The sequence below is a fragment of the Bombina bombina genome, chromosome 5 (genome assembly GCF_027579735.1).
Source record: "Bombina bombina isolate aBomBom1 chromosome 5, aBomBom1.pri, whole genome shotgun sequence".
NCBI lineage: Eukaryota > Metazoa > Chordata > Amphibia > Anura > Bombinatoridae > Bombina > Bombina bombina.
In genome coordinates this window covers 840,158,509-840,230,597 of record NC_069503.1, presented here as the reverse complement: position 1 = coordinate 840,230,597, position 72,089 = coordinate 840,158,509, and positions in this window count along the sequence as shown.

Genomic DNA, 72,089 nt, shown 5'->3' with positions numbered 1-72,089 from the left:
CCACCCACATACCCCTAATCTAACCCAAACCCCCCTTACAAAAACCTAACACTAATCCCCTGAAGATCATCCTACCTTGAGTCGTCTTCACTCAACCGAGCCACCGATGGAACTGAAGAGGACATCCGGAGCGGAAGAAGTTAATCCTCCAAGCGGCGCTGAAGAAATCTTCCATCCGATGAAGTCATCATCCAGGCGGCGCTGAAGAAGTCTTCGATCCGGCCGATGTCATCTTCAAAGAGGCGCTGAAGAGGTCTTCTATCCGGGCGAAGTCATCTTCCAAGCCGGGTCTTGAATCTTCCTTCCGCCGACGCGGAACCACCTTCTTCACCGACGGACTACGACGAATGACGGCTCCTTTAAGGGACGTCATCCAAGATGGCGTCCCCTCAATTCCGATTGGCTGATAGGATTCTATCAGCCAATCGGAATTAAGGTAGGAAAATCTGATTGGCTGATGGAATCAGCCAATCAGATTCAAGTTCAATCTGATTGGCTGATCCAATCAGCCAATCAGATTGAGCTCGCATTCTATTGGCTGATCGGAAAAGCCAATAGAATGCGAGCTCAATCTGATTGGCTGATTCCATCAGCCAATCAGATTTTACTACCTTAATTCCGATTGGCTGATAGAATCCTATCAGCCAATCGGAATTGAGGGGACGCCATCTTGGATGACGTCCCTTAAAGGAGCCGTCATTCGTCGTAGTCCGTCGGTGAAGAAGGTGGTTCCGCGTCGGCGGAAGGAAGATTCAAGACCCGGCTTGGAAGATGACTTCGCCCGGATAGAAGACCTCTTCAGCGCCTCTTTGAAGATGACATCGGCCGGATCGAAGACTTCTTCAGCGCCGCCTGGATGATGACTTCATCGGATGGAAGATTTCTTCAGCGCCGCTTGGAGGATTAACTTCTTCCTCTCCGGATGTCCTCTTCAGTTCCATCGGTGGCTCGGTTGAGTGAAGACGACTCAAGGTAGGATGATCTTCAGGGGATTAGTGTTAGGTTTTTGTAAGGGGGGTTTGGGTTAGATTAGGGGTATGTGGGTGGTGGGTTTTAATGTTGGGGGGGGGTTGTATTTTTCTTTTACAGGCAAAAGAGCTGAACTTTTTGGGGCATGCCCCAACAAATGGCCCTTTTAAGGGCTGGTAAGGTAAAAGAGCTTTGAAATTTATGTAATTTAGAATAGGGTAGGGATTTTTTTTATTTTGGGGGGGTTTGTTATTTTATTAGGGGGCTTAGATTAGGTGTAAGTAGCTTAAAATTGTTGTAATATTTTTAACATGTTTGTAACTTAATTTTTTATTTTTTGTAACTTAGCTTTTTTTATTTTTTGTACTTTAGTTAGTTTATGTAATTGTATTTCATTGTAGTTCTTTGTAGGTAGTTTATTTAGTTAATTTAATGATAGTGTAGTATTAGGTTTAATTGTAACTTAAGTTAGGATTTATTTTACAGGTAATTTTGTATTTCTTTTAGCTAGGTAGTTATTAAATAGTTAATAACTATTTAATAACTATTCTAACTAGCTAAAATAAATACAAAGTTACCTGTAAAATAAATATAAATCCTAAAATAGCTACAATGTAATTATTAATTACATTGTAGCTATCTTAGGGTTTATTTTACAGGTAAGTATTTAGTTTTAAATAGGAATAATTTATTAAAGTATAGTGTAGTGTTAGGTGTAATTGTAACTTAGGTTAGTTTTTATTTTACAGGTAAATTTCTCTTTATTTTAGCTAGGTAAGCTATTAAATAGTTAATAACTATTTAATAGTTATTGTACATGGTTAAAATAAATTGAAAGGTACCTGTAAAATAAATATAAATCCTAAGATAGCTAGAATATAATTATTATTTATATTGTAGCTATATTAGGGTTTATTTTATAAGTAAGTATTTAGTTTTAAATAGGATTCATTTAGTTAATAAGAGTTAATTTATTTAGATGTATTTAATTAATATTTAAGTTAGGGGGGCGTTATAGTTAGGGTTAGACTTAGGTTTAGGGGTTAATCATTTTATTACAGTGGCGGCGGCGTAGTGGGGGGCAGGATAGGGGTTAATAAATTTATTATAGGTTGCGGCGGGTTCATGGAGCGGCGGTTTAGGGGTTAAACTATTTATTTAGTTGCGGAGAGGTGCGGGATCAGCAGGATAGGGGTTAATAACTTTATTATAGAGGGCGGCGGTATAGGGGGGGCAGGATAGGGGTTACTGGGTATAATGTAGGTGGCGGCTGTGTCCGGGAGCGGCGGTTTAGGGGTTACTACATTTTTAATAGTTGCGGCGGGGTCTAGGAGCGGCGGTTTAGGGGTTAATAACTTTATTTAGTTGCGGGGGGCTCCGGGGGCGCCGGTATAGGGGGTAGAACAGTGCAGTTTAGTGTGAGTGCTTAGTGACAGGCTAGCAATAAAGCTGGGAAAAAGCCGAAGGGCAGCGAGATCGGATGAGTGATAACTGTCACAGTCCGCTGCTCATCGCCCCGCGGCTTTTTGACAGCTTTATTTGATAACTTAGGCGAACGTATTCAAGGTCCGCGGCGGCGAAGGTAGGCGAGCTTAGGCGGACGTATTGGGCCGGCGAAGCCAGAAAAGTAGACGGCTTGATAACTAGCCCCCCATATCTCATAGGGAAATAGGGTGACACTTCCTGGGAGACAAAGATAAGACTAGAGTACCAGAGAGGCGAGAGGGATTAAAAGCTTGTGGAAAGTTGGGTATCTTTACCTCCTCCTAGTGGCCAGAAGTTGAATCACACAGGTAATGACTTGTGGACTCTCACCACCTAATGAAAGAAAATTGTAAAAAAATTAAACTGGTTGCTTGTCTGTAGCAGGAAAATTCTCTACTTCCAAAACAATTAAAACCTCCCTTAAAGGGACATAATACTCATATGCTAAATCAATTGAAACTGATGCAGTATAACTGTAAAAAGCTGACAGGAAAATATCACCTGAGCATCTCTATGTAAAAAAGGAAGATATTTTACCTTACAATCTCCTCAGCTCAGCAGAGTAAGTTCTATGTAAAAAGTTATACTCAGCTGCTCCCAGCTGCAGGTAAAAAAAAAAAAAATGAAGAAATGAACAGCAGCCAATCAGCATCAGCAGTGCTGAGGTCATGAACGCTTACTGTGATCTCATGAGATTTCATTTAACTCTCATGAGATTTCATAGTAAGCTTCCTTTACCTGATTGGTGAAATAATATGAGAGTTCACGAGGCTCATCCCCTAAGATGTCCCAGGACAGACACACTAATATGCTGCTTAGAAATCCTTTACAATGGGAGGTGGCTACTGAGGAACTTTTGAGGTAAAATATCTTTCTTTTTTACATAGAGATGTTCAGGAGATATTTTCTAGTCAGCTTTTTACAGCTATACTGCATTAGTTTCAAGTGTTTAAACATTATGGCCCTTTAATAGAGCACAAATATTCTCAATTCTGAAATTAAAGGATGCATCCTCATCCACAGTGGCGGGTCCTGAGTTTCGGAAAATCTGTCCTCGATAAGGAAACGTCAGATGCATAAGTACCACTTTTACCCATGGTGAAATTAAATAGGACACGTCTAAGGAATGATCCTTGAAGAGTCATAGATCATAGAAGGATTACCTTCCAACCCTTGCATGCATTTGCACTTAAAGGGATATGAAACCCAAAATGTTTCTTTCAGATAGAGCATGTAATTTTAAACCACTTTCTAATTATCTTCTATTGCCAATTTTTCTTTGTTCTCTTGGTATCTTTTGTTGAAAAGCAGGGGCACATGCTTAGGAGCCTACCCATTTCTGCTGTACTATATGGCAGCAGTTTTGTAAGGATGTTATCATTTTGGAAGAGCACTAGATGGCAGCACTATTTCCTGCCATTTAGTGCTCCAGATGCCTACTTAGGCATCTCTTCAACACAGATAATCATAGGAACACAGTAAATTTGATTGTATACATTCTTTAAATTTTTGAGATAATTCAGAAGAACCCCCTGGTTGCAGCTGTGGTAGGTCATAGACAATAGAACACTAATATAAAGTCAGCAAAAACCTGCCTAGTGTTAGACACAGACTCAACCAAAGGTACACAGCTGATCAGGCGGACACACCTGAAGATCTTTGCAAAGCAAAAGTAAACTGGTAGGGTTAAATTGCCAGTGGATCTACCTTCTAAAGGATCAGCTGACAAGCAAGCACTGAAATAACTATTAAAACAGTAAAGGCTTATTACAATTAACACATCAAACAAAGGGTTAAATAATGTTGTCCCCCGATTTGAGATAAACTCTGATATAATCAGAGTATCTCACCACATCCACCAGTCCTGAGACTACCAACACACTGAGATGGTTACAGCACCACAGGAACAGGAAAAGATATAGACAAGAATGTGTGCTAAAAAGGTTAACCCAAGCTATCGGCGAGCACTAAAGCAAAAACCTGCTGTCAAAATTCAAGATTTTAGTACAGGTGGTTAAATAAGGCTGCATTAATTTTTCCTGTAACCCCAGAGAGCGCTATAGTTGGCCTTGATAAATTTAAAGAGACAGTGACCTAATTTTAACTAAATATTTAAACATGCCTTAAAACTGCTATAGAATATGTGTTATTTAAATATATATCCCCAGATTATGTGAATCCTGTGTACGTGTTCATGCTAATAGCTGGTGGGCTATGAAGGTGCAATGAACTTGCATGTTCATCTACGGTGCTTACCTCAGCTGCAGACAACTGCTTCCTATAGACAGATACATCTGAGGAAGTGCAAGCATGCTGCAGATGATCTCCCAAGCAACAGCATTCTACAATGCTGATAAAAGACAGATAAATCTGCATTTCAACTGGGGAGGGCTGTGGATCACACAAGGAGCAGCACACTGCAGATCAGGGAACTGGCAGATACATCTGCATTTCACCTGGGAGGCCTGTGACATTTCCACACTAGGGAAAGATATTTCTGTTTCTGGCTAAAAACTTTTTGTCTACCCCTCCTTTTTTCTTTGTAAGCATTTTGAGGAGGAAATGGGTTTCAAACCAGTTAAAGAACTCCTGTCAACAAGAAGTAGATTAGCACTTCAGAATTCACCTCACTCCATTTTGGAGGCAAAAACACAATTTATGCTTACCTGATAAATTTATTTCTCTTGTGGTGTATCCAGTCCACAGATCATCCATTACTTGTGGGATATTCTCATTCCCAACAGGAAGTTGCAAGAGGACACCCACAGCAGAGCTGTTATATAGCTCCTCCCCTAACTGCCATATCCAGTCATTCGACCGAAAACACGCAGAGAAAGGAGAAACCATAGGGTGCAGTGGTGACTGTAGTTTAAATGAAACAAATTACCTGCCTTAAAATGACAGGGCGGGCCGTTGCCTGGATACACCACAAGAGAAATAAATTTATCAGGTAAGCATAAATTGTGTTTTCTCTTGTAAGGTGTATCCAGTCCACGGATCATCCATTACTTGTGGGATACCAATACCAAAGCTAAAGTACACGGATGAAGGGAGGGACAAGGCAGGTACTTAAATGGAAGGTACCACTGCCTGTAAAACCTTTCTCCCAAAAAAAGCCTCCAAAGAAGCAAAAGTTTCAAATTTGTAGAATTTTGAAAAAGTATGAAGCGAAGACCAAGTCGCCGCCTTGCAAATCTGTTCAACAGAAGCCTCATTTTTAAAGGCACAAGTGGAAGCCACAGCTCTAGTAGAATGAGCTGTAATCCTTTCAGGAGGCTGCTGTCCAGCAGTCTCATAGGCTAAGCGGATTACACTTCTTAGCCAAAAAGAAAGAGAGGTTGCCGAAGCCTTTTGACCTCTCCTCTGTCCAGAGTAGACAACAAACAAAGCAGATGTTTGCCGAAAATCTTTAGTAGCTTGTAAGTAAAACTTCAAAGCACGAACCACGTCCAGATTGTGTAATAGACGTTCCTTCTTTGAAGAAGGATTAGGACACAAGGATGGAACAACAACTTCTTGATTGATATTCTTGTTAGATACCACCTTAGGTAAAAACCCAGGTTTGGTACGCAGGACTACCTTATCCGAATGGAAAATCAGATAAGGAGAATCACATTGTAAGGCAGATAACTCGGAAACTCTACGAGCCAAGGAAATAGCTACCAAAAAAAGAACCTTCCAAGATAAAAGTTTGATATCTATGGAATGAAGAGGTTCAAAAGGAACTCCTTGAAGAACCTTAAGAACCAAGTTTAAGCTCCATGGCGGAGCAACCGGTTTAAACGCAGGCTTGATTCTAACTAAAGCCTGACAAAAAGCCTGAACGTCTGGAACATCTGCCAGACGCTTGTGCAAAAGAATAGACAGGGCAGAAATCTGTCCCTTTAAGGAACTAGCTGACAATCTTTTTTCCAAACCTTCTTGGAGAAAGGATAATATCCTGGGAATCCTGACTTTACTCCATGAGTAACCCTTGGATTCACACCATTAAAGATATTTACGCCATATCTTATGATAAATTTTCCTGGTTACAGGCTTTCGTGCCTGTATTAAGGTATCAATGACTGACTCGGAGAAGCCACACTTTGATAAAATCAAGCGTTCAATCTCCATGCAGCCAGTCTCAGAGACATTAGATTTGGATGGTGGAAAGGACCCTGAAGAAGGTCCTGTCTCAGAGGCAGAGTCCATGGTGGAAAGGATGACATGTCCACTAGATCTGCATACCAGGTCCTGCGTGGCCACGCAGGCGCTATTAAAATCACTGATGCTCTCTCCTGCTTGATCTTGGCAATCAGTCGAGGGAGCAGAGGAGACGGTGGAAACACATAAGCCAGGTTGAAGGACCAGGGCATTGCTAGAGCATCTATCAGCGTCGCCTTGGGATCCCTGGACCTGGATCCATAACAAGGAAGCTTGGCGTTCTGTCGAGACGCCATGAGATCCAGTTCTGGTTTGCTCCAACGATGAATCAATTGTGCAAACACCTCCGGATGGAGTTCCCACTCCCCCGGATGAAAAGTCTGTCGACTTAGAAAATCCGCCTCCCAGTTCTCTACACTTGGGATATGGATAGCTGATAGGTGGCAAGAGTGAATCTCTGCCCAATGAATTATACTTGAGACTTCTAATGATTGATGTAAGCCACAGACGTGATGTTGTCCGACTGAAATCTAATGTACCTCAGAGTTGCTAACTGAGGCCAAGCCTGAAGAGCATTGAATATCGCTCTCAGCTCCAGAATATTTATTGGAAGAAGTGTCTCCTCCTGAGTCCACGATCCCTGAGCCTTCAGGGAGTTCCAGACTGCACCCCAACCTAGAAGGCTGGCATCTGTTGTTACAATTGTCCAATCTGGCCTGCGAAAGGTCATACCTTTGGACAGATGGACCCGAGATAGCCACCAGAGAAGAGAATCCCTGGTCTCTTGATCCAGATTTAGTTGAGGGGACAAATCTGTGTAATCCCCGTTCCACTGACTGAGCATGCATAGTTGCAGCGGTCTGAGATGTAAGCGTGCAAACGGCACTATGTCCATTGCCGCTACCATTAAGCCGATTACTTCCATGCACTGAGCCACCGAAGGGCGCGGAATGGAATGAAGAACACGGCAGGAATTTAGAAGCTTTGATAACCTGGACTCCGTCAGGTAAATTTTTATTTCTATAGAATCTATCAGAGTCCCTAGGAAGGAAACTCTTGTGAGTGGGGATAGAGAACTCTTTTCCTCGTTCACTTTCCACCCATGCAACCTCAGAAATGCCAGTACTACGTCCGTATGAGACTTGGCAATTTGGAAGTTTGACGCCTGTATCAGGATGTCGTCTAAATAAGGGGCCACTGATATACCCCGCGGCCTTAGGACCACCAGAAGCGACCCTAGAACCTTCGTGAAGATTCTTGGGGCTGTAGCTAATCCAAAAGGAAGAGCTACGAACTGGTAATGCCTGTCCAGAAAGGCAAACCTGAGAAACCGATGATGATCTTTGTGTATCGGAATGTGAAGATAAGCATCCTTTAGATCCACTGTAGTCATATATTGACCCTCCTGGATCATAGGTAGGATGTTACGAATAGTTTCCATCTTGAATGATGGAACTCTGAGGAATTTGTTTAAGATCTTTGGATCCAAAATTGGTCTGAAGGTTCCCTCTTTTTTGGGAACCACAAACAGATTTGAGTAAAAACCCTGTCCCTGTTCCTCCTTTGGAACTGGATGGATCACTCCCATAACTAGGAGGTCTTGTACACAGTGTAAGAATGCCTCTCTCTTTATCTGGTTTGCAGATAATTGTGAAAGGTGAAATCTCCCTTTTAGGGGGGAAGCTTTGAATTCCAGAAGATATCCCTGGGATATAATTTCCAAAGCCCAGGGATCCTGAAAATCTCTTGCCCACGCCTGAGCGAAGAGTGAGAGTCTGCCCCCTACTAGATCCGTTACCGGATAGGGGACCGTTCCTTCATGCTGTCTTAGAGGCAGCAGCAGGCTTTTTGGCCTGCTTACCTTTGTTCCAGGTCTGGTTTGGCCTCCAGACCGTCTTGGACTGAGCAAAAGTTCCCTCTTGTTTTGCATTAGAGTAAGTTGATGCTGTACTTGCCTTGAAGTTTCGAAAGGTACGAAAATTATACTGTTTGGCCCTTGATTTGGACCTGTCCTGAGGAAGGGCATGACCTTTTCCTCCAGTGATATCAGCAATAATCTCTTTCAAACCAGGCCCGAATAGGGTCTGCCCCTTGAAGGGAATGTTAAGCAGCTTAGATTTTGAAGTCACGTCAGCTGACCATGATTTAAAGGGACATTAAACCCAAATTTTTTCTTTCATGATTCAGATAGAAAATACAATTTTAGGGGGCGGGGCTTGGCCGCACTAGCTGATGGCCGCATTTTAAGTTAGCTCTGAAGCATCAGTAATCTTATGAAAGGTAGAAAGTAACCCACAGCGTGTCAGAACTTTGGAAATTATAGCAACAGCTCCTGAGAACTGCGTGAACAAAAATACTAAACCTGTTTAATCTGGGCAGTGTGAAACCCCTTACTAACAAGATGCGTGGAGAGGCCTAAAACAGAGCGGAACCAGCCGCCATTTCACAAGTGCCTAAACTGACTTTGGTGAACACACCGCACTAGAACGAGTGATCAACTGACTACACAGAGGGTCTTTTACCGGACCGGAGCCTCGTGACTGAGGAGTACAACAGCACTGTGCCGTGGAAAATCCTGCCTCATCATACCTGGATCACGCCACCCGTGCAGACACTCATACCGCTAACATCCGACCGGCTGACCGCAATCAGGTAAAACTTCCAGCTGATACTCACAGCTAGACCAGTCCACGGACAGCAGAAGCCACATACTAGATAGGAGGGAGTCCGAGCATAGGGTGAGCTTGAGAGCCAGTCAAGCGATACTAAAGTGAGCACTACAGATAGAAACTTTGGGCCTGGCCGGAGGAGGGCCTCCTAGTTCATTTCTAGCCTGTTAGAAGTAATTACTAGAAGCACAGCAGCACTATACTCAACGCAGTACCCACTATATACAATTGCTATCGTGTTTCACTGAGAAGGGGGAGATAAATTCAATTAAACATACAGATACAGAAGGACCGGCAGAGATATAGAATAGCAGCTGAGCACATTACAGCAGCACCGGAGCCCCTCTTCCTGAGATCAGTACAGGGTGCCTGTACAGTAATTATCCACTGACCTCAGAGTTGTTAACATGGCTAATAGACGCATTACTAAACCCCTTAAAGGATCCCAATCCTCTAGCTTGGAAAGCTATCTCATCACAACAGACACCACTGCAAACGCCAACAGGGATAGTGTGGAACCCAGCAAGCAGAATACTGCAGTCCAGACATCCAACTCAGACCCACCACTATCTCATTATGTTACTAAAGAGGACATCAGACACCTCTCCTCTAAGAACGATATAAAAGAAGCAATGTTTGATGTAAAATTACTATTTGGTGAGCTTAAAAAAGACATTGCTGCTGTAGACCATAGAGTCACTCAGATGGAGGAGGCACAAGAAACAATCCAATCTGACCTCCAACAACAGGGCAGTAATATACAGTCACAGGAAGCTACAGTTCAAAACCTCACTGATAGGATTGAGGACCTAGAAAATAGGAGCCGGCGCAATAATTTGAGGCTCCGTGGGGTCCCTGAGACAGTGGCCCCACCTGATATAGAAAGATATGTGCAGGCCCTGTTCAAGCACCTCAAGAACTCCCCAAATGCAACTGAAATCCCGGTTGAAAGAGCCCATCGGGCCCTTAGGCCTAAACCTCCAGCCAGGGCCCCACCTAGGGACATTATTATCAAACTCTTGTCCTACCGGGACAAGGAAGAAATTCTACGGCACTCCAGAAATAAACACCCTCTAGTGTTTGAGGACACGGAAATTCAAATTTACACAGATTTGTGTCCAGCAACCCTCCAGAAGCGGAGGGACCTGCGCTATATTACCTCCACACTCAAGGACCATCAAATCCAATACAGATGGGGATTCCCCACCTGCATTATAGCAACAAAAGATGGCACCTCGGCAATCTATAGAACACCAGCTGATCTCCCCACTCTAAACCAGGCCTTTGGGCTGCAGGTAACCCCGCCGGGCAATATGGTGGCACCAGCACGGCCTGGACCTGAAAGAGCTCGAGATGAAAACGTCCACTGACTTTAGCTTGATAAGTCAACTTCCTAGACACAGATTCACGGACATGCTCTACCTGGCACGTTCCACCCTGGAGATTGGTGGCTCCTGGGGTGATATTCACCGACCCAACTGATCTTCCAGACAGATAAGTTACCATTAACTCATATATGTTTTTCCCAAAACAGCTTACTCATATACAACTCCAGATGAACATTTTGGTTTGGGTTTTTACCACCCTACCGTGTAGAGGCATCAATATTTGGACAAATTGACTCTGTGATAATCTAGATAATTAGCCCCTGGGCTAAATATGACCTCTACACTGTAATATGAGTAAATAAGGTGTTTTATAATTGTTCTTTTGGGTTTATACTGTATTGTCAGGCTATGTGAACACACCCTAACATAGGCTTACTTATGTAAACTCCCCCAGCTTATATTGATACAGCGCACAACACCTCCCCGCAGGAACATAACAAACAACACTGGGAGGGAATATGTGTTCAAAAATGTGTATTATGGTTGCTGTCTCCTGGGGATATGGGAAATGGGTCTTCACTGTTGTGGGGCATGTTATCTTGTGGTTCATAATTGTCTGTTCCTTCAATGTTATTCATTGCTAGTTCATATGAGAGTTCTGACACTGATTGTTTGATATTTCTTTATTTGGGTTACTTTACCTACAAAGTTTAATGTTTGCATTATCATTCTACATAAGAGTACTGAGGTTTATACCTCCTGTATCACATTTCTATTTGTATTTACTGACTGTACCTCTACAGTCTACACTCTTTAACCTCTTCATCTACCCGAGCGGCAGGTGGGGCTCTTAACTCTGGTCCCACAGGCCATATCGGGCCTATCTGCTCCCTTCCCTACTCTCTCTCTTTACCCTCCACCCGAATTTTTGGAAGCTCTTTCTTATCTTACCTGCTCACACTTCCTCAAATCTTCTCCTGCTCCCCCCTTCATTTCCTCTCCTCCCTCCCCTTTTTTTTTTTTTTTTCTCTCTCCTTACTAACATGCATCCACGTACCAAAGTACACTCCCTTGAACTTCTTACCATAAATGTTAAGGGATTTAATAGTCCCGAGAAACGCTCCATAATCACCCGAGATTTACACAGACTGAGAGGCGATATTGTTTTCATCCAGGAAACACACTTCTCAAAACATAAAGAACCAAAATGGTTTAATAGGAACTACCCTGTAGCACAGTTTGCCTCTGGTCCTTCAAAAAAAAAAATGGGGTTGGGATACTATTTCACCATTCAGTACCATTCCAAACAGAACAGATAATGAGAGACCCTAATGGCAGGTATCTAATTATTACAGGCACACTTTATGGGAGACCAATAACCTTGGCCAATCTCTATTTTCCACATAGAGCTCAAGATATATTTTTCAAAAATGTAGCACTTAAATTACTAGAATTACAGAAAGGAACACTATACATGGGGGGGGACTTTAATGTCTCCCTGAGTCCAGTTTTGGACACCTCTGATGGCCTCTCCAGTGCTCCTCACAAGGTACTCAAACACTTAACGCGATCCCTCAGGGATCTGGTCCTTCACGACATCTGGCGAACCTTGCATCCAACAGAAAAAAATTACACCTTCTACTCTCATCCTCACAAAAAATATACGAGGATTGACTACCTCCTCACCGACTCTGCGGGCCTCGCGATAACAACTAGCTGCTCGATTGATCCGATTACGTGGTCTGATCATGCCCCGGTTAGATGCACGATCAACTGGCCCAATACACCGATAACACCATTTGTTTGGCGGTTAGACGAATATCTACTTGATGATAAACATCTGGTACAAAAACTAAACGACAGCATTGAAGAATACTTTCGTCTAAACGCAGATGGAAACTTAGACAACGCAGTCGTATGGGAAGCTCATAAATGCGTTACTAGAGGCCTGCTTCTGAGACACAGCGCAGCTCTACGCAGGTCCAAAAGAGACACCTACAATGATCTCCTAGCAAAAGTGGCTCAAGCAGAACTAGCGCATAAAGAGCAACCTAATAGTGACGGAAAACAGGAGAGCCTGGCGGCTGCCAGATCAGCCCTGTTACGCCATCTGCGAGAAGAACAACACAAAAAAGCACTAATTCTTCGCCAACAATTCTTCGAGCATAGCGATAAGGCGGGTAAATTCCTGGCACGAGCCCTTGCCAGGAAGAGACTCCGCTCGTACGTCTACGAAATGGTTGATAGCCAAAACAGGGAGTGCAAAGATGGTCAATCAATTGCCAATGTCTTTGGAAATTTTTACGAATCCCTATATAATCTGAACACTACAGCACATGGACGGGAGGCCCCTGTGGATGGGCAGACCTCTGAGCAGAGGATACTGGATTACCTTGCAAAAACTGATTTACCAAGTCTGTCCGACGAAGAGGCAGAACAATTGGATGCCCCTCTCACTGCAGAGGAGATTCTAAAAGCTATTAAAAGCCTTCCAGTGGGCAAAAGCCCTGGTCCGGATGGATTTGGGACCCGCTATTATAAAAAATTTGCGGGACTTCTAGTCCCACACTTACTTCTACTGTTCAACAGGCTACCCGTAACACCTGAGCTACCACGCTCGATGCTGGAAGCATTCATTTCGGTCATCCCGAAGCCGGGTAAACCAGAAAACCTGCCTGGCAGTTACAGGCCCATCTCCTTGCTTAACTGCGATGTTAAGATCTTGGCCAAAGTGATCGCGAATCGCCTCAAAACTTTTCTCCCTAGGTTGGTCAGTACGGACCAAACAGGGTTCATCCCGGCCCGAGAAGCCCGGGACAACACCCTAAGGGTCGTGCAGCTGATCTATTATGCACAGGCCAACTCCGCTCCGTTGGTACTTGTCTCAACGGATGCGGAGAAGGCCTTTGACCGGGTAAACTGGGCCTTTATGAGACATACATTAGGAAAAATGGGGTTCGGGGCACGCTTCACGAACCTCGTATTCTCCCTGTACTCAAACCCTAACGCTAGGATTCGTGTTAATGGCTTACTCTCAGATCCCTTCCCTATATCCAACGGTACAGGGCAGGGGTGCCCTTTGTCCCCCCTGCTTTTTGCTCTGGTTATAGAAGTCCTGGCGTTCCGCATTCGAACCAACAGTGACATTGTTGGTGTTCGGACGGGAGGAACAGAACACAAGCTGGCAATGTATGCCGACGATGTCCTACTAACTCTTGCTGATAATGCACGTTCACTGCAGGCATGGCTGGAGGAATTTGAGGCGTTTGGCTGTGTGTCTGACTTTTCATTAAACCTCTCAAAATCTGAGATCCTAAATGTCTCCATCCCACCGGAGATATTTGTGGAGCAGGGGTACAGATGCCCTTTGAAAATAGTACCACAGCACCTGAAATACCTAGGTATCAATTTAGCCTCCACTGTCAAAGAAATGGTCAACGTAAACTATAAAAGTATTAGGGATGATATCCTACGGGACTTTGCGGCTTGGGGAAGTAAAACCATCTCCTGGATGGGCCGCATAAATGTCGTCAAAATGAATGTCTTGCCCAGGGTCCTATATATTATGCAGGCTATCCCTCTGGCATCAGCTGGCCACTTAATCCAACAGATTCAAGCGGCAATAGAGACATACATCTGGAAGGGATTGAAGCCCAGGATACAAAAACTAACCATGTATCTTCCTAGAAACAGAGGCGGGGCTGGCGTCCCACGCTTGCATACCTATTTTAGAGCAATCTTACTACAACGACTTGTAGAGTGGTGCCACTGCTCACAGAATAAAGCTTGGATAAACTTGGATAGAGAGATCTTTCAAAGGGGGAACGTTGGTTCACTCGCATGGATCAGCCCTAATCACCGCCCAAATTGGGCAGTACAGTACCCCCTGATCTGGGATGTGTTGCAGACCTGGGACAGATTACTCAGGAGCGGGGGATATATCTCTACGGCTATCTCAACAGTTATGCTGGTTCGAGAAAATCCAGATAATGGTATTGAGATCAAACCATTCTCTCATGACGATAACTACCCATTGTCGGAAGTTGCCATATCAAATGTGCTGACAGACGGTAAAATTAAAACACAGAAGGAGTTGGCGGACTGGGACAGCGAATTATTCTCCTCATGGTTTAGAGTGGCCCAATTGAGCCACTTTGTCAGCACTATCAGCGAGAAAGACTCCCTTAGTAGGCAGAAAACGCATTTTGAAGCACTATGCACATCAGAGACCCCACCAAAACATTTGATCTCGATACTTTACAAGCTTTTGATGGAAGGAGGTGGGGAGGTGGTCCCCTCGTATGTAGCTGCCTGGAAGAGAGATCTAGAGCTCGAGATAGACACTAAAACCTTGCAAGTAATTTTTAATAGAGCTAGGCGTGCATCGGCATCTGCAAAATTACAAGAGATGCACTTCAAATTCCTGAGTAGGTGGTACCTCACCCCTCAGAGGCTGAAAAAAATTTACCCCAATGCCTGTGGGGAGTGCTGGAGGGGCTGCGGGGAGGACGGATCTATACTACACATTTGGTGGCACTGCCCGCACATACAACCTTTTTGGGTGAGTGTATTTAGAGAAATTAGCAGATTGTTGCAGATCATTCTCCCACCGAACCCTAAATACCTGATTTATCACGAGTTCCCAAAGTTAGCTATGGAAGCCAAACGCCACTTGTTTCTTTTAATGCTAAATGGAGCTAAGGGACTTATACCAAGACACTGGAAATCTCTCCAAATTCCGAGTACAGAGGAATGGAAAGCAGAAGTCCGAAATTTACTAGACTTAGAGAGATACCATTACCTTAGGACAGGGAAGCTAGAAACTCACGAGTACATGTCATTAATCTGGGAAGGTAGGAGCCTATGATCTGCTCTGGTGTCTGTTAGAGTACAGGTGTCGATCCTATATTTGCCCCTGTAATTGGTCTGTGGAACATGATTCAGTCCCTTCTCACCCTCCACTCCCGTCCCCATCCCCTCCCCCACCCCTTATGGGGGTGTTTTTTTTTTTTTTTTTTCCCTTTACCTCTCTCTCTCCTTCTTCTCTCGTCTCTCTCTCCATCATCTTCCCACTCTCTCAACCCCCTCCTTTCATAATCTCCTTACTTATATCCTATTTTTCCCCAATCGCCCCTTAGGTGATACTTCCTTTATGCACTAGTATTATATACTGAGTTGAACGTTTTACTGAAGAAGCCTAATGCAATATGAGGCGTTTATCTTGGAGCCTGTAATCTTATGGGCTCTGGGATGGGCCCATGCCTTGATCAAGCAAACTCTGATTTTCTATGTCTTTCTTTCATTATCCTTTGATATATTTTAAACTTCGCACTTAATAAGCTCATGTAACAATTAACTATATGTCAATAATGTTCAGATGTTCTGTTCCTATATAACACTTGTGTAATGGCTTAAAATGTCTCTTTACAATGATGGTTTGTTAAGCCTCCAAGAACAATTGTAATGTAACACATCAATGAGACAACTGCTGTAACATAATGTCTGTTCATTAAATAAAGCTTATTGTTTAAAAAAAAAAAAAAAAAAAAAAACCCTATAAATGAAAATTCATATTCATATTTAAGTTGTTAAAGTTTCATAGTTCAAAAATGTGAAGCAGTCAATAAAGAGTTGTGTTTTACTAAGAAAATACAATTTTAAACAACATTCCAATTAACTTCTATTATCTAATTTGCTTCATTCTTTAGATATCTTTTGTTAAAGAAATAACAGTGCACATGGGTAAACCAATCACATGAGGCATCTATGTGCAGCCACCAATCAGAAGCTACTGAGTCTATCTAGATATGCTTTTCAGGAAAGAATATCAAGATAATGAAGCAAATTAGATAATAGAAGTAAATTAGAAAGTTGTTTAAAATGGTATTCTCCATTTTAATCATGAAAGAAAAAATGTGGGTTTAATGTCCCTTTAGGCCACAACGCCCTACGCGCCTGTATAGCAAAACCAGAATTATTAGCCGTTAGTTTAGTCAAATGAACAATGGCATCAGAAACAAAAGAATTGGCTAGCTTAAGTGCTCTAAGTTTGCCAAGTATGTCATCCAATGGAGTCGCTACCTGTAAAGCCTCTTCCAGAGACTCAAACCAGAACGCCGCAGCAGCAGTGACAGGAGCAATGCATGCAAGGGGCTGTAGGATAAAACCTTGTTGAATAAACATTTTCTTAAGGTAACCTTCTAATTTTTTATCCATTGGATCTGAAAAAGCACAACTGTCCTCGACAGGGATAGTAGTACGCTTTGCAAGAGTAGAAACTGCTCCCTCCACCTTAGGAACTGTCTGCCATAAGTCCCGTGTGGTGGCGTCTATAGGAAACATTTTTCTAACAATAGGAGGTGGAGAGAACGGCACACCTGGCCTATCCCATTCCTTAGTAATAATTTCTGTAAACCTTTTAGGTATTGGAAAAACATCAGTACACACTGGCACTGCAAAGTATTTATCCAGTCTACACAATGTCTCTGGCACTGCAATTGTGTCACAGTCATTCAGAGCAGCTAAAACCTCCTTTAGCAATACACGGAGGTGTTCAAGCTTAAATTTAAATGTAGAAATATCAGAATCAGGTATCTTTCCTGAGTCAGAAATATCGCCCACAGACTGAAGCTCTCCTTCCTCAGCTTCTGCATATTGTGAGGCAGTATCAGACATGGTTCTTAAAGCGTCAGTATGCTCTGTATTTCGTCTAACCCCAGAGCTATCTCGCTTACCTCTAAATTCAGGTAGTCTGGCTAATACCGCTGACAGTGTATTATCCATGACTGCCGCCATGTCTTGTAAAGTAATCGCTATGGGCGCCCTAGATGTACTTGGCGCCATTTGAGTGTGAGTCCCTTGAGCGGGAGTCAAAGGATCTAACACGTGGGGAGAGTTAGTCGGCATAACTTCCCCTTCGTCAGAATCCTCTGGTGATAAATTTTTTTAAAGACAGAATATGATCTTTATTGCTTAAAGTGAAATCAGTACATTTGGCACACATTCTAAGAGGGGGTTTCACCATGGCTTTTAAACATAATGAACAAGGAGTTTCCTCTATGTCAGACATGTTTGTACAGACTAGCAATGAGACTAGCAAGCTTGGAAAACACTTTAAATCAAGTTAACAACCAAATATAAAAAACGGTACTGTGCCTTTAAGAGAAACAAATTTTGTCAGAATTTGAAAAAACAGTGAAAAAAGGCAGTTACACAAACAAAATTTTTACAGTGTGTATAATAAGCTAACAGAGCATTGCACCCACTTGCAAATGGATGATTAACCCCTTAGTTCAAAAAAACGGATAAAAAAAACGACAGACGTTTTTAAACAGTCACAATCAACTGCCACAGCTCTGCTGTGGCCATACCTTCCCCAATAAACGACTTTAGGCCCTTTTGAGATGTCCTGTAGCATTCAGGGGACTTCTGAGGAAAACTGGATGTTTCAGTCTGTAATTTTAACTACGCAAAAAAGCGCTAAAATAGGCCCCTCCCACTCATACTACAACAGTGGAAAGCCTCAGGAAACTGTTACTAGGCAAAAATAAAGCCAGCCATGTGGAAAAAATTAGGCCCCAATAATTTTTATCACCAGACACACATATAAAAACAATTAAACATGCCAGCAAACGTTTTATATTGTATTTATATAAGGCTAATACCCCTGAGAGTAAGCATGATACCAGTCGTTATTAAATCACTGTATTCAGGCTTAACTTACATTAATTCGGTATCAGCAGCATTTTCTAGCATTTCCAATCCTAGAAAAAATTATAACTGCACATACCTCATTAGCAGAATAAACTGCACGCCATTCTCCCGCTGAAGTTACCTCACTCCTCAGACATATGTGAGAACCGCAATGGATCTTAGTTACAACCTGCTAAGATCATAGAAAACTCAGACAGATTCTTCTTCTACTTCTGCCTGAGATAAAACAGTACAACTCCGGTACCATTTAAAATTACAAACCTTTGATTGAAGAAAATAAACTAACTATTTTTTACCACTCTCTCTTACTACCTCCATGCGTGTTGAGAGTTGCAAGAGAATGACTGGATATGGCAGTTAGGGGAGGAGCTATATAACAGCTCTGCTGTGGGTGTCCTCTTGCAACTTCCTGTTGGGAATGAGAATATCCCACAAGTAATGGATGATCCGTGGACTGGATACACCTTACAAGAGAAATGAGGATAAGGTAAGTGGAAGGGTGTTTTTGTTTTCTCATTGTAGTCTGAAGGACAATTTCCCATACATGATGTCTTGGGAACTCTCCCCATCTTATGAAAGAAAGAATAGGTAGGATCAGTAGTAGCAATGTACTACTGGGAGATAGCTGGTGGCTATGAACATATGCCTTTTGTGATTGGCTCACAAGAAGTGTTCAACTATCTCCCAGTAGTGCACTGCTACTCTGGAGCTAAATACGTTTAACTCCTTTGCAATAACAACATGCTCTTACACATTAGAGAATTTTCTATTTGGCCTTTTATGTACCCTTAAAATACATTAAGATACATTAGTGCAAGAAAATGATGGTTCTTAAGCGAAGCATACCATCTCTGTATTGTAGGATCTCATTTAAATATGCTGCAGCAAACTCATATATGTTTTCAGGCTGGAACTTTAAAACAGCTCTTGCTAAACCTTTAAGGAATGTTTTCAGATCCAGAAGTCTACGACTGGCAGTGCTCATTTTAACAATTATAATGTCTGCAACAAATAGAAAAACAGAAAATAAGTTTTTATGAAAACATTAAGCATGATGAACAATAAATATAAATGGTGTAGTTCAACATAGCAGAGCATGCAATGAAATCATGCGCTAAGAGAGCAACATTTCTGTGATAACACTGCAGCTGCACATTTTGATTTTATAAAGGTAACATAAACTTATATTTTTCTAAAAACAACCCATTAAATAGTATATGTTATTAGTGTACATGTTTTTAAAGCATAATATAATATATATGTAACTTTAGGATTAGGCCATATACAAGATACATATTTATAGCAGATGGCTATCCTCAACTTACTGCAATATATTTTACATTTAAAGGGACATGAACCCCAACATTTTCTTTCATTATTCAGTTAGAGAATACAATTTTAAACAACATTCCAATTTACGTCTATTATCTAATTTGCTTCATTCTTTAAATATCATTTGTTGAAGAAATAGTAATGTCCATCGGGAGCCAATGACACAAGGCACCTATATGCTGCCACCAATCAGCAGCTACTGAGTATATCTAGATATGCTTTTCAACAAAGGATATGAAGATAATGAAGCAAATGAGATAACTTGAAGTAAATTGAAAATTTGTTTAAAATTGTATGCTCTTTCTAAACAATGAAAGAAAAAATGTTGGTTTCATGTCCCTTTAAGTGCATGAATTGCAAACACACAGCTACCACTCCAAGTTTTTCTCTAATAAGATTCCATAGAAATGGTTATTCTGTTCCCAACACTATAAAAGTTTGTTTATAAAAAATGCAAATCCACAGGCCATTCTAACTTTTAAAGACTTAAAATGAGTGTTTAAGTAAAACATTTGTATCAGTAAAATAGACACAAGTCAATTACAGTAAAAGCTAACATTATACAGATGCCTAATATACACCACCCTATAGGTAAGATAAAGACCTAAACCCTGACATTAATCATCAAGGTCTGTAACTGTGCTTTAGACCTATTTTAACTGGGTCTAAATAAATATAAATATAAATATATATATAAATATATAAAAAAAAGCAATATTTATGATTACCTGATAAATGTCTTTCTTTCCGGATATTGAAAGTCCACAACGTGATACAATTAGTAGTAGGAACATAACTTCTGGCCAGAAGGAGGAGGCAAAGAGCACCACAGCTAAGCTGTTAAGTGTCACTTCCCTACCCATAATCCCCAGTGATTTGACCGAAGAGAAATGGAAAAAGAATAACACAAAGGTGTAGAGGTGCCTGAGGTTTAGTCAAAAATAACTGTTTTAATAAAGGGTGGGGTCGTGGACTCTCCATATCCGGAAAGAAAGAAATTTATCAGGTAAGCATACATTTTGTTTTCTTTCCTAACATATGGAGAGTCCACAACGTCATTCAATTACTAGTGGGAACCAATACCTAAGCTAGAGGACACATAATGAACAGGGAGGGAGAACAAGACAGGCAGACCTAAACAGAAGGCACCACCGCTTGAAGAACCTTTCTCCCAAAAGAGGCCTCAGCCGAGGCAAAAGTATCAAATTTGGAAAAAGTATGCAGAAAGGACCAAGTTGCAACCTTGCAAAGCTGTTCCACAGAAGCTTCATCTTTGAAAGCCCAAGAAGAGGAGACAGCCCTAGTGGAATGAGCTGTAATTCTCTCAGGCGGCTGTATAGCAGTCTTATAAGCAAAACAAATCATACTTCTCAACCAGAGGAAAAGAGAAGTAGAAGTAGCCTTCTGACACTTACGCTTTCGTGAGAAACAAACAAACAGGGCAGAAGACTGGCAAAAACCTTAGTCGCCTTTAGGTAGAATTTGAGAGCATGCACAACATCCAAGTTGTGCAACAGACGTTCTTTATGAGAAGGAGAGAAGGAACAACAATTTCCTGATTAATATTTCTATCTGAAACCACTTTAGGAATAAACCACAATTTAGTAGGAAGAACCGCCTTATCCACATGAAAGATAAGGTAATGCGATTCACATTGCAAAGCCGAGAGTTCCGAAACTCTCCGAGCAGAAGAGATAGCAATAAGAAACAAAACCTTCCAAGATAGCAAACTTAATATCTATAGAATGCATTGGCTCAAACGGAGCCTGCTGCAAAACTTTAAGAACAAGATTAAGGATTCAAGGAGGAGCAACAGGTTTAAACACAGGCCTGATTCTGACCAGGGCCTGACAAAAAGATTGAACATCTGGAACATCCACCAGACGCTTGTGTAACAAAATAGATAATGCAGAAATCTGACCTTTCAGAGAACTGACTGACAACCCTTTCTCCAGGCCTTCCTGGAGAAAAGACAAAATTCAAGGAATCCTGACCCTACTCAGTGAGTAGCCCTTAGATTCACACCATTAAACGTATTAACGCCATACCTTATGGTACATTTTTCGAGTAACAGGCTTGCAAGCCTGGATCATGGTCTCAATGACCGACTCAGAAAATCTGAGAGTTTAATCTCCAAGCAGTCAGCTTCATAGAAACTAGATTTGGATGGAGGAATGGACCCTGAGTTAGAGGGTCCATCCTCAGAGGCGACATCCAAGGCGGCTGAGAAGACATCTTCACTAGGTCTGCATACCAGATCCTAGATCCTGCAAGACCATGCAGAAGCTATTAGAATTACCGATGCTCTCTCTTGTTTGATACAAGTAATAACTCATGGAAGGAGCGCAAACGGAGGAAATAGGTATGTTAGACCGAAATCCCAAGGAACCGCCAGAGAATCTATCAGAGCGGCCTGAGGATCTCTTGACCTTCAACCGTACCTTGGAAGCTTGGCGTTCTGCCGAGACGCTATCAGATCCAACTCCGGCACCCCCCATTTGAGGGTTAACCTGGAGAACAGCTCCGGATGGAGAGCCAACTGCCCGGGATGAAATGTCTGTCTGCTCAGGAAAGCCGCTACCCAGTTGTCCACACCAGGAATGTGGATGGTAGATAGAAAATAATTGTGAGCTTCCGCCCACTGAATAATCCGTGCCACCTCCTTCATGGCTAAGGAACTCCGAGTTCCTCCCTGGTGGTTGATGTAAGCCACTGAGGTGATGTTGTCCGACTGAAACCTGATAAACCGGGCTAAGGACAATTGAGGCCAAGCCATCAGAGCATTGTAAATCGCTCTCAACTCCAAGATGTTTATGGGGAGAATAGACTCCTCCAGAGTCCATAGTCCCTGTGCTTCCCAGCCTAGCAGGCTGGCGTCCGTGGTCACAATCACCCAGGAAGGTCTCCGGAAGCATGTGCCCTGAGACAGATGGTCCTAAGAAAGCCACCACGGGAGAGAGTCTCTTGTCGACTGGTCTAGATCTATCCTCTGAGACAGATCCGAATGGTATCCGTTCCATTGTTTGAGCATGCATAATTGCAGAGCTCTCAAATGGAATCGAGCAAAGGAAATGATGTCAATGGAAGCGACCATCAGACCAATTACCTCCATACATTGAGCCACTGATGGCTGAACAGTAGACTGAAGAGAGAGGCAAGAGGAGAGAATTTTGAATTTTCTGACCTCCGTCAGAAACTTTTTCATAGATAGGAAATCTATTATGGTCCCTAAGAAAACCACCCTTGTAGCTGGAACAAGGGAACTCTTTTCCAGATTCACTTTCCAACCATGTGAACGTAGAAAAGACAACAAGATCTCTATATGAGAGTTTGCTTGTTGAAAAGAAGGCGCCTGAAACAATATGTCATCCAGGTATGGTGCCACTGCAATTCCCCGAGACCTGATCACTGCCAAGAGAGCTCCCAGAACTCTTGAGAAAATTCTGGGAGCTGTGGCAAGGCCAAACGGAAGTGCCACAAACTGAAAGTGTTTGTCTAGAAAGGCGAATCTCGGGAATTTGTGATGATCCCTGTGGATGGGAACATGAAGATTTGCGTCCTTCAGGTCTTTGGTCATCATGAACTGACCCTCTTGGACCGAAGAAAGAATGGAACGAATGGTTTCCATTTTAAAGGACGGTACCCTGCAAAACTTGTAGAGGCACTTTAGGTCTAAAATGGGTCAAAAAGTTCCCTCTTTTTTGGGAACTACGAACAGATTTAAATAGAATCCTAAACCCTGTTCCCTTACTGGAACTGGAACAATCACTCACAGGGAGGAAAGGTCCTGAACACAGTTCAAGAATGCCTCTCTTTTTGCCTGGTCTGCAGATAATTTTGAGAGGTGGAATCTGCCACTGGGAGGGAAAGTTTTGAATTCCATTTTGTAACCCTGAGATACTATGTCCACAGCCCAAGGTTCTGGCACATCTCATCTCCATGCTTGACAAAACTGGGAAAGTCTGCCCCCTAATTGACCCGAACCCGGACCAGGGGCCGACCCTTCATGCTGACTTAGACTCAGCTGAGGGTTTCTTTGATTGCTTCCCCTTATTCCAAGACTGATTGGGCTTCCAAGAAGACTTGGACTGCTCCTGCTTGGAAGAGGGAGAGGAAGACTTTTGACCTTTGAAGTTACAAATGGAAAAAAAATTACTTTGACGTCCTTTGAGTCTGTTCTTCTTGTTTTGCAGTAGAAAAGACCCTTTTCCACCCGTAATATCAGAAATTATTTCTGCCAGACCAGGTCTGAACAAGGTCTTACCCTTGTAAGGAAGCGCCATAAGCTTGGACTTAGAGGTAACAATAGATGACCAAGATTTTAGCCACAATGCCCTGTGGGCTAGGACAGTGAAGCCAGACATCTTGGCTCCCAGTCTAATAACTTGCATGTTAACATCAGAAATAAAGGAATTGGCTAGTTTGAGAGCCTTAATCCTATCTTGTAATTCCTTCAACGGAGTCTCTACAAAAATTGATTCAGACAAGGCGTTGCACCAATAAGATGCCGCACTTGCTACTGTGGCAATACAAACTGCAGGTTGCCATTGAAGACCTTGATGAACATACATCTTCTTCAAATAAGCTTCCAACTTTTTGTCCATGGAATCCTTAAAGGGACATTAAACACTAAATACACGCTAGATAGAATGATGCATTCAAAGAAAAGATTAGTCCATGACTAACATGTAGATGTATTTTTTAAAGTTTCATTAGTTGTTTAAAAAGTGACAAAATAAGTGAAAAGTTTTAGTGTCTATAAAACACTGGGAGCTGCCATGTTGTAACTTGTGTTACCTTCTCTGCTGTGGCCAATTAGGGACCGTTATAAATAAGTCACTAGAGTGTGCAGCCAATGGTTGTGCTGTATTTAACAGTGTTCTGCACCCAATAAAGTTTTACAGTTATAATTTTAGTAATATTTTATGCCTTCGAAGGCTAGGTTTGAGAAACCACTATATAATTGTAATATAACATCACGTCCAAAGTGAGTTTCTCATGGTAATGTCCTATGGTAACTTTAGATAGGCTTTATCCTATTTGTCGATATCTAGTAATAAAAACAGACTCTACCATACTAAGCCTGGTTAGATAATGATATTCGGTTAATGATATTTTGTCCGTGGGTTGTGTCGTAGACACTGTTAGTTAATTTGTACACCTTGTAACCAATAAGTATAGTATACAGGAAATTTGAGTATCTCACACCGATACTACTGTTTATATTTGTTATCATGGTTTTTTTTTTTATCTATATTTCTCTCTTTCTAACTCTTTTCTATTTTTCTCTGAGCGCTCGTGGGACCATAATAGCTGGAAGGTGGAGGTATATCTTGGAAGGCAGGAAAAAGGTGGTTCAGGATGTCAGGTACTCCAGATATTGTACGGTTTGGGGTGGGTACAGCATCTTTTGGGCTTATATTTGCGTGACAAAACACACTCAAGATGTCATTTAAAATAATCTCACATAATGTCAGAGGGCTTCATTCTCACATCAAAAGGAAAAAAGCTATTACGGACTACAAAAGCAAACAGGCACATATCATAATGTTACAAGAGACCCACTTCACTTCTGCACAACACCCGAAATACTGGGACGCGGCTTTTCCGATCCAGGGGGCTACTTATCAAGCCGTCTACTTTTCTGGCTTCGCCGGCCCAATACGTCCGCCTAAGCTCGCCTACCTTCGCCGCCGCGGACCTTGAATACGTTCGCCTAAGTTATCAAATAAAGCTGTCAAAAAGCCGCGGGGCGATGAGCAGCGGACTGTGACAGTTATCACTCATCCGATCTCGCTGCCCTTCGGCTTTTTCCCAGCTTTATTGCTAGCCTGTCACTAAGCACTCACACTAAACTACACTGTTCTACCCCCTATACCGGCGCCCCCGGAGCCCCCCGCAACTAAATAAAGTTACTAACCCCTAAACCGCCGCTCCTAGACCCCGCCGCAACTCTTATAAATGTATTAACCCCTAAACCGCCGCTCCTAGACCCCGCCGCAACTATTATAAATGTATTAACCCCTAAACCGCCGCTCCCGGACACCGCTGCCACCTACATTATACCTAGTAACCCCTATCCTGCCCCCCTATACCGTCGCCCTCTATTATAAAATTATTAACCCCTATCCTGCTGATCCCGCACCTCTCCGCAACTAAATAAATAGTTTAACCCCTAAACCGCCGCTCCATGAACCCGCCGCAACCTATAATAAATTTATTAACCCCTATCCTGCCCCCCACTACGCCGCCGCCACTGTAATAAAATGATTAACCCCTAAACCTAAGTCTAACCCTAACCATAACGCCCCCTAACTTAAATATTAATTAAATAAATCTAAATAAATTAACTCTTATTAACTAAATGAATCCTATTTAAAACTAAATACTTACCTTTAAAATAAACCCTAATATAGCTACAATATAAATAATAATTATATTCTAGCTATCTTAGGATTTATTTTTATTTTACAGGTACCTTTCAATTTATTTTAACCAGGTACAATAGCTATTAAATAGTTATTAACTATTTAATAGCTTATCTAGCTAAAATAAAGAGAAATGTACCTGTGAAATAAATCCTAACCTAAGTTACAATTACACCTAACACTACACTATACTTTAATAAATTATTCCTATTTAAAAATAAATACTTACCTGTAAAATAAACCCTAAGATAGCTACAATGTAATTAATAATTATATTATAGCTATCTTAGGATTTATATTTATTTTACAGGTAACTTTGTATTTATTTTAGCTAGTTAGAATAGTTATTAAATAGTTATTAACTATTTAATAACTACCTAGCTAAAAGAAATACAAAATTACCTGTAAAATAAATCCTAACTTAAGATACAATTAAACCTAATACTACACTATCATTAAATTAACTAAATAAACTACCTACAAATAACTACAATTAAATACAATTACATAAACTAACTAAAGTACAAAAAATAAAAAAAGCTAAGTTACAAAAAATAAAAAATTAAGTTACAAACATGTTAAAAATATTACAACAATTTTAAGCTACTTACACCTAATCTAAGCCCCCTAATAAAATAACAAACCCCCCCAAAATAAAAAAAATCCCTACCCTATTCTAAATTACATAAATTTCAAAGCTCTTTTACCTTACCAGCCCTTAAAAGGGCCATTTGTGGGGGCATGCCCCAAAAAGTTCAGCTCTTTTGCCTGTAAAATAAAAATACAACCCCCCCCCCAACATTAAAACCCACCACCCACATACCCCTAATCTAACCCAAACCCCCCTTACAAAAACCTAACACTAATCCCCTGAAGATCATCCTACCTTGAGTCGTCTTCACTCAGCCGAGCCACCGATGGAACTGAAGAGGGCATCCGGAACGGAAGAAGTTAATCCTCCAAGCGGCGCTGAAGAAATCTTCCATCCGATGAAGTCATCATCCAGGCGGCGCTGAAGAAGTCTTCGATCCGGCCGATGTCATCTTCAAAGAGGCGCTGAAGAGGTCTTCTATCCGGGCGAAGTCATCTTCCAAGCCGGGTCTTCAATCTTCCTTCCGCCGACGCGGAACCACCTTCTTCACCGACGGACTACGACGAATGACGGCTCCTTTAAGGGACGTCATCCAAGATGGCGTCCCCTCAATTCCGATTGGCTGATAGGATTCTATCAGCCAATCGGAATTAAGGTAGGAAAATCTGATTGGCTGATGGAATCAGCCAATCAGATTCAAGTTCAATCCGATTGGCTGATCCAATCAGCCAATCAGATTGAGCTCGCATTCTATTGGCTGATCGGAACAGCCAATAGAATGCGAGCTCAATCTGATTGGCTGATTCCATCAGCCAATCAGATTTTCCTACCTTAATTCCGATTGGCTGATAGAATCCTATCAGCCAATCGGAATTGAGGGGACGCCATCTTGGATGACGTCCCTTAAAGGAGCCGTCATTCGTCGTAGTCCGTCGGTGAAGAAGGTGGTTCCGCGTCGGCGGAAGGAAGATTGAAGACCCGGCTTGGAAGATGACTTCGCCCGGATAGAAGACCTCTTCAGCGCCTCTTTGAAGATGACATCGGCCGGATCGAAGACTTCTTCAGCGCCGCCTGGATGATGACTTCATCGGATGGAAGATTTCTTCAGCGCCGCTTGGAGGATTAACTTCTTCCGCTCCGGATGTCCTCTTCAGTTCCATCGGTGGCTCGGCTGAGTGAAGACGACTCAAGGTAGGATGATCTTCAGGGGATTAGTGTTAGGTTTTTGTAAGGGGGGTTTGGGTTAGATTAGGGGTATGTGGGTGGTGGGTTTTAATGTTGGGGGGGGGTTGTATTTTTATTTTACAGGCAAAAGAGCTGAACTTTTTGGGGCATGCCCCCACAAATGGCCCTTTTAAGGGCTGGTAAGGTAAAAGAGCTTTGAAATTTATGTAATTTAGAATAGGGTAGGGATTTTTTTTATTTTGGGGGGGTTTGTTATTTTATTAGGGGGCTTAGATTAGGTGTAAGTAGCTTAAAATTGTTGTAATATTTTTAACATGTTTGTAACTTAATTTTTTATTTTTTGTAACTTAGCTTTTTTTATTTTTTGTACTTTAGTTAGTTTATGTAATTGTATTTCATTGTAGTTCTTTGTAGGTAGTTTATTTAGTTAATTTAATGATAGTGTAGTATTAGGTTTAATTGTAACTTAAGTTAGGATTTATTTTACAGGTAATTTTGTATTTCTTTTAGCTAGGTAGTTATTAAATAGTTAATAACTATTTAATAACTATTCTAACTAGCTAAAATAAATACAAAGTTACCTGTAAAATAAATATAAATCCTAAGATAGCTATAATATAATTATTAATTACATTGTAGCTATCTTAGGGTTTATTTTACAGGTAAGTATTTATTTTTAAATAGGAATAATTTATTAAAGTATAGTGTAGTGTTAGGTGTAATTGTAACTTAGGTTAGGATTTATTTCACAGGTACATTTCTCTTTATTTTAGCTAGGTAAGCTATTAAATAGTTAATAACTATTTAATAGTTATTGTACATGGTTAAAATAAATTGAAAGGTACCTGTAAAATAAAAATAAATCCTAAGATAGCTAGAATATAATTATTATTTATATTGTAGCTATATTAGGGTTTATTTTAAAGGTAAGTATTTAGTTTTAAATAGGATTCATTTAGTTAATAAGAGTTAATTTATTTAGATTTATTTAATTAATATTTAAGTTAGGGGGCGTTAGGGTTAGGTTTAGGGGTTAATCATTTTATTACAGTGGCGGCGGCGTAGTGGGGGGCAGGATAGGGGTTAATAAATGTATTATAGGTGGCGACGGTGTAGGGGGGGCAGGATAGGGGTTAATACATTTAATATAGGTTGCGGCGGGTTCAGGGAGCGGCGGTTTAGGGGTTAATACACTTATTATAGTTGCGGTGGGCTCCGGGAGCGGCGGTTTAGGGGTTAATATGTATAGAGTAGCTTGCGGTGGGCTCCGGGAGCGGCGGTTTAGGGGGTAATAACTTTATTTAGTTGCGGCGGTGTAGGGGGGGTCAGATTAGTGGTGTTTAGACTCGGGGTACATGTTAGGGTGTTAGGTGTAGACAGCTCCCATAGAAATCAATGGGATGTCTGTCAGCAGCGAACTTGTACTTTCGCTATGGTCAGACTCCCATTGATTCCTATGGGATCCGCCGCCTCCAGGCTGGCGCTTTGAAAACCAGGTACGCTGGGCCGTAAAAGTGCCGAGCGTACCTGCTAGTTTTTTGATAGCTAGCAAAAGTAGTGAGAATGTGCCGCACTTGTGTGCGGAACATCTGGAGTGACGTAAGAATCGATCTGTGTCGGACTGAGTCCGGCGGATCGAAGCTGACGTCACAAAATTCTACTTTTGCCGGTCTCGAGCCTTTGATAACTAAGGCGTATCAGCCTCGCCACAAATACGCTGCGGAATACGCAGCGTATTTGAGGTTGACGGCTTGATAACTACCCCCCCCAGTATCACTCATTTGGTCATAAAAAAAAGAGAGGGGTCTCTATTATCCTACATGCATCATTGAACTTCCAAGAAGAAGTAGTAATTAGAGACTCAGATGGTAGGTTCATAATACTCTGGGGGAAAATACATGGGAACTCGATTGTACTAGGGAAGATATATGCCCCGAATGAAAATCAGGGACACTTTATGGCCAAAATCAGTAAATTATTGATTTCCTGGAAAAAATACAAAATTATTTTGGGAGGGGACTTCAATCTGAAACAATGATAAAATTGATAGATCTCCCTTGACAGGTACACCCTCCAAAAAAATCCTAAGTGACTTTATATTAGACCATAACTTGTTAGATATTTGGAGACTCCATAATGTGGGAGTTAAAAATTATACATACTACTCGGCGGCACATAATTCTTTCTCCAGAATGGACTATATTTTTGCGAACCAGATTTTATGCCCCTTAACAACATACGCCAATATAGCACAAACCAGTTGGTCCGACCACTCCATTGTGGAAGTCGCGATCAAAGGTTTTTTTTTATCCATCCAGAGACAGATCCTGGTCCCTAGACACATCCTTACTAAGAAATGACGTGATATGTCAGAAACCAACCCAGCAAATAAGGCACTTTTGGTCAGATAATAAAATCAAAATGTATGCTTACCTGATAAATTTCTTTCTCTTGTGGTGTATCCAGTCCACGGGTTCATCCATTACTTGTGGGATATTCTCCTTCCCAACAGGAAGTTGCAAGAGGACACCCACAGCAGAGCTGTCTATATAGCTCCTCCCATAACTGCCACCTCCAGTCATTCGACCGAAGACAAGTAAGAAAAAGGAGAAACTATAGGGTGCAGTGGTGACTGTAGTTTAAAAAATAAAAACACCTGCCTTAAAATGACAGGGCGGGCCGTGGACTGGATACACCACAAGAGAAATAAATTTATCAGGTAAGCATAAATTTTGTTTTCTCTTGTAAGGTGTATCCAGTCCACGGGTTCATCCATTACTTGTGGGATACCAATACCAAAGCTTTAGGACACGGATGAAGGGAGGGACAAGGCAGGTACTTAAACAGAAGGCACCACTGCCTGTAAGACCTTTCTCCCAAAAATAGCCTCCGAGGAAGTAAAAGTATCAAATTTGTAGAATTTAGAAAAAGTATGAAGCGAAGACCAAGTCGCTGCCTTACAAATCTGTTCAACAGAGGCCTCATGTTTAAAAGCCCATGTGGAAGCTAACGCTCTAGTAGAATGAGCTGTAATTCTTTCGGGAGGCTGCTGGCCAGCAGTCACATAATCTAAACGAATTATGCTTCTTAGCCAAAAAGAAAGAGAAGTTTGAATGGACCTTGGAGTAGAAGGTCCTACCTCAGCGGCAGAGTCCATGATGGAAAGGATGACATGTCCACCAGATCTGCATACCAAGTCCTGCATGGCTACGCATGTGCTATTAAAATCACTGAAGCTCTCTCCTGCTTGATCTTGGCAATCAGACGAGGGAGGAGAGGAAACGGTGGAAACACATAAGCCAGGCTGAAGGACCCGGGCACTGCTAGAGCATCTATCAGCGTCGCCTGGGAATCCCTCGACCTGGACCCGTAATGATGAAGCTTGGCGTTCTGACGAGACGCCATCAGATCCAGTTCTGGTTTGCCCCATAATTGAATCAGCTGGGAAAATACCTCCGGATGGAGCTCCCACTCCCCCGGATGAAAAGTCTGCAGACTTAGAAAGTCCGCCTCCCAGTTCTCTACTCCTGGGATATGGATAGCAGATAGATGGGAAGAGTGAACCTCCGCCCATAGAATTATCTTTGAAACTTCCATCATTGCCAGGGGACTCCTTGTTCCCCCCCGATGGTTGATATAGGCTACAGTCATGATATTGACTGAAATCTGATGAACTTGACCGCAGCTAGCTGAGGCCAAGCCTGAAGAGCATAGAATATCGCTCTGAGTTCCAGAATGTTTATCGGAAGGAGGGCTTTTAGGATTTTGAGATCCAAGATTGGTCTGAAATTTCCCTCTTTTTTTGGGAACTATAAACAGGTTTGAATAGAAACCCTGCCTCTGTTCCTCTCTTGGAACTGGGTGGATCACTCCCATAACCAGTAGGTCTTGAACGCAACGTAAGAATGCCTCTCTCTTTATCTGGTTTGCAGATAATTGTGAGAGATGAAATCTCCCCTTTGGAGATGAACCTTTGAATTCCAGAAGATAATCCTGGAAAACAATCTCTAGTGCCCAGGGATCCTGGACGTTTCTTGCCCAAGCCTGGGCGAAGAGAGAAAGTCTGCCCCCTACTAGATCCGGTCTTGGATCGGGGGCTACCCCTTCATACTGTCTTAGAGGCAGCAGCAGGCTTCTTGGCCTGCTTCCCTTTGTTCCAAGTCTGGTTAGGTCTCCAGACTGGTTTGGACGGGGTGAAATTTCCCTCTTGTTTTGCATTAGAGGAAACCGAAGCTGCGCCACCCTTGAAGTTTCGAAAGGAATGAAAATTATTCTGCTTGGTCCTTAATTTGCTGGACCTATCCTGAGGAAGGGCATGACCCTTTCCTCCAGTAATGTCAGAGATGATCTCCTTCAGACCAGGCCCGAACAGGGTCTGTCCCTTGAAGGGGATGTTAAGAAGCTTAGACTTTGAAGTAACGTCTGCTGACCAGGACTTAAGCCATAGCGCCCTGCGCGCCAGAATGGCAAAACCTGAATTCTTAGCGGTCAGCTTGGTTAAATGAAAAACGGCGTCAGAAATAAAGGAATTAGCTAACTTAAGAGCTTTAATCCTGTCAAAAATATCATCTAACGGGGTCTCCACCTGTAGAGCCTTCTCAAGAGACTCGAACCAGAAAGCCGCTGCAGCAGTAACTGGGGCAATGCATGCAAGAGGCTGGAGAATAAAACCTTGATGTATAAAAAAAAATTTAAGGAGACCCTTCAATTTTTTATCCATAGGATCTAGGAAAGCACAACTGTCCTCGACGGGGATAGTTGTACGCTTCGCTAGGGTAGAGACTGCTTCCTCCACCTTAGGGACCGTCTGCCACGAGTCCCGTATGGCGGCATCTATCGGAAACATCTTTTTAAAAGCAGGAGAGGGAGAGAACGGCACACCTGGTCTATCCCATTCCTTAGTAATAATTTCCGAAAACCTCTTAGGGACTGGAAAAACATCAGAGTAAACAGGCACTGCAAAGTACTTGTCCATCTTACACAATTTCTCTGGAACTACAATGGATTCACAGTCATCCAGAGTCGCTAAAACCTCCCTAAGCAATAAGCGGAGGTGTTCAAGCTTAAATTTAAACACTGTCATTTCAGAATCAGACTGAAGCAACGCCTTCCCTGAATCTGAAATGTCACTCACAGATAGAAGCTCTCCTGCCTCAGCTTCAGAGTATTGTGAGGGTATATCGGACACAGGTATTAAAGCGTCAGAAAGCTCTGTATTAGTTCTGGCCCCAGAACTGTATCGCTTTCCTTGTAACCCTGGCAGTTTGGACAATACCTCTGTAAGGGTATTAGTCATAACTGCCGCCATATCCTGTAAGGTAAAAGAATTAGACGCGCTAGATGTACTTGGCGTCACTTGAGCGGGAGTTATAGGTTCTGACACATGGGGAGAGCTAGATGGCATAATCTCCCTTTTTTCAGTCAGAGAATCCGCTGGAGATAAATCTTTTACAATATAATATTACCTTTTACAGCAAGCATGATACTAGTCGTTATTAAATCACTGTAATCAGGCTTACCTTAAATAAATCCGGTATTAACAGCATTTTCTAGCATATTCATTTCTCTAGAAAAATTTAAACTGCACATACCTCATAGCAGGAGACCCTGCACGCCATTCCCCCAGCTACAGTTACCTCATCTCTTCAGTTATGTGTGAGAACAGCAATGGATCTTAGTTACAACCTGCTAAGATCATCAAAAACCACAGGCAGACTCTTCTTCAACTGTCTGCCTGAGGCTAAAACAGTACAAGAGTTAGTAGACAGAAAGTGACGTCGCTACAGCCCAGGAGGTGTGTAAGGGGCTGACCAATTACAGTCCTCAAAAATCGATCAATATGGATACACTATTGGCGGGGTGCCAGCTTGGAAAGAAGCCGAGCAAAGCTTCATAGAACATGAATCAGGAAGAAGCAGCACTCCAAGAGATATAAGTAAAATGTCCAATCTTTATTTCAACATATAAAAACGAAAAACAATCCAATGCAAAATAGCAGAGCACAGCACAGAAGCAAAAAATTCACAGGAGGGGGGAGTGGAGCTGAACCGAAATCTATCTTAAAGAAGAAGCATAAAAGTAAAAATAAGAAAGTGGTGTTCTCATCAACTGAACATGACACCTCTGATCGAGATTCAGTATCCTCAGATGAGGGTTCTTCTTCCTCCTCTTCTTCTTCCTCCCTTTCTACCCTTCCCTCACTCTCGTTACAGGATTCATCACGTGGAGGCCGAGAAAACAGAAAAAAGAAGGAAAATGATGTCCGCCCAAAGGTCAAGAACCAAGAGATCCCTTTAGGGAAAGAAAAAGGACGCGTAGAGCAGGATCCAGGAGAAGGAAGAAGAGTCTCAAGGAGGGGATTAAAGAAGAATTAGCGCTCAGTGTGATAAATTTATCTGACTTTCAACTCACTAATGATCACATTAATGTTCTATCTAGAGGTTTGGGCTTCGCCCCAACATATAATTTTTCAGTTTTTAACACCCTGTTAGATGTCAATAAATTCGTCAGGAAGTTGACATTGTATAAGCATTTTCACACTTCTGTTGATCCTAGCGATAAGGATGATGATACATTAAATGTTGCTATGGTGGATAATGTGAGTTCATCCATTCCCAATACCACAGTTCCAGGTATCAATTTCAGTAAAAATTTTGATTTCAAAGATATTTCTACTTTGGAACAACTAAAAATTCTGGAAGTTAAAAGTAATGGGGTGGATGATTCACATATACCAAAACCCAAAAAAGCGAAATCGACCTTTTATCCCACCCATTTCGAGAGGCACACACATCAATCTATTTCAAAAACAAGTAGAAAAGGAGATCATTGAATTGGGTAATCAAAAAACATCTAGTAATTACAATGGCAATCTGAGTCATAGACAAAAAGCGGCCATCAAACAACTAGAAAGTCAAAAAGATCTGGTGATACGTACATCAGATAAGGGTGGGAATGTGGTTGTGATGGGCAAACAACAATACATTGATGAGGCATATAGGCAACTAAATGATGGCAAAACGTATAGAAAACTGACCTCTAACCCTGAAAAAGAATTTGCCAGGAAACTTGACAGACTACTTGATGATGCCCTAGCTTTAGGCTTTATAACAAAGGAAGACTATTCATCTTTAATACCATTACATCCTGTGACGCCGGTCTTTCACCACCTACCTAAACTACATAAGGACTCAGTAAACGCACCAGGTCGCCCAATAATATCTGGGATTGGCTCATTATTTGAGCCTTTATCCAAGTGGGTTGACTCAGTCCTGCAACCCTTGGTCCAAGGTTTGAGTAGTTATTTGAGGGATTCTTCCCATCTTCTTACAATCTTAGATGAAATAGAATGGAAAAAGGATTATAGGTGGGTGGTGATAGATGCGGTGTCACTATATTCATGTATACCTCATGCTTTGGGCATACAGGCGATCTGCTTTTTCCTGGATAATTATACCAGCTATTCTAGAGAGTTTAAATTGTTCTTCTGTGAGACTGTCAATTTCCTACTATCCCACAATTACTTTATGTTTAATGGCGAATACTTTCTGCAAGTGTGTGGTACTGCGATGGGGGCGAAATTTGCGCCCTCATTTGCCAATTTATTTGTGGGATGGTGGGAGATTGGCAGTCTCTACAGCAGTGATAATCCGTTTTTGGAAAACATCTGTATATACATGAGATTTATTGATGATCTCATATTTGTGGTTAAAGACAATTTTGTCTTTGAGGACTTCTTGGGTTTTGTAAATAACAATGATTTGAACCTAAGATTTACAGGTGAGATTCAGGACAAAGAAGTGCATTTTTTGGATCTAACTTTGTCTTGGTCAACAAAATCCAACAAGATAATCACAGACACTTATAGGAAACAGACATCCGGAAATACGATTCTACACGCCACATCGTGCCACCCTAAACACTTAATAAAATCTATCCCAAGAAGTCAGTTTCTTAGGCTCCGTAGAAATGCAAACTCAGATGATCTATTTGATCATCAAGCCAGCAAATTAATGGATAGGTTGATTGCTAGGGGCTATGACTCTGACCTATTGCAGCAGTCATTGGATGATGTTAGGAAGAATTATAACCCTCTGTGTAGCAAAATTGAGAATTGCGCGAAAAGAGAAATTTTCGACAAAGATGTAGTGATATTTTCTACAGAATTCTCCTTACAGTTCAATGACTTATGCAGTATTATCAAAAAGAATGTCCCAATACTCAAGGGTGATGACACTCTGGTAAATCTTGTTGATAAAATTAAATGTGTATCAAAAAAAGCACCAACACTTGCCAAGAAACTTGCCCCCAGCATGATCAATAGCAGTACTGGAGAAAAGGGGACACAGTGGCTAAACAAGAAAGGGACTTTCAAATGTTTATCAAGGAACTGTCATTCCTATCAACACATTTCTATGGGAGTAGACTTCATTAGTCATTCAACTAAAGATAGATTCAAAATTGAACATTATGCCAATTGCGGTACCACTTTTGTGGTCTACCTCATAGAATGTGTTTTATGTTCTGATCAGTACGTGGGTCAAACCTCACGTGCCCTTAGGTCTAGGATAGGGGAACACAGAAGAGACATAAAAAATTATAACAAGGATTTCAGTGTAGCAAGACACTTTAATTGTTTGCATTTTACGGACCAACCGAAGTTCACAGTAAAAGTAATTGATGTAGCCAAAAGGCCTATTCGTGGTGGGAATATTTATACCATTCTATCCAAAAAAGAGCTTTATTGGATATGGAAACTTAATACCAGAACACCTCATGGTCTTAACAAGGAGTGGGACATCAGTTACTTTGTTGAATGATCATATTTATTGTTGTCCTGTTCTTGGTTTAAAGAATGTATTACAACAGTAATGGAACAACTGTTATAATTGTAATTCTTATTTTACAACATTTAATACCTCTATTGATCTATGTATATGTTCTCACATTAACATAATATCGATGTATGGGTTATAATAATAATGTCAGCTTTTTGTGTCCCTTATCTGTGACTAACATGCCTTGTCCCAGTAATATGTTGTCACTCTATACGAATACATACAAATTCCAGTATCACTATTTATGCTCCAAGGCACATATCATGCCAATGAAATCTTAGTATAGCTGATTATAATTTTTGGAAATGGCTTTTTTGTCAAATTTTTTAATGTCATTTTCTTCCTAACATAAAACATACAATAATTATTACAGTTTATTACATTGATATGTCAGACTATAATATTAAGAGTCAGGTCTAGACATCAATAATAGAGAGTTTACATGCAGTTTGAGGCCACGCTTAGAATTATGTAATTAAAAATTTCCCATTATTGACATTATAATGCAACTATTGCTTGTGTATAATATTCTCCTGTGAAAACAGAATTTATGCTTACCTGATAAATTACTTTCTCCAACGGTGTGTCCGGTCCACGGCGTCATCCTTACTTGTGGGAATATCTCTTCCCCAACAGGAAATGGCAAAGAGTCCCAGCAAAGCTGGCCATATAGTCCCTCCTAGGCTCCGCCCACCCCAGTCATTCGACCGACGGACAGGAGGAAATATATAGGAGAAACCATATGGTACCGTGGTGACTGTAGTTAGAGAAAATAATTCATCAGACCTGATTAAAAAACCAGGGCGGGCCGTGGACCGGACACACCGTTGGAGAAAGTAATTTATCAGGTAAGCATAAATTCTGTTTTCTCCAACATTGGTGTGTCCGGTCCATGGCGTCATCCTTACTTGTGGGAACCAATACCAAAGCTTTAGGACACGGATGAAGGGAGGGAGCAAATCAGGTTACCTAAACGGAAGGCACCACGGCTTGCAAAACCTTTCTCCCAAAAATAGCCTCCGAAGAAGCAAAAGTATCAAATTTGTAAAAGTTGGCAAAAGTGTGCAGTGAAGACCAAGTCGCTGCCTTACATATCTGGTCAACAGAAGCCTCGTTCTTGAAGGCCCATGTGGAAGCCACAGCCCTAGTGGAGTGAGCTGTGATTCTTTCAGGAGGCTGCCGTCCGGCAGTCTCATAAGCCAATCGGATGATGCTTTTAAGCCAAAAGGAAAGAGAGGTAGAAGTCGCTTTTTGACCTCTCCTTTTACCAGAATAAACAACAAACAAAGAAGATGTTTGTCTGAAATCTTTTGTAGCCTCTAAATAGAATTTTAGAGCACGGACTACGTCCAAATTGTGTAACAAACGCTCCTTCTTTGAAACTGGATTCGGACATAAAGAAGGTACAACTATCTCCTGGTTAATATTTTTGTTAGAAACAACCTTTGGAAGAAAACCAGGCTTAGTACGCAAAACCACCTTATCTGCATGGAACACCAGATAGGGCGGAGAACACTGCAGAGCAGATAACTCTGAAACTCTTCTAGCAGAAGAAATTGCAACCAAAAACAAAACTTTCCAAGATAGTAACTTAATATCTATGGAATGTAAAGGTTCAAACGGAACCCCTTGAAGAACTGAAAGAACTAGATTTATAGATTTAGACTCCAGGGAGGAGTCAAAGGTCTGTAAACAGGCTTGATCCTAACCAGAGCCTGAACAAATGCTTGAACATCTGGCACAGCTGCCAGTCTTTTGTGTAGTAAGACAGATAAAGCAGAGATCTGTCCCTTTAGAGAACTTGCAGATAATCCTTTCTCCAAACCTTCTTGTAGAAAGGAGAGAATCTTAGGAATTTGTATCTTATTCCATGGGAATCCTTTGGATTCACACCAACAGATATATCTTTTCCATATTTTATGGTAAATCTTTCTAGTTACCGGTTTTCTGGCCTGAACCAGAGTATCTATCACAGAATCTGAAAAACCACGCTTCGATAGAATCAAGCATTCAACCTCCAAGCCGTCAGCTGGAGGGAGACCAGATTTGGATGTTCGAATGGACCCTGAACAAGAAGGTCCTGTCTCAAAGGTAGCTTCCATGGTGGAACCGATGACATATTCACCAGGTCTGCATACCAAGTCCTGCGTGGCCACGCAGGAGCTATCAAGATCACCGAGGCCTCTCCTGATTGATCCTGGCTACCAGCCTGGGAATGAGAGGAAACGGTGGAAATACATAAGCTAGGTTGAAGGTCCAAGGTGCTACTAGTGCATCTACTAGAGTCGCCTTGGGATCCCTGGATCTGGACCCGTAGCAAGGAACCTTGAAGTTCTGACGAGACGCCATCAGATCCATGTCTGGAATGCCCCATAATTGAGTTATTTGGCCAAAGATCTCCGGATGGAGTTCCCACTCCCCCGGATGGAATGTCTGACGACTCAGAAAATCCGCCTCCCAGTTTTCCACACCTGGGATGTGGATCGCAGACAGGTGGCAGGAGTGATCCTCCGCCCATTGAATTATTTTTGTCACTTCTTTCATCGCCAGGGAACTCCTTGTTCCCCCCTGATGATTGATATACGCAACGGTCGTCATGTTGTCTGATTGGAACCTTATGAATCTGGCCTTTGCTAGTTGAGGCCAAGCCCTGAGAGCATTGAATATCGCTCTCAGTTCCAGAATGTTTATCGGGAGAAGAGACTCTTCCCGAGACCATAGACCCTGAGCTTTCAGGGATTCCCAGACCGCGCCCCAGCCCACTAGACTGGCGTCGGTCGTGACAATGACCCACTCTGGTCTGCGGAAGCTCATTCCCTGGGACAGATGGTCCAGGGTCAGCCACCAACGGAGTGAATCTCTGGTCTTCTGATCTACTTGAATCATTGGAGACAAGTCTGTATAGTCCCCATTCCACTGTTTGAGCATGCACAGTTGTAATGGTCTTAGATGAATTCGTGCAAAAGGAACTATGTCCATTGCTGCAACCATCAACCCTACTACTTCCATGCACTGCGCTATGGAAGGATGTGGAACAGAATGAAGAACTTGACAAGTGCTTAGAAGTTTTGACTTTCTGACCTCTGTCAGAAAAATCCTCATTTCTAAGGAATCTATTATTGTTCCCAAGAAGGGAACTCTTGTTGACGGAGACAGAGAACTCTTTTCTATGTTCACCTTCCATCCGTGTGATCTGAGAAAGGCCAGAACGATGTCTGTATGAGCCTTTGCCTTTGATAGGGACGACGCTTGTATTAGAATGTCGTCCAAGTAAGGTAATACTGCAATTCCCCTCGGTCTTAGAACCGCTAGAAGGGAACCTAGTACCTTTGTGAAAATCCTTGGAGCAGTGGCTAACCCGAATGGGAGGGCCACAAACTGGTAATGTTTGTCCAGAAAGGCGAACCTTAGGAACTGATGATGTTCTTTGTGGATAGGAATATGTAGGTACGCATCCTTTAGATCCACGGTAGTCATAAATTGACCTTCCTGGATAGTGGGTAGAATCATTCGAATGGTTTCCATCTTGAACGATGGTACCCTGAGAAATTTGTTTAGGATCTTCAAATCCAAAATTGGTCTGAAAGTTCCCTCTTTTTTGGGAACTACGAACAGATTGGAATAAAATCCCATTTCCTGTTCCTTTATTGGAACTGGGTGTATCACTCCCATCTTTAACAGGTCTTCTACACAATGTAAGAACGCCTGTCTCTTTATTTGGTTTGAGGATAAGTGAGACATGTGGAACCTTCCCCTTGGGGGTAGTTCCCTGAATTCCAGGAGATAACCCTGAGAAACTATTTCTAGCGCCCAGGGATCCTGAACATCTCTTGCCCAAGCCTGAGCAAAGAGAGAGAGTCTGCCCCCTACTAGATCCGGTCCCGGATCAGGGGCTACTCCTTCATGCTGTTTTGTTAGCAGCAGCAGGCTTCTTGGCCTGCTTACCCTTGTTCCAGCCTTGCATCGGTTTCCAGGCTGGTTTGGGTTGTGAGGCATTATCCTCTTGCTTAGAGGATGTAGAATTAGAGGCCGGTCCGTTCCTGAAATTGCGAAAGGAACGAAAATTAGACTTATTCTTGGCCTTGAAAGGCCTATCTTGTGGAAGGGCGTGGCCCTTTCCCCCAGTGATGTCTGAAATAATCTCTTTCAATTCTGGTCCAAATAGAGTTTTACCTTTGAAAGGGATGTTAAGCAATTTTGTCTTGGATGACACATCCGCTGACCAAGACTTTAGCCAAAGCGCTCTGCGCGCCACGATTGCAAACCCTGAATTTTTCGCCGCTAATCTAGCTAATTGCAAAGCGGCATCTAAAATAAAAGAGTTAGCCAACTTAAGTGCGTGAACTCTGTCCATAACCTCCTCATATGGAGTCTCTCTACTAAGCGAGTTTTCTAGTTCCTCGAACCAGAACCACGCTGCTGTAGTGACAGGAACAATGCACGAAATGGGTTGTAGAAGGTAACCTTGCTGTACAAAAATCTTTTTAAGCAAACCCTCCAATTTTTTATCCATAGGATCTTTGAAAGCACAACTATCCTCGATAGGAATAGTAGTGCGTTTGTTTAGAGTAGAAACTGCCCCCTCGACCTTAGGGACTGTCTGCCATAAGTCCTTTCTGGGGTCGACCATAGGAAATAATTTCTTAAATATAGGGGGGGGGGGGACAAAAGGTATGCCGGGCTTATCCCACTCCTTATTCACTATGTCCGCCACCCGCTTGGGTATAGGAAAAGCGTTGGGGTGCACCGGAACCTCTAGGAACTTGTCCATCTTGCATAATTTCTCTGGAATGACCAAGTTGTCACAATCATCCAGAGTAGATAACACCTCCTTAAGCAGTGCGCGGAGATGTTCTAATTTAAATTTAAATGTCACAACATCAGGTTCAGCTTGTTGAGAAATTTTTCCTGAATCTGAAATTTCCCCATCTGACAAAACCTCCCTCATGGCCACTTCAGATTGGTGTGAGGGTATGACAGAACAATTATCATCAGCGCCCTCCTGCTCTTCAGTGTTTAAAACAGAGCAATCGCGCTTTCTCTGATATGTAGGCATTTTGGATAAAATATTTGCTATGGAGTTATCCATTACAGCCGTTAATTGTTGCATGGTAATAAGCATTGGCGCACTAGATGTACTAGGGGCCTCCTGCGTGGGCAAAACTGGTGTAGACACAGTAAGGGATGATGTAGTATTATGTTTACTCCCCTCATCTGAGGAATCATCTTGGGCAATTTCATTATCTGTGGCAGTACTGTCCTTACTTTGTTTGGACGCTATGGCACAATTATCACACAAATTTAAATGGGGAGACACATTGGCTTTCATACATATAGAACATAGCTTATCCGAAGGCACAGACATGTTAAACAGGCTTAAACTTGTCAATAAAGCACAAAAAACGTTTTAAAACAAAACCGTTACTGTCTCTTTAAATTTTACCAAAATTTCACCACAGTGTCTTAAAGCATTAAGAGTATTGCACACCAAATTTCAGAGCTTTAACCCTTAAAATACCGGAACCGGAGCCATTTACAAATTTAACCCCTATACAGTCCCAGCTATAGCCTTTGCTGAGACCTAACCAAGCCCAGAGGGGAATACGATACCAAGTGACGCCTTCTAGAAACTTTTCCAGCAACTTTCAGATCCTCACACATGCATCTGCATGTCCTGCTCTCAAAAAACAACTGCGCAGTAATGGCGCGAAAATGAGGCTCTGCCTACAACTAGGAAGGCCCCTTGACTGGAAAAGGTGTCTAACATAGTGCCTGCCGTTTAATAAACGTTCCCCAAGTTTATAAATGTGAAATATCAGCATAAAGATAAATAAAATGCCCAAATAAAGCAATCGATTTAGCCCATAAAAGTGTCTACCAGTTTTATAGCCCATATTAAGCCCTTTATTCTGTTTGTTTGACTAAGAAAATGGCTTACCGGTCCCCATGAGGGGAAATGACAGCCTTCCAGCATTACATGGTCTTGTTAGAAATATGGCTAGTCATACCTTAAGCAGAAAAGTCTGCTAACTGTTTCCCCCAACTGAAGTTACTTCATCTCAACAGTCCTATGTGGAAACAGCAATCGATTTTAGTTACTGTCTGCTAAAATCATCTTCCTCTCACAAACAGAAATCTTCATCCTTTTCTGTTTCAGAGTAAATAGTACATACCAGCACTATTTTAAAATAACAAACACTTGATAGAAGAATAAAAAACTACATTTAAACACCAAAAAACTCTTAACCATCTCCGTGGAGATGTTGCCTGTGCAACGGCAAAGAGAATGACTGGGGTGGGCGGAGCCTAGGAGGGACTATATGGCCAGCTTTGCTGGGACTCTTTGCCATTTCCTGTTGGGGAAGAGATATTCCCACAAGTAAGGATGACGCCGTGGACCGGACACACCAATGTTGGAGAAATATGCATGTTTGTACAGCATTTTCACGTATACATTATGCGTTCAATAATGGAAATTTGCAATGATGTGTTTTTTCACAAACTTCTTTTTCAAGTTGTTTTTATTCAATTGTCTTATCATTTATTTTATTTTTTGTTATTGCACACTATTACATTTCTCTACCCCTGTTTGTGATGCACTATACACACACCTGAGCATTTGATATTGAAGGTGTGACTTGGCTTCAAAAATTCTGATTGGCCAAGAGAGAGTTAAATCGTGCCTCACACAGGTGGGGAGTCATCCTATGATTAAGTGCTGAATAGCACGAAACATGTTAGGACTCCACTCCCCCCTCCTGTGAATTTTTTGCTTCTGTGCTGTGCTCTGCTATTTTGCATTGGATTGTTTTTCGTTTTTATATGTTGAAATAAAGATTGGACATTTTACTTATATCTCTTGGAGTGCTGCTTCTTCCTGATTCTAAAACAGTACAACTCCGGTACCATTTGAAAATAATAAACTTTTGATTGAAGATAAACTACATAAATTCACCACATCTCTCTAGCTACTTCCTATCTTGTCGAGAGCTGCAAGAGAATGACTGGTAGGTGGCAGTTAGGGGAGGAGCTATATAGACAGCTCTGCTGTGGGTGATCCTCTTGCAGCTTCCTGTTGGGAAGGAGAATATCCCACAAGTAATGGATGATCCGTGGACTGGATACACCTTACAAGAGAAATACATACACACACCCCCCCCCAACTTGCATTCAAGTTTCAGTGTACGTTGGCGACTGTATGAAGAGGATGCTCCGCGCTGGATGTCTTCAGGATTACATATTAAAAAAACCTAACCCTACTAAAATTATTTAAATATACTATTAAACATTATTAAAAGTACTACACTACAAAAACAAACAAACACTAAGTTACAAAAAAACAAATACTAAATTATGAAGATTTTTTTTATCAAAAATAAAATATTTTTACACCTAATCTAATAGCCCTATCAAAATAAAAAAGGCCCCCCAAAATAAAAAAACCCTAGCCTACAATAAACTACCAATGGCCCTTAAAAGGGCTTTTTTTGTGGGGCATTGCCCCAAAGATATCAGCTCTTTTACCTGTAAAAAACATAATTTATGCTTACCTGATAAATTCCTTTCTTCTGTTGTGTGATCAGTCCACGGGTCATCATTACTTCTGGGATATAACTCCTCCCCAACAGGAAATGCAAGAGGATTCACCCAGCAGAGCTGCATATAGCTCCTCCCCCCTACGTCACTCCCAGTCATTCGACCAAGAATCAACGAGAAAGGAGAAACCAAGGGTGAAGTGGTGACTGGAGTATAATTTAAAAGATATTTACCTGCCTTAAAAAACAGGGCGGGCCGTGGACTGATCACACAACAGAAGAAAGGAATTTATCAGGTAAGCATAAATTATGTTTTCTTCTGTTATGTGTGATCAGTCCACGGGTCATCATTACTTCTGGGATACCATACCAAAGCAAAAGTACACGGATGACGGGAGGGATAGGCAGGCTCATTATACAGAAGGAACCACTGCCTGAAGAACCTTTCTCCCAAAAATAGCCTCCGAAGAAGCAAAAGTGTCAAATTTGGAAAATTTGGAAAAAGTATGAAGCGAAGACCAAGTTGCAGCCTTGCAAATCTGTTCAACAGAGGCCTCATTCTTAAAGGCCCAAGTGGAAGCCACAGCTCTAGTAGAATGAGCTGTAATTCTTTCAGGAGGCTGCTGTCCAGCAGTCTCATAGGATAAACAAATTATGCTACGAAGCCAGAAGGAGAGAGAGGTAGCCGAAGCCTTATGACCTCTCCTCTGACCAGAGTACACGACAAACAGGGAAGACGTTTGTCGAAAATCCTTAGTTGCCTGCAAGTAGAACTTGAGGGCACGAACTACATCCAGATTGTGTAGAAGACGTTCCTTCTTTGAAGAAGGATTCGGGCACAGGGAAGGCACCACGATCTCTTGATTGATGTTCCTGTTAGTGACTACCTTAGGTAAGAACCCAGGTTTTGTACGCAGAACTACCTTATCTGAATGAAAAATCAAATAAGGAGAAACACAATGTAAAGCTGATAACTCAGAGACTCTCCGAGCCGAAGAAATAGCCATTAAAAATAACAACGTTTTTAATCACAGTCAATATATAAGTCTCACAGCTCTGCTGAGAGAATCTACCTCCCTCCAAAGAAGTTTGAAGACCCCTGAGTTCTGTTAGAGATGAACCGGATCATGCAGGAAATACAAGAGTAACTGACTGGAAATTTTTGATGCGTAGCAAAGAGCGCCAAAAACGGCCCCTCCCCCTCACACACAGAAGTGAGAGAGAAACGAAACTGTCACAATTAAAACAAGCAACTGCCAAGTGGAAAAATAATGCCCAAACATTTATTCACTCAGTACCTCAGAAAATGCAAACGATTCTACATTCCAGCAAAAACGTTTAACATAATAAATACCTATTAAAAGGTTTAATGTACTTTTAACAGAGTAATTCCAGTGAAATACCATCCCCAGAATACTGAAGTGTAGAGTATACATACACGTCATTATAACGGTATGGCAGGATTTTCTCATCAATTCCATTCAGAAAATAAAAACTGCTACATACCTCAATGCAGATTCATCTGCCCGCTGTCCCCTGATCTGAAGCTTTTACCTCCCTCAGATGGCCGAGAAACAGCAATATGATCTTAACTACTCCGGTTAAAATCATAGTAAAAAACTCTGGTAGATTCTTCTTCAAACTCTGCCAGAGAGGCAATAACACGCTCCGGTGCTATTGTAAAATAACAAACTTTTGATTGAAGTTATAAAAACTAAGTATAATCACCATAGTCCTCTCACACATCCTATCTAGTCGTTGGGTGCAAGAGAATGACTGGGAGTGACGTAGGGGGGAGGAGCTATATGCAGCTCTGCTGGGTGAATCCTCTTGCATTTCCTGTTGGGGAGGAGTTATATCCCAGAAGTAATGATGACCCGTGGACTGATCACACATAACAGAAGAAAAAATACATACACGCCCCCAACTTGCATTCAAGTTCCAGTGTACGTTGGCGACTGTATAAAGAGGATGCTCCGCGCCGGATGTCTTCAGGATGGACCTGCTCTGTACCGGCTGGATGAAGATAGAAGATGCCGTCTGGATGAAGACTTCTTGCCGCATGGATGATGACTTCACCGGATGGATCCTTCAAGCGGGACATCAATTAACTGTAAGTGGTTCGTCGGGGGTTAGTGTTAGGCTTTTTTAAGGGTTTTTTGGGTGGGTTTTATTTTTAGATTAGGTTCTGGGCTGTAAAAGAGCTAAATGCCCTTTTAAGGGCAAAACCCAGACAAATGCCCTAATTCAGTGCAATGGGTAGCTTAGGTTATTTTAGATAGTTTTTTATTTGGGGGGGTTGGTTGGGTGGTGGGTTTTACTGTTGGGGGGGTGTTTGTATTTTTTTTTACAGGTAAAAGAGCGGATATCTTTGAGGCAATGCCCCACAAAAGGCCCTTTTAAGGGCCATTGGTAGTTTATTGTAGGCTAGGGTTTTTTTTTTTGGGGGGGGGGGGGGCTTTTATATTTTGATAGGGCTATTAGATTAGGTGTAACAAAAATATTTATGATAATTTGTGTTTTTTCTCTGTAATTTAGTGTTTGTTTGTTTTTGTAACTTAGTGTTTGTTTGTTTTTGCAATGTAGTACTTTTAAAGGGACAGTCAACACCAGAATTTTTGTTGTTTTAAAAGATAGATAATCCCTTAATTACCCATTCCCCAGTTTTGCATAACCAACACAGTTATAATAAAGCATGTTTTACCTCTGTAATAACCTTGTATCTAAGCCTCTGCAAACTGCCCCCTTATTTCAGTTCTATTACCTGACTTGCATTTTAGCCAATCAGTGCTCACTCCTCTGTAAATTCATGTGCATGAGCTCAATGTTATCTATATGAAACACATGAACTAACACCCTCTAGTGGTGAAAAACTGTCAAAATGCATTTAGTTTAGAGGCAGCCTTCAAGGTCTAAGAAATTAGCATATGAACCTCTTAGGTTTAGCTTTCAACTAAGAATACCAAGCGAACAAAGCAAAATTGGTGATAAAAGTAAATTTGAAAGTTGTTTAAAATTACAGGCCCTATTTGAATCATTAAAGTTTTTTTTGGACTTGACTGTCCCTTTAATAATGTTTAATAGTATATTTAAATAATTTTAGTAGGGTTAGGTTTTTTAATATGTAATTTAGTTTATTTAATTGGTAGTTTAATTTAATTGTAGTATAATAGTTAGGGTAGGTTAATTAATAGCTTAAAAATAGTTTATTTTAATTATACGGGTAAGTTTTAATTTATATTAAGATAGGGATCTTGTAATTTTAATTTAAAGTTAGGGGGTTGTTAGGTTTAGGGGTTACTAGCTTTATTTCGTTTTTTGCGATGTGGGGGGCTGACGGTTTAGGGGTTAATAGGTTTACAGCTAGATTACAAGTTTTGCGTTGCGGCTTGTAACGCTGAAAATATGTAATTTTCAGCGTTAAAACAGCACCGCCGATATAACAAGTGTTGTCGGTATAGGTATACCACACACCTTTTAGCTTGTACCGCAACGTCAGTTCCGCACACGTAAAAATGACATTTTCATGGGATTCCCATAGCGCTGCTAGTTTTGCGGTGAGGCTAAAAAGTGAGCGTTATAACCTAAAACGACAAGATTCGTACCGCCATTTAAAGTCATTAGTTATGAGTTTTACGTTACAAAGCTGTAGCATAAAACTCATAAGTAAACTGCTACAAAGTACACTAAACACCCATAAACTACCTATTAACCCCTAAACCGAGGCTCTCCCGCATCGCAAACACTATATTAAATTTATTAACCCCTAATCTGCCATTCCCAATATGGCCGCCACTAAAAAAATTTATTAACCCCTATTCCGCCGCTCCCTGACATCGTCACCACTAAAGTTATTAACCCCTAAACCGCCGCCCTCCCGCATAAAAAAACATAATTTATGCTTACCTGATAAATGTATTTCTCTTGTGGTGTATCCAGTCCACGGATCATCCATTACTTGTGGGATATTCTCATTCCCAACAGGAAGTTGCAAGAGGATCACCCACAGCAGAGCTGCTATATAGCTCCTCCCCTAACTGCCATATCCAGTCATTCGACCGAAAACAAGCAGAGAAAGGAGAAACCATAGGGTGCAGTGGTGACTGTAGTTTAAAATTAAAAAACACCTGCCTTAAAATGACAGGGCGGGCCGTGGACTGGATACACCACAAGAGAAATACATTTATCAGGTAAGCATAAATTATGTTTTCTCTTGTAAGGTGTATCCAGTCCACGGATCATCCATTACTTGTGGGATACCAATACCAAAGCTAAAGTGCATGGATGAAGGGAGGGACAAGGCAGGTACTTAAACAGAAGGAACCACTGCCTGTAAAACCTTTCTCCCAAAAATAGCCTCCGAAGAAGCAAAAGTATCAAATTTGTAGAATTTTGAAAAAGTATGAAGCGAAGACCAAGTCGCCGCCTTGCAAATCTGTTCAACAGAAGCCTCATTTTTAAAGGCCCATGTGGAAGCCACAGCTCTAGTAGAATGAGCTGTAATCCTTTCTGGAGGCTGCTGGCCAGCAGTCTCATAGGCTAAGCGGATTATACTCCTTAGCCAAAAAGAGAGGTTGCCGAAGCCCTTTGACCTCTCCTCTGTCCAGAGTAGACAACAAACAAAGCAGATGTTTGACGAAAATCTTTAGTAGCTTGTAAGTAAAACTTTAAAGCACGAACCACGTCCAGATTGTGTAATAGACGCTCCTTCTTTGAAGAAGGATTAGGACACAAAGACGGAATAACAATCTCCTGATTGATATTCCTATTAGATACCACCTTAGGTAAAAACCCAGGTTTGGTACGCAGAACTACCTTATCTGCATGGAAGATCAGATAAGGAGAATCACATTGTAAAGCAGATAATTCGGAAACTCTACGAGCCGAGGAAATAGCTACCAAAAAAAAGAACTTTCCAAGATAAAAGTTTGATATCTATGGAATGAAGAGATTCAAACGGAACCCCCTGAAGAACTTTAAGAACCAAATTTAAGCTCCAAGGTGGAGCAACAGGTTTAAACACAGGCTTGATTCTAACTAAAGCCTGAACGTCTGGGACATCCACCAGACGCTTGTGCAAAAGAATAGATAGCGCAGAAATCTGTCCCTTTAAGGAACTAGCTGACAATTCTTTCTCCAATCCTTCTTGGAGAAAAGATAATATCCTGGGAATCCTGACCTTACTCCATGAGTAGCCCTTGGATTCACGCCAATAAAGATATTTCCGCCATATCTTATGATAGATTTTCCTGGTGACAGGCTTTCGTGCCTGAATTAAGGTATCAATGACTGACTTGGAGAAACCACGCTTTGATAAAATCAAGCGTTCAATCTCCAGGCAGTCAGCCTCAGAGAAATTAGATTTGGATGGTTGAAAGGACCTTGAAGTAGAAGGTCCTGTCTCAGCGGCAGAGTCCATGGTGGAAAGGAGGACATGTCCACCAGATCTGCATACCAAGTCCTGCGTGGCCACGCAGGCGCTATCAATATCACCGATGCTCTCTCCTGCTTGATTTTGGCAATCACACGAGGGAGCAGAGGAAACGGTGGAAACACATAAGCCAGGTTGAAGGACCAAGGCACTGCTAGAGCATCTATCAGCGTTGCCTTGGGGTCCCTGGACCTGGATCCGTAACAAGGAAGCTTGGCGTTCTGGCGAGACGCCATGAGATCCAGTTCTGGTTTGCCCCAACGATGAACCAATTGTGCAAACACCTCCGGATGGAGTTCCCACTCTCCCGGATGAAAAGTCTGTTGACTTAGAAAATCCGCCTCCCAAATCTCTACACCTGGGATATGGATAGCTGATAGGTGGCAAGAGTGAATCTCTGCCCAGCGAATTATCTTTGAGACTTCTAACATCGCTAGGGAACTCCTTGTTCCCCCTTGATGGTTGATGTAAGCCACAGTCGTGATGTTGTCCGACTGAAATCTGATGAACCTCATTGTCGCTAGCTGAGGCCAAGCCTGAAGAGCATTAAATATCGCTCTTAGTTCCAGAATGTTTATTGGAAGGAGTGACTCCTCCTGAGTCCATGATCCCTGAGCCTTCAGGGAGTTCCAGACTGCACCCCAACCTAGAAGGCTGGCATCTGTCGTTACAATTGTCCAATCTGGCCTGCGAAAGGTCATATCTTTGGACAGATGGACCCGAGATAGCCACCAGAGAAGAGAATCCCTGGTTTCTTGGTCCAGATTCAGTAAAGGGGACAAATCTGTGTAATCCCCATTCCACTGACTGAGCATGCATAGTTGCAGCGGTCTGAGATGTAGGCGTGCAAACGGCACTATGTCCATTGCCGCTACCATTAAGCCGATTACTTCCATGCACTGAGCCACCAAAGGGCGAGGAATGGAATAAAGAACACGGCAGGAATTTAGAAGTTTTGATAACCTGGACTCCGTCAGGTAAATTTTCATTTCTACAGAATCTATCAGAGTCCCTAGGAAGGAAACTCTTGTGAGGGGGGATAGAGAACTCTTTTTCTCGTTCACCTTCCACCCATGCGACCTCAGAAATGCGAACACTATGTCCGTATGAGACTTGGCAATTTGGAAGTTTGACGCCTGAATCAGGATGTCGTCTAAATAAGGGGCCACTGCTATGCCCCGTGGCCTTAGGACCGCCAGAAGCGACCCCAGAACCTTCGTAAAAATTCTTGGGGCTGTAGCTAACCCAAAGGGAAGAGCTACAAACTGGTAGTGCCTGTCTAGGAAGGCAAACCTGAGAAACCGATGATGATCTTTGTGTATCGGAATGTGCAGATAAGCATCCTTTAAATCCACTGTAGTCATGTATTGACCCTCCTGGATTATAGGTAGGATGGTACGAATAGTCTCCATCTTGAATGATGGAACTCTGAGGAATTTGTTTAAGATCTTTAGATCCAAAATTGGTCTGAAGGTTCCCTCTTTTTTGGGAACCACAAACAGATTTGAGTAAAATCCCTGTTCCTGTTCCTCCTTTGGGACTGGATGGATCACTCCCATAACTAGGAGGTCTTGTACACAGTGTAAGAATGCCTCTCTCTTTATCTGGTTTGCAGATAATTGTGAAAGGTGAAATCTCCCTTTTGGGGGGGAAGCCTTGAAGTCCAGAAGATATCCCTGGGATATAATTTCCAACGCCCAGGGATCCTGGACATCTCTTGCCCACGCCTGGGCGAAGAGCGAAAGTCTGCCCCCTACTAGATCCGTTACCGGATAGGGGGCCGTTCCTTCATGCTGTCTTAGAGGCAGCAGCAGGCTTTTTGGCCTGCTTACCCTTGTTCCAGGTCTGGTTAGGTCTCCAGACCGTCTTGGACTGAGCAAAAGTTCCCTCTTGTTTTGCATTAGAGGAAGTTGATGCCGCACTTGCCTTGAAGTTTTGAAAGGCACGAAAATTAGACTGTTTGGCCCTTGGTTTGGACCTATCCTGAGGAAGGGCATGACCTTTTCCTCCAGTGATATCAGCAATAATCTCCTTCAAACCAGGCCCGAATAGGGTCTGCCCCTTGAAGGGAATGTTAAGCAGCTTCGATTTTGAAGTAACGTCAGCTGACCATGATTTAAGCCATAGCCCTCTGCGCGCCTGGATAGCAAAACCAGAATTCTTAGCCGTTAGTTTAGTCAAATGAACAATGGCATCAGAAACAAAAGAATTGGCTAGCTTAAGTGCTCTAAGCTTGTCAAGTATTTCATCCAATGGAGTTGCTACCTGTAAAGCCTCTTCCAGAGACTCAAACCAGAACGCCGCAGCAGCAGTGACAGGCGCAATGCATGCAAGGGGCTGTAGGATAAAACCTTGTTGAATAAACATTTTCTTAAGGTAACCCTCTAACTTTTTATCCATTGGATCTAAGAAAGCACAACTGTCCTCGACAGGGATAGTAGTACGCTTTGCTAGAGTAGAAACTGCTCCCTCCACCTTAGGAACTGTCTGCCATAAGTCCCGTGTAGTGGCGTCTATTGGAAACATTTTTCTAAAAACAGGAGGGGGAGAGAACGGCACACCTGGTCTATCCCATTCCTTAGTAATAATTTCTGTAAACCTTTTAGGTATTAGAAAAACATCAGTACAGACCGGCACTGCATAGTATTTATCCAGTCTACACAATTTCTCTGGCACTGCAATTGTATCACAGTCATTCAGAGCAGCTAAAACCTCCCTGAGTAACACGTGGAGGTGTTCAAGCTTAAATTTAAATGTAGAAATATCAGAATCAGGTTGCATCATCTTCCCTGAGTCAGAAATATCACCCACAGAAAGAAGCTCTCCTTCTTCAGCTTCTGCATATTGTGAGGCAGTATCAGACATAGTTCTTAAAGCATCAGTATGCTCTGTATTTTGTCTAACTCCAGAGCTATCTCGCTTTCCTCTAAATACAGGTAGTCTGGCTAATACCGCTGACAGAGTATTATCCATGACTGCCGCCATGTCTTGTAAAGTAAACGCTATGGGCGCCCTGGATGTACTTGGCGCCATTTGAGCGTGAGTCCCTTGAGCGGGAGTCAAAGGATCTGACACGTGGGGAGAGTTAGTCGGCATAACTTCCTCCTCGTCAGATTCCTCTGGTGATAAATTTTTTAAAGACAGAATATGATCTTTATTGCTTAAAGTGAAATCAGTACATTTGGTACACATTCTAAGAGGGGGTTCCACCATGGCTTTTAAACATAATGAACAAGGAGTTTCCTCTATGTCAGACATGTTTATACAGACTAGCAATGAGATTAGCACGGTACTGTGCCTTTAAGAGAAACAAATTTTGTCAGAATTTGAAAAACAGTGAAAAAAGGCAGTAAATCAAACGAAATTTTTACAGTGTGTATAATAATCTAACAGAGCATTGCACCCACTTGCAAATGGATGATTAACCCCTTAGTTCAAAAACTGGATAAAAAAAACGATATAGACGTTTTTTAACAGTCACACCAAACTGCCACAGCCTTGCTGTGGGCCTACCTTCCCAAACAAACGATTTTGGAAGCCTAAGAGCCCTTTAGAGATGTCCTGTAGCATTCAGGGAACTCCTGGATGTCTCAGTCTGTAATAGTTAATGCACAAAAAAGCACTAAACTAGGCCCCTCCCACTCATAGTAACACAGTGGAAAGCCTCAGGAAACGGTTTCTAGGCAAATTTAAGCCAGCCATGTGGAAAAAAACTAGGCCCCAATAAAGTTTTATCACCAAAGTATATATAAAAACGTTTAAACATGCCAGCAAACGTTTTATATTGTAAATATAAAAGAGTATTACCTCAGAAAGTAAGCATGATACCAGTCGCTATTAAATCACTGTATTCAGGCTTACCTTACATAAATTTGGCATCAGCAGCATTTTCTAGCATTCACATCTTCTAGAAAAATCTTAAATGCACATACCTCATAGCAGGATAACCTGCACGCCATTCCCCTGCTGAAGTTATCTCTCTCTTCAGACATGTGTGAGAACAGCAATGGATCTTAGTTACAACCTGCTAAGATCATAGAAATCCCAGGCAGATTCTTCTTTTTTCCTGCCTGGAACAAAATAGCACAACTCCGGTACTATTTAAAAATAATAAACTCTTGTTTGAAGCAAAATAACAGCTACATTTCACCACTTATCTCTTACTACCTCCATGCTTGCTGAGAGTTGCAAGAGAATGACTGGATATGGTAGCGAGGGGAGGAGCTATATAGACAGCTCTGCTGTGGGTGTCCTCTTGCAACTTCCTGTTGGGAATGAGAATATCCCACAAGTAATGGATGATCCGTGGACTGGATACACCTTACAAGAGAAATATACGCACCACATTTGTATGCGGCGCCATATATGTGATCCCTACATCCATCTAAAAATAGCCGACGCCCCGGGACAGTCCCGCATTTTAAAGGTCTGTCCCGGGTCCCGGGTACCTCCATTCATTGTCCCAGACTAACTGCTAACAAACTGACAGCCACTCGGATTGACTCAATCTCACTGACTGACTAGTCACTAAGACTCTAGGATGGCTTGTTGCCGGCTTCCCGCAGCGCAGATAGTGAGAGTGTAAGACTCCTCCTAGACTCTAAACAACATCATCCCAGGGGGGCAGGGGGCCAGACTCCAGACCAGAGGCGCCGCCAGTGGCCAACTGGCCAGTAAGTTGAGGGAGCCGCTTCCGGAATCCGGATATGAAAATTATTTGTAAATATGCAAGATCCCCCAGCCCCCGGGCCACCCGCCTCTGGTTGCAGTCTAGTCAAGCTCTAGCCTCTATAATGCGATATGAATGTCGCTGGCTGCGTGGACTGGACCTGGGCTGGCCGGCGTGGAGTCGAGACCGGTGGAGAGTGCTGTTGCAGTGATTTGCTGTGCCTAACCGTTGGACTGGAGCCAACCCAAGCAGACGAGGAGCAGGCAGGAGTCAGGACAGGAGAGCGGGAAGGTCCTTATGTATTTTTAAATTGTTCTGTATAACATGAAATACATATTTATCTAGCTAGTCTGTAGATAAATAGTATTCTACACCAGAGGCTATGCGGTTACAAACAAGATTTGCTATTGTATCAATCTTAAAAAAATAATAATTGATGCCTAATTAACTTCTTCAAGAAGTTAATTAGGAATAAAAAAAAAAATTAAGATTGATACAATAGCAAATGTTGTTTGTGGCAACAGTGAAACTGGGTGAATGTTTACAAGATCTGTTTTTATGAGTCACCTACACAGTAGACATGTCAACGTAGGCTAAAAAAACAGCACTTTTTCTTTTGGGGGGGGGGGGGGGCGGCCCTGAATGGCAGTTTGGATATGTGGTCACCCTACCATTAACACGTATAGCAAGTAAATGTAAAGCAAGTAACAATGGCAGAGGAAGCAGGAGGCAAGACGGCACAGTAAGCAAAACAGGTCACCTTGCACTTTGGGATGAAGCTGGTAAGGTTGAATCTACAGCAAAAATATTATATTGCACAAGTCAGCATTCTGCAGAGAATCTGGCGTGCTGACCATAAATTGATAGACATACAGACACCAACACAGATAAACAGAATGCACATACTATTGGTGTATAAAATAAAGTAATTGGGCTTATCCTACTAAAAGATTTTTCATAAACATCTAATTGCAAGGACTATTTTCCTTTGTGCATAAACATGTATTTATTTCCCGTGCAAGCCTCATCCCAGCTATCTCTGGAAGAAGTAAAAGGAATTCCAATCAGAGAGAAAGCAGGAAGCTGGAAGGACATGACTCTTCCCTGCTTGATGAGCATATTTTTATTTTGGTGAAACACAGAACTTTTTTTTAAAAACAACTTTAAAATAAGTAAAGTAGCTACAGATGAATGCCTTTTTAATGTCAAGATCCAGGGTGTCCATACTTTATTTTTAACTCACATGGTGCATAGCCAGATTAGCTTCAGTTCCTCACACCCCCTTACTCCCCTCTCCTTCCTTTCAAGGGCAGGCTTAGACCTCCGTGTCTGACAGTAAATCCGACTACTCCTTTGTCACAGAGTCTCACCCATTTAAGGTGCAATAGTCGTAGTCACAATCGCATAGTCACAATCCCTCTAACCAGACTGTGCTCTAGCTCCTTCCACCAGCAGCAGTGGCGTTTACTGAAGTGTTTCTGTTCTCTGTCCAGAGGGAACTTAGTTTCTCCTACAAAAATAGTGCAGGAACTCCGTTCCCATGCATTCCCACTGGACTAGACCCCTGGTATTAAAATTATATCACTTTACAAAACATAAAAAATTGGTAAAGGTGTAGTTTAGTGTCCCGTCCCAAATTCGTAAAGTATCACATCCAGCCGTGGGGGGGCCTTGGATAGGGTCCCAGCGGCAGTTAAGGCACCCGGGAACAATTTTGGAAAAGAGCAATGTGTTCCAATATCTGCCCCAGGCGCCGCAACCACCACTGGGAACCAATTAATGACCCCCCCCCCCCCCTCATGTTACCTTTCTGAAGTAATTCCCACAGAAAAAATATAAAATGTTAAAGTAAAGGTGGAGTTGATCGCTCTGTTCCAATATTGTTCCCCCGGGCGCCGCCACCGCCAATGGGAAGCTATCCATGGTCTCTCCCCCCTCCCCGGCGGGATGTGGTACCTTACGAATTAGGGACACTAAACTACACCTTTACCAAAAATTTGGTATACAGAAACTGAATACTGTACACAACAAAACCTAGTCTGTGTACGACAAGGAAGTTGGTTTCTTATTCAAGCTGTTTCTTATTCGTGAAATTCATTTTTTTGTCAGACTGCTTTAAATTGACTTTAAAATAAAAATATAGGTTTTATTTAAATAATAATATGATTCATATAATGTAGTTACACAGCGGTGGAATCCCTTTATACAACAACTGGATATACAAACTGGAAAAAAGGGCATACGTTGGCACAATACAAATATTACTAGTTTGAATAAGTAACATATATTTTCAAAGGGTTAATAACCATTGGGCCACTGATTTCACTATAAATATATACAGGGTAGATCTCCCTCCATGACATGCAATTGTTTTTAGCCTGGCCCAATGGTGTTTTGGGCACATAAATTGATGCCAACACTGGCATAGGTGCTCTAATTCTTATTTTTAAATAAGTAACATATATTTTCAAAGGGTTAATAACCATTGGGCCACTGATTTCACTATAAATATATACAGGGTAGACCCCCCTCCATGCCATGCAATTGTTTTTAGCCTGGCCCAATTGTGTTTTGGGCACAGAAATTGATGCCAACACTGGCATTTGTGCTGTAATTACCATTTTTGAATAAGTAACAGATATTTTCAAAGGGTTAATAACCATTGGGCCACTGATTTCACTATGAATATATACAGGGTAGATCCCCCTCCATGCCATGCAATTGTTTTTAGCCTGGCCCAATGGTGTTTTGGGCACAGAAATTGATGCCAACATTGGCATTTGTGCTGTAATTACCATTTTTGAATAAGTAACAGATATTTTCAAAGGGTTAATGACCATTGGGCCACTTATTTCACTATGAATTTATACAGTCCCCCTACATGACATGCAATTGTTTTTAGCTTGGCCCAATGGTGTTTTGGGCACAGAAATTGATGCCAACCCTGGCATAGGTGCTCTAATTCTTATTTTTTAATAAGTAACAGATATTTTCAAAGGGTTAATATAACCATTGGGCCACTGATTTCACTATGAATATATACAGGGTAGATCCCCCTCCATGCCATGCAATTGCTTTTAGCCTGGCCCAATGGTGTTTTGGGCACAGCAATTGATGCTAACCCTGGCATAGGTGCTCTAGTTCTCATTTTTGAATGTCACATATATTTTCAAAGGGTTAATAACCATTGGGCCACTGATTTCACTATAAATATATTTAGGGTATATCCCCCTCCATGACATGCAATTGTTTTTAGCCTGACCCAATGGTGTTTTGGGCACAGAAATTGATGCCAACACTGGCATAGGTGCTCTAGTTCTCATTTTTTAATGTCACATATATTTTCAAAGGGTTAATGACCATTGGGCCACTTATTTCACTATGAATTTATACAGTCCCCCTACATGACATGCAATTGTTTTTAGCTTGGCCCAATGGTGTTTTGGGCACAGAAATTGATGCCAACCCTGGCATAGGTGCTCTAATTCTTATTTTTTAATAAGTAACAGATATTTTAAAAGGGTTAATAACCATTGGGTCACTGATTTCACTATGAATATATACAGGGTAGATCCCCCTCCATGCCATGCAATTGGTTTTAGCCTGGCCCAATGGTGTTTTTGGGCGCAGCAATTGATGCTAACCCTGGCATAGGTGCTTTAATTCTCATTTTTTAATAAGTAGCTGATATTTTCAAATGGTTAATAACCATTGGGCCACAGCTTTCACTATAAATATATTTAGGGTATATCCCCTTCCATGACATGCAATCATTTTAAAGGAATTTGTGTAGGTATAGGGGCATGGTACACTTAAGGGATGGGATTCAATTTTTTCGGATTTTTAAATAATATTAAATATTTTCCAATTATTGCTTTATGATATAGATATTACTAGGTCCATATAACCAATGTTTGCAGGTGTAAAGAAAACAAAATTAATAAAAATATAGTGGTGTGTGGAGAAGGTATTTGAACCATATAAAAGTGGTGCCTTTTGTGATACTGATTTTTCTTTTCAATGTGTAAGTAGAAGAAATAGTATAATTAACAGTACGTGTATAATTTTATTTTATTGTTTATAGCAGCATTTAGCCTTATAAAGAAACTCGGTGATTTAAAGGGGTAGTGTTTCTAGTCCATTAGAGTGCGCTAATTGTGTAAATCTTCTATATTTTAAAGATTTTTTGTGAAAACAAGTTTGGTGATAATAGTGTTAATTTCCTATAAAAAACTTTTTGTGTAAGTGTAGGTGTAGTGTTAGGTGACTGATTTGTTGATAGGATTATGTCAAGAAACAGTAGACAAAAATAATAAATGACTTTAACTGGTAAAATTAAATCAACACGAAATTTATTTAAAAAATTATTATTAAAAATTTCTTATATTTGGTAATTACCACTAGATGTCAAAATTTCTCTGGGACGTCTCCCAGATGCAATATGAATATTCAGATGACCATATAAAAAAAGCTCAATATGTGTCAAAATTGCTATATAAAAAATTGTTAAACACAAAGTCAAAATTAAAAAAAGGGTCAGTTTTTTTAAAAAACTTGAAATAGGGTTCCAAATATCTATTTGTATTATTTGATGAATTCAAAACAGGTTGTTATATCATTTCCTTCTTATACTTTACTCAACACCGCTCTTAGTGCTATGCACGCGGCAAGAAAAACAGAGAAGTAACTATGTATGTCCAAAAGCAAGGCCAAACTTTTAGCTGTTACAAACACTCTTGCTTGGAGCTTTTTCAATGTATAATCCAAGACAGTTAAAGGGCCACTAAACCCAAAATCTTTCTTTCATGATTCAGATAGAACGTACACATTTAAACAACATTACAATTTACTTCTATTATTTATTTTGCTTCATTTTTTAGATATCCCTATTTGAAGAAAAAGCAATGCACATCGGTGAGCCAATCACATGAGGCTTCTATGTGCCACAACCAATCAGCAGCTACTGAGCATATCTAGATATGCTTTCCAGCAAAGAATATCAAGAGAATAAAACAAATTAGATAATAGAAGTAAATTAGAAAGATGTTTAAAAATGCATTATCTTTCTAAATCATGAAAGAAAAAATGTGGGTATAATGGCCCTTTAAGCTTTCATGTACCGCTCTTAGTGCTGTGCATGCGGTAACTCCAGCGCCTTATTATATCCTTCAAAAAGGTTAGGATTATTTTACATTCACCTTTCCAATGTGGTTATCAACTTTGTTTTACTCACAGTTCTTAGTGTTATGGCAGACCGCACTGTTCTGGCCGCTTACTGCTTCTCCATGTTGTTCTTTCACTCCGTTGTCCGTTCTCGGCGTCTGACGTCACACTCCTTCGTGGGAGGTCGTCTTGCCGTGGCAGTGGGATCGCTATTATGTATACTGTCACTTTGTATTGAGAATTACAACTGCACTTAGTGCTATGCACGCAGTTAATAGAAAAGGTCCTTTATAGTTCCCCAATTGGTGGTGGAATAGAAATATAAAAATAATAACACGGGTTATTTTTAATGATCGATATGTCAAATGAGATATGAATGTAAGTTCATAGATAAAAGAAAGGTCACACAGCTCGACGCGTTTCGCTCTTACCAGAGCTTTATCAAGATGCTGGTGACTAGTAGCTTCTCTCCTTTTAAATGTCCTGCTTGATCCTTATTGGTTGTCTCTTAATTCTGTGTAAAGGTGGATCATTCAGCCTTTCCATTGTTACTTCATTATTGTACCTGTTATTTCCTTATGAATGAGTGGTTTAACTTCGTTGTTTTACAACTTTTTTAGTAATTTTGGATCCCCGTTGGTTATAGATAGGCAGAAATTTAATATTTCCCATTTTTTCTCTTCTTAATTTGGAGTCTTCTTTTTTTATATTCAAGAATTATTTCTTTAAGGTGGTATTACAAAGTATCACTTTGTGGTCGTTATTTATGTGTCCTTGTGTTATGTATTGATGTATTGATGTTCCTTATTATATGCAACATGAATTTATTATGTAGCTCTCTTAAAAGACTTTACAGGATACCAATTTGTTCTCATTGTTTATATATACAAAACAACTTGCTCTGACTTTTATGTAATAAATATCTAAATGGAATTGAGTTACCTTCTTTTGTTAATTTGATACATAATGATATTCCTAATTCTAATGTTGATTTTTTGTGGTCCTATAATTAATATGTCCTTATTGTGAATATTTAACCTCCATGTATTTATGCCCCAATCTATAAGTTACTTAAAATTATATACACCCATTTGTTTAACAAGTATACTGAGATATGTATGTGCCACTGTCTGGAATTATGCGTAAATGGGGAAGGGTTATTTCTTATTTTATATGTGTGTGTAAATGAAGAAGGATTATGTCATACTTAATATGGGATATGTATTCTATTTCGAATTGTATAACTCAAAAAGGAATGGAGACAGATCCAGTTCAGAATTTAAACCTAATGGAGACAGGGTATTATATAGATATATCAACTCAGCTTCTTTTATCAACAACTTTTTCTCCATATTCCCTCCTCTCCAGTGTCTTTGTACTTTTTTTATGCCCCAATATGTCAGGTCTTTGTTATTTCCTTTGTGTACATTCTTGAAATGTTTGTACAGATATGTATTGTCCATTCCATTTTTTATATTGTTCAGATGCTCCCTAATTCGATCTTTTAACATTCTTTTGGTTTCCCCAAAGTAAAATAAATTGCACGAACATCTTAGGATATATATTACATTTTTTGTTGTGCATCTAATAATCTTGTTAATCTGAAAAATTTCTTCTGAATCATTTATCTTTAAGTTGGTAATTTTTTTTACTGTGATTACAGGCCTTACAGGTGTAACATGGGAAGAAACCTCTTACACTTTTACCCATTAGATCTTTCTGTATTTTTTGGCCTATCCTTGGTTGTTTAAGATCACTTGGGGCCAGAATAGATTTTAAATTATTCGCTTTTTTGAAGATAAACTTTGGGTTTTCTGAAATTTTATCTCCCAAGATTTCATCCTCCCTTATTATATGCCAGTATTTTTTAATGATTTTTTTAATGATGTTATGGTCTGCTTTATACTCTGTTATAAACGGTATTTCAATTTTTTCTGTATTTTTCTGTAATTTTTCTTTATATGTGAGTAATTCATCCCTCTTTGTATTTTTGGCTTTATTTAGTGCCTTTTTTGTGGTTTCAGATTTATACCCTCTGGCCAGGAATTTGTTTTCTAGCTTTTCTGCCTGTTCTTCAAAGTCAAAAGGTCTTGAGCAGTTCTTTTTTATACGGAGAAATTGACCTAATGGGATATTCTGTTTCCATAGATCTAGGTGGCAGCTTTTTGAATGTACATAATTGTTTGCGTCAGTTTTTTTTAAATGAGTTTTTGTCTCTATTTTGTTTTCTATGACCATTATTTCTAAGTCTAGAAAGATTATTGTTTCCTTACTACAGTTTGAGGTGAATTTTAGGCCCCAAGTGTTATTATTCATGTTCTCTAGCATGTTGGTTAACCCTTCTTGTGTCCCTTCCCATATAATTAACAGGTCGTCTATATACCTTCTGTAGAGCACAAGGTTTGCGCCATAGTTATTATTGCTGAAGAAATCATCTTCCCAAGAACCCATAAATAGGTTCGCATAACTTGGCGCAAACCTTGTGCCCATAGCCGTACCCTCTATCTGGAGGTAAAATTGTTTTTCAAAGGCAAAATAATTATTTTCCAGTATATATCTCATACTTTTTATAATGAAGTTTCTATGTTGATCTGTCATGAGTTTATCTGTTTTAAGGAAGGATTCTGCTGCTAGCAGGCCTTTAGAATGGTTGATAGTGGTGTATAATGATGTTACATCTGCCGTGGCCAGAATCATCTTGTCGTTCCATTTTATAGACTCTAGAGTGTTTAGTACTTGTGTTGAGTCTCTGAGGTATGATTTTAAAGTTTTTACATGGGTTTGTAAGAAGTTGTCTACATATTTTGATAAATTGGCAGATGGGGAATCGATTCCAGAAATGATGAGTCTGCCAGGGGGGTTAGTCGTACTCTTATGTATTTTTGGCAGAAAGTAAAAAATCGGAATTTTAGGGAATTTTGGTGTTAGAAATTCAAATTCCTTTTTATTAAGTATTCCTGATTTTTCACCTTCTGCCAACAATTTATTAAGGTTTTTCTTAAATTTTTCTGTCGGATCAGACTCCAATTTTTTGTATGTGTTGGTGTCCCCAATAATCTGTGTGCTTCTTTTAAATAGTTATCTGTGTCCATAAGGACAATCCCTCCCCCTTTGTCCGCCATTTTAATCGTTATTTTTTCATTCTTTCTCAAATTTTCCATCACCATTTTTTCTTTAAGACTCATATAATAGTTTTTAATCTTTGGTAGATTATATTTTCTTACTTCTTTACAGGCTAATTTTTCGAATGTTTCTAGCAGATTTCCTTTGGCATGTATGGGGTTAAATTTCGATTTGACTTTTAAGTCTGTATGTGTAACCATATCACTATTCAGTGTTTTTTGGTTTGTCTGTCTTTCTATGGGATTTTTTAGGAAGAATCTCTTTATGGTCAGGTTTCTTACAAATTTTTTTATATGGATGTGTGTATTGAACTTATTCATTCTAACTGTTGGGGCGAAAGTTAACCCTAGGCTCAAAACCCTTTTCTCTTCCTCCTTTAAAGTGGTACTGCTTAAATTAAAAATTCCATTATGTGTATCTATTACCTCCATCTTTTTGCATCGTTTGGTATATCCTCGTCCTCTCTTTCCTCTTGATTTCTTCTCTTTCTTGGGTTTTGTTCTCTTTCTTGCCTGATTGTATCTCTTGAAGTGCCCTCCCTCAGAGGGCTCTTCTCTAAAAAAGTTACCTCATCATTAGTTAATTTTTCTTTCATAGGAATTGAATCTCTAGGAGTTTCTGGATAATTATGTGTAGAGTCTCTTAATTTTTCAAATCTATTATATGTTGGTGTAACCCATCTCTCCCCTTGTCTGTTATCATCCCATCTTTGAGTTCTTCTGGGATATTCCCAGTTGGATCTATCATCTCTCTGATGGTATGGTCTAAATGTATTATGTTGGAATTCAGATTGAAAGTGTTCCTTATCCCTATATCTGGGATACCATGGTCTATTGTCTTGTGTATTTCTATTTTGAAATCTGTTATAATTATAACTCTCATTAGATGTGTTATAGTGTTGGTTGTAATTTCTCCTATAGTCCTGTCTTTTATCTCTATTATAGAATCTGTTTTGTTCATAATTATCCTTATATGTGTTGCGGTTTCTTACAGTATATTCATACTGATTGTATGGATTTGTTTTTTTATGTGTTTGTTCCTCTTTCTGTTCTTTTATATAGATGTTACTTGGTTTATTTCCTTTATCTTCATTTCCATTTAAATCTTCATTTATGTCCCTCTCCATTTTGCCCCATTTTGTTCTTAAAAGGTCTTTATTGAGATTTGCTAATTTGTCAATGATGATTTTTTGTTTTTCTTTATATTCATTACTTTCTTTCTTCTCTTTTAGTTTTTCTTTTATCTCTAAAATGTTTGCTTCAATTTCTATGAGTGTTTCTTTCCTAGATCTTTTTAGAATATCTATCAGTGTGTTAGAGGCTTTTTTTAGAGTATCAGTCCATTCATTCTGGAATTTTTCAGCTAATGGGAAAGTGCAATTCTTATTTATTTTTAAACCTTTAGGGATGATGTTTTTTGATGTGTATCGATTAAGGAATATTAATTCCATTTTTTGTTTCAGTTCCTTTATCATATGTGTTTCTAACTTACTCATTAGGTCTGAAGTTTTTTCCATTATGTTGTGGCTAGTTGTTTGGTAATTATCATCTTTCATTTCTGAAAAGATCTGATCTCTATAATCAAAGATATCTTCCATGTTTATAAAAGATTAATGTTAGTCCTGCTGCTACTATTACCTGAAGGAGGAATACAATTTTTTAGTTTAGAATGAATAGAGCGCTGGAACTGTAGAATCCCAAACTCCCTATCTATATAAGCTCCTTCCAACTTATATATATGTAAAATATTCAAAGGAATTTGTGTAGGTATAGGGGCGTGGTACACTTAAGGGATGTGATTCAATTTTTTCGGATTTTTAAATAATATTAAATATTTTCCAATTATTGCTTTATGATATAGATATTACTAGGTCCATATAACCAATGTTTGCAGGTGTAAAGAAAACAAAATTAATAAAAAATATAGTGGTGTGTGGAGAAGGTATTTGAACCATATAAAAGTGGTGCCTTTTGTGATACTGATTTTTCTTTTCAATGTGTAAGTAGAAGAAATAGTATAATTAACAGTACGTGTATAATTTTATTTTATTGTTTATAGCAGCATTTAGCCTTATAAAGAAACTCGGTGATTTAAAGGGGTAGTGTTTCTAGTCCATTAGAGTGCGCTAATTGTGTAAATCTTCTATATTTTAAAGATTTTTTGTGAAAACAAGTTTGGTGATAATAGTGTTAATTTCCTATAAAAAACTTTTTGTGTAAGTGTAGGTGTAGTGTTAGGTGACTGATTTGTTGATAGGATTATGTCAAGAAACAGTAGACAAAAATAATAAATTACTTTAACTGGTAAAATTAAATCAACACGAAATTTATTTAAAAAATTATTATTAAAAATTTCTTATATTTGGTAATTACCACTAGATGTCTCCCAGATGCAATATGAATATTCAGATGACCATATAAAAAAAGCTCAATATGTGTCAAAATTGCTATATAAAAAATTGTTAAACACAAAGTCAAAATTAAAAAAAGGGTCCGTTTTTTTAAAAAAAACATAATTTATGCTTACCTGATAAATTTATTTCTCTTGTAGTGTATCCAGTCCACGGATCATCCATTACTTATGGGATATTAACTCCTCCCCAACAGGAAGTGCAAGAGGATTCACCCAGCAGAGCTGCTATATAGCTCCTCCCCTAACTGCCATTACCAGTCATTCGACCGAAAACATGCAGAGAAAGGAAAACCATAGGGTGCAGTGGTGACAGTAGTTTAATGGAAAAATTACCTGCCTTAAAGTGACAGGGCGGGCCGTGGACTGGATACACTACAAGAGAAATAAATTTATCAGGTAAGCATAAATTATGTTTTCTCTTGTTAAGTGTATCCAGTCCACGGATCATCCATTACTTATGGGATACCAATACCAAAGCTAAAGTACACGGATGACGGGAGGGACAGGCAGGCTCTTTATACGGAAGGAACCACTGCCTGAAGAACCTTTCTCCCAAAAACAGCCTCCGAAGAAGCAAAAGTGTCAAATTTGTAAAATTTGGAAAAAGTATGAAGAGAAGACCAAGTTGCAGCCTTGCAAATCTGTTCAACAGAAGCCTCATTCTTAAAGGCCCAAGTGGAAGCCACAGCTCTAGTAGAATGTGCTGTAATTCTTTCAGGAGGCTGCTGTCCAGCAGTCTCATAGGCTAACCGTATTATGCTACGAAGCCAAAAGGAGAGAGAGGTAGCCGAAGCTTTTTGACCTCTCCTCTGACCAGAATAAACGACAAACAGGGAAGACGTTTGTCGAAAATCCTTAGTTGCCTGTAGATAAAATTTCAGGGCACGGACTACATCTAGATTGTGTAGCAGACGTTCCTTTTTCGAAGAAGGATTAGGACACAAAGATGGAACCACAATCTCTTGATTGATATTCCTGTTAGTGACCACCTTAGGTAGGAACCCAGGTTTAGTACGCAGAACTACCTTGTCTGAATGAAAAATCAGATAAGGAGAATCACAATGTAAGGCAGATAACTCAGAGACTCTTCGAGCCGAGGAAATCGCCATTAAAAACAGAACTTTCCAAGATAACAACTTGATATCAATGGAATGAAGGGGTTCAAACGGAACCCCCTGTAAAACATTAAGAACTAAGTTCAAACTCCATGGTGGAGCAACAGTTTTAAACACAGGCTTGATCCTAGCTAAAGCCTGACAAAAAGCTTGAACGTCCGGAACTTCTGACAGACGTTTGTGTAAAAGAATGGACAGAGCTGAAATCTGTCCCTTTAAGGAACTAGCGGATAAACCCTTTTCTAAACCTTCTTGTAGAAAAGACAATATCCTCGGAATCCTAACCTTACTCCATGAGTAACTCTTGGATTCGCACCAATATAAGTATTTGCGCCATATCTTATGGTAAATCTTTCTGGTAACAGGCTTCCTAGCCTGTATTAAGGTATCAATAACTGACTCAGAAAAACCACGTTTTGATAAAATCAAGCGTTCAATTTCCAAGCAGTCAGCTTCAGAGAAATTAGATTTTGATGTTTGAAGGGACCCTGGATCAGAAGGTCCTGTTTCAGAGGTAGCGACCAAGGTGGACAGGATGACATGTCCACTAGATCTGCATACCAAGTCCTGCGTGGCCATGCAGGTGCTATTAGAATCACTGATGCTCTCTCCTGTTTGATTCTGGCAATCAATCGAGGAAGCATCGGGAAGGGTGGAAACACATAAGCCATCCCGAAGGTCCAAGGTGCTGTCAAAGCATCTATCAGAACCGCTCCCGGATCCCTGGATCTGGACCCGTAACGAGGAAGCTTGGCGTTCTGTCGAGATGCCATGAGATCTATCTCTGGTTTGCCCCAACGTCGAAGTATTTGGGCAAAGACCTCCGGATGAAGTTCCCACTCCCCCGGATGAAAAGTCTGACGACTTAAGAAATCCGCCTCCCAGTTCTCCACTCCCGGGATGTGGATTGCTGACAGGTGGCAAGAGTGAGACTCTGCCCAGCGAATTATCTTTGATACTTCCATCATTGCTAGGGAGCTTCTTGTCCCTCCCTGATGGTTGATGTAAGCTACAGTCGTGATGTTGTCCGACAAACCTGATGAACCCCCGAGTTGTTAACTGGGGCCAAGCCAGAAGGGCATTGAGAACTGCTCTCAATTCCAGAATGTTTATTGGTAGGAGACTCTCCTCCTGATTCCATTGTCCCTGAGCCTTCAGAGAATTCCAGACAGCGCCCCAACCTAGTAGGCTGGCGTCTGTTACAATTGTCCAGTCCGGCCTGCTGAATGGCATCACCCTGGACAGATGTGGCGAGAAAGCCACCATAGAAGAGAATTTCTGGTCTCTTGATCCAGATTCAGAGTAGGGGACAAGTCTGAGTAATCCCCATTCCACTGACTTAGCATGCACAATTGCAGCGGTCTGAGATGTAGGCGTGCAAAGGGTACTATGTCCATTGCTGCTACCATTAAGCCGATCACCTCCATGCATTGAGCTACTGACGGGTGTTGAATGGAATGAAGGACACGGCATGCATTTTGAAGCTTTGTTAACCTGTCTTCTGTCAGGTAAATCTTCATTTCTACAGAATCTATAAGAGTCCCCAAGAAGGGAACTCTTGTGAGTGGAAAGAGAGAACTCTTCTTTTCGTTCACCTTCCATCCATGCGACCTTAGAAATGCCAGTACTAACTCTGTATGAGACTTGGCAGTTTGAAAGCTTGAAGCTTGTATCAGAATGTCGTCTAGGTACGGAGCTACCGCAATTCCTCGCGGTCTTAGTACCACCAGAAGAGCACCCAGAACCTTTGTGAAGATTCTCGGAGCCGTAGCCAATCCGAATGGAAGAGCTACAAACTGGTAATGCCTGTCTAGAAAGGCAAACCTTAGATACCGTAATGATCTTTGTGAATCGGTATGTGAAGGTAAGCATCCTTTAAATCCACTGTGGTCATGTACTGACAATTTTGGATCATGGGTAAAATTGTCCGAATAGTTTCCATTTTGAACGATGGAACTCTTAGGAATTTGTTTAGGATCTTTAAATCCAAGATTGGCCTGAAAGTTCCCTCTTTTTTGGGAACCACAAACAGATTTGAGTAAAACCCTTGTCCTTGTTCCGACTGCGGAACCGGATGGATCACTCCCATTAATAAAAGATCTTGTATGCAGCGTAGAAACGCCTCTTTCTTTATTTGGTTTGTTGACAACCTTGACAGATGAAATCTCCCTCTTGGGGGAGAGAATTTGAAGTCTAGAAGGTATCCCTGAGATATGATCTCTAACGCCCAGGGATCCTGGACATCTCTTGCCCAAGCCTGGGCGAAGAGAGAAAGTCTGCCCCCCACTAGATCCGTTCCCGGATCGGGGGCCCTCGATACATGCTGTCTTAGGGGCAGCAGCAGGTTTCCTGGCCTGCTTGCCCTTGTTCCAGGACTGGTTAGGTCTCCAGCCTTGTCTGTAGCGAGCAACAGCTCCTTCCTGTTTTGGTGCAGAGGAAGTTGATGCTGCTCCTGCTTTGAAATTACGAAAGGAACGAAAATTAGACTGTCTAGCCTTAGGTTTGGCTCTGTCTTGAGGCAGGGCATGGCCTTTACCTCCTGTAATGTCAGCGATAATTTCTTTCAACCCGGGCCCGAATAAGGTCTGCCCTTTGAAAGGTATATTAAGCAATTTAGATTTAGAAGTAACGTCAGCTGACCAGGATTTTAGCCACAGTGCTCTGCGTGCCTGAATGGCGAATCCGGAATTCTTAGCCGTAAGTTTAGTTAAATGTACTACGGCATCTGAAATAAATGAGTTAGCTAACTTAAGGGCTTTAAGCTTGTGTGTAATCTCATCTAATGGAGCTGATTCAAGTGTCTCTTCCAGAGACTCAAACCAAAATGCTGCTGCAGCCGTGACAGGCGCAATGCATGCAAGAGGTTGCAATATAAAACCTTGTTGAACAAACATTTTCTTAAGGTAACCCTCTAACTTTTTATCCATTGGATCTGAAAAGGCACAGCTATCCTCCACCGGGATAGTGGTACGCTTAGCTAAAGTAGAAACTGCTCCCTCCACCTTAGGGACCGTTTGCCATAAGTCCCGTGTGGTGGCGTCTATTGGAAACATCTTTCTAAATATCGGAGGGGGTGAGAACGGCACACCGGGTCTATCCCACTCCTTAATAACAATTTCAGTAAGTCTCTTAGGTATAGGAAAAACGTCAGTACTCGCCGGTACCGCAAAATATTTATCCAACCTACACATTTTCTCTGGTATTGCAACTGTGTTACAATCATTCAGAGCCGCTAACACCTCCCCTAGTAATACACGGAGGTTTTCCAGCTTAAATTTAAAATTTGAAATATCTGAATCCAGTTTGTTTGGATCAGAACCGTCACCCGCAGAATGAAGCTCTCCGTCCTCATGTTCTGCAAATTGTGACGCAGTGTCTGACATGGCCCTAATATTATCAGCGCACTCTGTTCTCACCCAGAGTGATCACGCTTACCTCTTAGTTCTGGTAATTTAGCCAAAACTTCAGTCATAACAGTAGCCATATCCTGTAATGTGCTTTGTAATGGCCGCCCAGATGTACTCGGCGCTACAATATCACGCACCTCCCGAGCGGGAGATGCAGGTACTGACACGTGAGGCGAGTTAGTCGGCATAACTCTCCCCTCGTTGTTTGGTGAAATATGTTCAATTTGTACAGATTGACTTTATTTAAAGTAGCATCAATACAGTTAGTACATAAATTTCTATTGGGCTCCACTTTGGCTTTAGCACATATAGCACAGATATCTTCCTCTGAATCAGACATGTTTAACACACTAGCAAATAAACTAGCAACTTGGAAATACTTTTCAAGTAATTTACTATAATATGAAAACGTACTGTGCCTATAAGAAGCACAGAAAAAGTTATGACAGTTGAAAATTAATAAACTGAAAAGTTATAGCATCAAATCTTTGTAAAAAACACAATTTTAGCAAAGGATTGCTCCCATTAGCAAAGGATAACTAACCCTCATAGCAGAAAAAAATTAAAAAAAAAATACAGAAATAAACGTTTTTTTATCACAGTCAACTACAATCTCACAGCTCTGCTGTGAGTGATTACCTCACTCAAAACAAGTTTTGAAGACCCCTGAGTTCTGAACCGGATCATGCAGGGAAGACAATAAACTTCTGATGCGTAGCAAAAGCACCTCTCCCCCTCACACATAACAGTGAGAGAGATCAGTAAACTGTCATAAATTAAATAAAACGACTGCCAAGTGGAAAAAAAATAGTGCCCAAAACATTTTTTCACCCAGTACCTCAGAAAATTAAACGATTTTACATGCCAGCAAAAAACGTTTAACATTAATAAATTGAGTTTTATTAAAAAGCCTGTTGCTAGTCCCTGCAAATTAGGCTAAAGTTTTATGCATACAGTATAATTCCAGTGAAGTGCCATTCCCCAGAATACTGAAGTGTAAAATATACATACATGACAGCCTGATACCAGTTGCTGCTACTGCATTTAAGGCTGAGTTTACATTATATCGGTATGGCAGAATTTTCTCATCAATTCCATTGTCAGAAAATAATAAGCTGCTACATACCTCTTTGCAGATTAATCTGCCCGCTGTCCCCTGATCTGAAGTTTACCTCTCCTCAGATGGCCGAGAAACAGCAATATGATCTTAACTACTCCGGCTAAAATCATAGAAAAACTCAGGTAGATTCTTCTTCAAATTCTACCAGAGAAGGAATAACACACTCCGGTGCTATTATAAAATAACAAACTTTTGATTGAAGGTATGAAACTAAGTATAATCACCACAGTCCTCTCACACATCCTATCTATTCGTTGGGTGCAAGAGAATGACTGGTAATGGCAGTTAGGGGAGGAGCTATATAGCAGCTCTGCTGGGTGAATCCTCTTGCACTTCCTGTTGGGGAGGAGTTAATATCCCATAAGTAATGGATGATCCGTGGACTGGATACACTTAACAAGAGAAATGCAATCATTTTAGCCTGGCCCAATGGTGTTTTGGGCACAGAAGATGATGCCAACACTGGAATTGGTGCTGTAATTACCATTTTTTAATAAGTAACATATTTTCAAAGAGTTAATAACCATTGGCCACTGATTTCACTATGAATATATACAGGGTAGATCCCCCTCTAGGACATGCAATTGGTTTTAGCCTGGCCCAATGGTGTCTTGGGCACATAAATTGATGGCAACCATAGGTGCTGTACTTCTCATTTTTGAATAAGTAAATGATATTTTCAAAGGTAAATAACCATGTTGCCACTGATTTCACTATGAATATATACAGGGTAGTTCCCCCCTCCATGACATGCAATTGTTTTTAGCCTGGCCCAATGGTGTTTTGGGCACAAAAATTGATGCCAACACTGGCATTGGTGCTGTAATTACCATTTTTTAATAAGTAACAGATATTATCAAAGGGTTAATAACCATTGGGCCACTAAGGGCAGATCCTTCTCTATGCCATGCAATTGTTTTTAGCCTGGTCCAATTGTGTTTTGGGTACAGAAGTTGATGCCAATCCTGGCATAGGTGCTCTAATTCTCATTTTTGAATAAGTAACTGATATTTTCAAAGGATTAATAACCATTGGGCCACTGATTTCACTATGAATATATACAGGGTAGATCCCCCTCCATGACATGCAATTGTCTTTAGTCTGGCTCAGTGGTGTTTTGGGCACAGAAATTGATGCCAAGAGAGATGTGACAGACACAATGTGAAGGGCCTAGGTGCAGAGTTTCTTCAAAATTGCTACTATTGTGTGAAAAAGCTCATACAGAGTCCCATGGGGGCCGATTTAACAAAGTCTGGCAGACATGATTCGCTGTAGCGATCATGTCCGCCATACATCACTGAATGTGGATAGCATACGCTGTCGGCATTTAGCATTGCACAAACAGTTCTAGTGAACTGCTTGTGCAATGCCGTTCCCGGCAGATTTGCGGCCAATCGGCCGCTAGCAGGGGTTGTCAATCAACCTGATTGTAT